Consider the following 72,089-nt stretch of genomic DNA (forward strand, 5'->3'; position numbering starts at 1 on the left):
AGAGGGAATTAGTGATTAAGCTGCATCAAATTTTTAGATTAGAGTTAGCACATAATTTTGCATCTGTTTTGCATTAGAGGCATGTATTCAGCCCTAGGGGGCTCTGCATTGCTGCTGATGGCTTACAATTCAGGTGCATCCTTGAGCGCTTATCATTTGTCTGTTTTGATCCTTAGTATTAACTTTATTCTTTACAAAAGCACTCTGGAACGGAGCTATACAAAGATGTTAGCCAGCTTCTCAGCTTGTTTGAAAACTATGAGCAACTGCAGATCAGTAAGTGCTGGTAAATACAGAAATAAGTGAGAATGCCCCATGAGGAGATGGATTAGTCAAAAACTTGACAGATCTGTCAGATTTTCCCTACCTACTAAAACTTACATCAGCGTAAAAAACAAAATAATTTATTGTTGATTTTACTCCATGAGAAATGTATATTTTTATGTATGTATTTAAAAATGTTTGCGTGTTTTCCCAAAAGCGGGAAGGTCATGAAGGCAGGGGCGTATCTGGGTAATATAGTGCCTATGGCAAACACTGAAATTTTGCCCCCCCCCCCGTTGGTCAGAGACCCCTCCCCCTCTAAAAACAGCATCCTTATTTGCATACATTTGTTATGGTTGCCTGTGTTTTCAGGCTCAGGATATTGCCGAAGTTACTTCTTTGGAAATGTCTCTTCTTATTCCATCTATGTACTCTATTCTTACACTAAACTTCCTTTCTTTTATCACCTGACGCTAACCTACCACTCCAAACCTAACCTTCCCCCTTTGACCCCTAACACTGACCCCCCTCCTCCCCCTCTCAACTTCTAACACTAAAGGTGGCCATACACTGGTCGATGTGCCATTAGATCGACCAGCTGACAGATCCCTATCTGATCGAATCTGATCAGATAGGGATCGTATGGCTGCCTTTACTGCCAACAGATTGTGAATCGATTTCAGCCTGAAACCGATCACAATCTGTTCAGCTGCTCCTGCCGCCTGTCCCCCCCCCCCCCCCCGTATACATTACCTGAGGCTGGCTCCCGGGCGTCTTCTCCGCACTGCACCACAACGCTGTTCTTGCTCCATCCCGGCGCTTCCTGTGTTACTCCGTGACCAGGAAGTTCAAATAGAGCGCCCTCTATTTCAACTTCCTGGTCACCGGAGTGACACAGGAAGTATAAGCGTACACTGGGACATGCGGAAATGCGGTGCAGCGAGGAGAAGAGGACCCCGGAGCCAGCTTCAGGTAATGTATACATGCTCGGATCGGGCCCGAATCGTACGCCGCAAGCGACGCGCTCCTACCGCCGGGCGATCGAGGGTAATTTCCCGCACGGCGCGATCGACGGACCGATCCAATTTCGGGAGGAAATCGGATCGGCGGGTGCGTTTAGCGCAAGCGATTGGCAGCAGATCCGATCCCAGGATCGGATCTGCTGTCGAAACGGCCGTGAATCGAGCCAGTGTATGGCCTGCTTTAGCCTTCTCTTCACCATTATAGCTAATTTGTTAGCACTGGATATGGATTAAGACCATACAAGGCCCCAGGAAGACCAATTAATGTGTGTCTCCTTTTCAACCACCCTGTTTATTGGTTGGAAGGGTGTTTTTATCTGCAGACCGCACTACTTTTGTAAGATGACTGTGTTGTCCCTAGATACCAGAATTAAGCAGCTAGGTTACCCAAATACCAGAGTTTGATATGCCCCCAGATACATCAATTGAGAAGCCATGATCCCCTAGAATAGATAATAGAAATAAGTAGCCATGTGCCTAAAAATTAAATAAATAATCACATGCTTCCAGATAAGAGAATAAAGTAGTCACATAATTGCAGATAAAAGTATCAAATAATTCCATGCCTCCAGATAAAATAATGAAGTAGTCACATGGCTCCAGATAAATCACACGGCCCCCAATAAAAATATTAACTAGTAACAAGCATACAGATAAAATAATTAAGTAGTCACACACCTTCAGATAAAATAATCAAGTAGTCAGGTGCCTCAAGATAAACAAATTAAATAGTGAGGTGCATCAAGATAAAATAATTAAACAGCCAAGTACTAGAGATGGCCAGAACGGCAAACTTCTGGGGTTTGCGATCGCAGAGGACCGCGAACTTTTCCGGAAGTTCGGTTCACCCCCATAGTGAATCATGAAGGTCAACTTTGACCCTCTACATCACAGTCAGCAGGCACATTGTAGCCAATCAGGCTACACTCCCTCCTGGAGCCACCCCCCCCCCCCCCCCTTATAAAAGGCAGGCAGTGTCAGGCTTTTCACTCACTCGTGTGCCTGCATTAATTAGAGAAGGGAGGGCTGCTGTGCATACTCACATAGGGAAAGATTAGTTAGGCTCTTGTAGGCTTCTTAGCTTGCTCCTTGCTGATTCTTATTGCTAAAAAAAAATCACCCCTCAACAGCTCTTTTGAGAGCTAATCTTGTTCTTGTGATCTATTTTTTTTTGTTTGTGTGCGTGTCCCACAGACACTTGTGTTGCATAGACAGCCTTGGTAATGCCTACTGTTTTGGCTACTCAGTGTCTACCTGTGTATGTGACAGGTGCACATTGTAATACCCATCACTGCATATACCTACTACCTGTTGTTCACTTCAGTGCACCCACCTACCTATGTGAGCGCACGCAGTGTCACTGTGCCTGTCCGATACCTGTCTGTGTGTGACAGGTGCACATTGTAATACCCATCACTGCATATACCTACCTGTTGTTCACTTTAGTGCACCCACCTACCTACGTGAGCGCACGCAGTGTCACTGTGCCTGTCCGGTACCTGTCTCTGAGTGACAGGTGCACATTGTAATACCCATCACTGCATATACCTACCTTTTGTTCACAATGCACCCACCTACCTTCGTGAGCACACGCAGTGTGATATTTAATACCACCAGTCACTCTACCTGGTCACAGTATGTGTGTGTGACAGGTGCACATTTGTAATACCTATCACTGCATATACCTACCTGCTGCGTTCAGTGCACCCACCTATCTAAGTGAGTGCACGCAGTGTGATATACCACTCCGTGCATACCTGTTAATTGCTCCTGTGTGACTGCACATTGTATTAGTCAAGTCAGTGCATACCTTTCACTTCATCCCCCCCAATATGGACAAAACAAAAAGCAGGGGTAGGTCACCTGGCAGGTCTGTTCGAGGTCGCGCTGTCATGATTTCGTGCGGCCCTCGACCAAAGTACAGTGTTCAGAAGAAGGCACGTGCCATTAACCCCCAATATTGTCAGGACGTAGTTGAATATTTAACACAGAACACCTCATCTTTCTCAGCTTCCGTACGGAAGCGTGACATATCTTCCTCCTCCTGCTCTGATTCTGGCACCCCACTTAACACTCAGTCGGCCGCCACCACCAAAGTGCCATCACCCCAGGGTCAGCGGTGTGGACATTTTTTTGTATATCTGCCTCAGATGAGAGCAATGGCATCTGTACTCTCTGCCACCGAAAATTGAGCCGTGGTAAGACCAAGACCCGCGTAGGGACAACTACCTTATGAAGGCACATGATTACAAAGCACAAACTGCAATGGGATGACCACCTGAGGAAAAGCAGCACACAAAAGCAAAGCCACACACAGCAGTGTAAGATACCATCACGCAATTTTTTCTCAAAAAAGGCGATACCTAAACTGTACCGTGATGTTGATAAGCAAGTGGTGACATTTCTGGCACACAGCGTTGGGTCAAGGGTCCATCTGACCACGGATGCCTGGTCTGCAAAGCATGCTCAGGCCTGCCCGAAGACTAAGTCAGTCTCCACACACAGCATTTCTGCCTGCACGCCGTGTGACTGCCTGCCCTAAGACTAAGTCACTCCCCACACAGCATCTCTGCCTGCAGGCCGCTTGACTGCCTTCTCCGCCACCACCAACAGGGTCCAGGACTCCAGGTGGATTCCTGAATTTTTAAGGCCGCTGTAATAATTTTCTGGTGCATGTACATGCCTGCCTAATTTTTCTGACTGCACTGCAACTGCAACAACAAAACAAAAGGCATGTACATGTGCCAATTCCCCTTCGTGATCATTACCTTGCCACGGTGAAGGGGCTTGCGTATCACAATGAAGCAATGACCGACGGCTATATGAGTGTGTCGGGGGGGGGCACACCCACGATAATAAGGTCGTTGTTTCATTGTGGACAGATTAAACACACAGTTACACAGAGAGTTTGGTGTGTCAGTGTGAAGCAGTACTCTAATTACACTCCCTGATTGATTTATACACATGCAAGATGTTTTAAAGCACTTTAAGCCTGCAATTTAGCATTCAATGTGATTTCTGCCCTTAAAACGCTACTTTGCGTCAAATCCAGATTTTTCCCTGGGACTTTTGGCGTCTATCCCACTCCGCCATGCCCCCAAAGGTGTTAGATCACTTGAAACATCTTTTCCATCACTTTTCTGGCCAGCATAAGTGTTTCTAGTTTTCAAAGTTTGCCTCCCCATTGTAGTCTATTGTGGTTTGCGAAAGTTCACTCGAACCAAACTTTTGCGTAAGTTCGTGAACCCAGGTTCGGGCCATCTCTGTCAAGTACACCATATACTGTATACATATAGGGTAGGCATATTCCCTAGATAACAGAATGAATCTGATCTGAGGCAGGGGGGTAGGCATGACGGCCCAGCACATGGGCAGGCATAGGCCCATGCTGCTGTAGTGCACCCCTTTAGATACACCACTGCATGAAGGTTATCTTGTAAAAGGGGCAAAGGGTAGCCTTGAAGTCTACCTTGTGTGGAGCCCTAAAATTGATGGATTAAAAAGGCATCTGTTATTACTGTTGGTGGCAATGATTTGCAACTCTCACATAAGTTATTTCAGACCATGGTGTGAGCTGCTGAAGAGTTAGTGAATTACTTGTTGTACTTTGAAAATAAATAAGTCGATCTTATAAGTACCATGCAAGGCTGTCAAGAGGCTGGACAGAATCATATAGAGGAAAATTTTAAGTGACCTCACACAAAGTCCTGAGGCCATAGGTGTTGTGCTATCGCAGTTGTGTGGCTCTCCACATGACAGTTTTGGGTGAAGATAACGAAGTTATACATTTTTGTTAGTACAAAGGATTTTTACTTTTTTTTACCTTCAAAAATAAAAATAAATTAGACTGTTCCTTTCTTTCTGAGGCTTATTGACCCCTTGTACTCCACACAGGTTGGTACTGCTTAGGAAGTTTGGAGACCACTTGTATGGAGGCCCCATCAAGGTTAGGGAAAGGCAGGGACATATCTTCTTTATCTTGGTGGTGATAGGATGCCTGCTGATCACATGGTCTTTACCCAGCTTTGGCTGGATAAAAAATTGCAACGAACAGGGATAGCATCTTATTTTGAGTCTGATGCAAGTGCAAGCAGGAGTAATACTGCTGTTTGTTAGGTTAGATAGTGTGAGAGATAGCACAGGGGATGGTACCAGGGGATTAAATATTAACACTTTTACTGCTGCTGTATGTGTTTATCAAATGTTTATTCTTACGCCACAAAATCGTCTGATTTAAAATGTTTACAGTAGTTTTTTGTACCAGCATAGGGCTCGGCTCCGAAACAATAACAATACTAGTCCACATAATTGATAATGTTGAGGCTACTCTGCAAAATGAGGTAGAAAAAATAAAAAGTCCCTCCTTCCTTTGCAGAAGACCTTTGGTCAATGCTATGTGCAAGAGGGACATGGTGTGCAATGAACATTTATTTACTTACTCCAAAATATTTCTGTGGTAGCCTTGGTAGGCCCCTTTTTTCTTCTCATCTAGTATTGCAGATTGATTGAGATAATGACATATGGATTTGTTTATTACCAATGTATGCACATTTAAGTGGCCATTTTCTGATGAATCATTCTGGGAAAGTTACACTTAATGTATAATGCACATTTGAATAATTGCTCTCTGAAGGTTAACTGATACTTGTTTTAGGTACCGCTATGTTTTCTTCTCAATATTGGTCTTGGGGTATATAATCCTTTCACTTCCTTAAGAATTTTCTAATTACCGGTACTAGGCTAGCCTGTGTTGAAAGTAATGAGCGATACAGTATATGTCCGATATAAGTTGAAGAGCTGGACCTTTTTAATTACGTTGAAAATCAGAGATAACCAAGAGATCAACACAAGGCTGTAATTTAAAGCATTATGGAGCTGTAGGAATCTGAAAAACTCCATTAATGGGGGTAAAAACTGAGGTCAATTCATCAATGAAAATAACTTAGCATAGGGACTGTATACCCTTCACCTATCAAAAAGAGCATTAGCTAATGGCCCATAGCCTTTTTTTTTCAAACGTTACTAATAAAATACCTTCAAACCATCCACCATAGAAAAAAATACTCAAAACAAATTTGATATTGCCTCTTTTTTATCTACTTTTTAGGACTTTTCCAACTGCTAAGTGCTGTAAAGTTATTTTTTAAGATAGGATGAAAATGATCTCCCGGGATATGAACCTGTGGCCCATATGCAAATAACTTTTTCTCCTGAGATATCTCCTAGGAATTAAGTTCCACATTCTCTTTAAAATAACTTGTAATCATTTCACAATTGAAAAAGTACCTAAAAGATTGTGAAAAAGTACTATTACAATTATTTTGAGTCTTGCTTGCTGGTGGTTTATTAGGCATTTTATGACAAGGGCCCATGCAATTAACTTTTTCTCCAGGGTTTTCTCCAGGGTGATATTTTAAAACTTGTCAATAAAATGCATTTTAAATCGCCAGCAAGCAAGAAAATACTCTAATGCATTTTGACCGTACTTTTTCCTTTTTTTTTTTGTACCATTTAAATTGCATAGTGCTGAAACGTTACTCTAAATATGAGATCATAAAAAAGTCTTTCCTAGGAGAAAACTCAGGAGAAAAAGTTAATTGCGTATTGGTCAAGAGCCCATATGCAATTAACTTTTTCTTCTTAAAGTTTTCTCCTAGATGATATTTTCAAACTTGTCAATAAAATTGTAATGATCAACGGGGCAGCTGCGGCGAACAGCACCGCCGCCGCAGCTGCCTCCGTGCCCCTGCCCATCCTCCCAGCGTCTAGGACACCGAGGACGGAACGTTCGTTGCCTCAAAGGGTCACCGTTTCGCGGGAGGAGGAGGTTCGTCAGCTGACCTGCTGGTCGGCTGATGTCAGAGGAGTCTCACGGCGCCCAGGATTGGCTGACTGCTGGGGGCATGCCAGTGAGGTCTCCTCTGCTTCTTAAGCCTCCGGGCTTCATTCGGAGATTGTCTGCTGTCGTGAATACTTTAGTGATAGCGCTCAGACCTTAGTCTAGATCCCAGGTGTTGAAACCAAGGACTTCACACCTAGACTAGGACATTGTTACATTGTTATTGATTATCTGTGTATGATTCTGGCTATACTCTGACCTCGCATCTGCTCACTGATTCTGTACTTCTGCCTTTCTGACTTGTTGCTGAATCTCTGCCTGTTTACCCGTTATCCTATTACCTCACGATTCTGTACCGATACTAACCTCTATGTTGCCGAACTTAGCCTGTGTGACCACTCTGTCCTCACCAGTGGGCCTAGCCTCTGGTGATGGAATTCTAGTATATAATCACCTGCTCCTGAGGTGATCATTAGTTGCAGTACTGTTTGTAACTCCTGCTCCTCAGGTGTTCACTAGCCTGCAGTACAGTCTTAATCACCTGCTCCTCAGGTGATCATTAGTTGCAGTACTGTTGGTAACTCCTGCTCCTCAGGTATTCACTAGCCTGCAGTACAGTCTTAATCACCTACCCCTCAGGTGATCATTAGTTGTAGTACTGTTTGTAACTCCTGTTCCTCAGGAGTTCACTAGCCTGTAGTACAGTCTTAATCACCTGCTCCTCAGGTGATCACTAGTCGCTGTATTGTTGCTATCACCTGCTTCTCAGGTGTCCTCTAGGCTGCAGTACCGTCTTAATCACCCGCTCCTCAGGTGATCATTAGGCTGCAGTACAGTCTGAATCACCCACTCCTCGGGAGATTCTAGCCCCTCAGTATCAGTATCTCCAGCTTGCTGGGGCTTGTACGCTATTATACAGTCAGTGTACTGATTGTACCTCACCAGCCCCTCTGGTGAGGTCTCGCCAAACTATTATATTACGGTTGCACCAAGCACTACACTCTTAGCACCCTTTTGGCTATACTTGTATTATTGGTGATTCTGCAGATCACAACATAATCAGGTATAGCGTCTGCATTATTGGTGATTCTGCAGATCACCATATAATCAGATATCTGAGTTGCTACACCCAACCGTTACAGAACAGCAGACCAGAAAAATATGGAGACACTCTGCAACCGGGTCGATGTGTTAGCCACTACTGTTAATGAACTCATTAAAACGGTTAACGCACAACAGACTCAGATTGAACAACTGAGTGAGTCAGTTAACCGCTTACTAGACCCTAATGCTCGAGTGTCACCCCCTTCTGTGATCGAACTGAGGGTGCCCCCTACCTGAGAAATTCTCGGGACATCGCTCGGATTTTCGTAACTTTAAGCATAGATGTTTATCATATTTTGAATTACGACCCGTCTCTTCTGGTACAGAAGGTCAGAGGGTCACCTTCATTAAGGCATTGTTGTCTGGAGATTCGCAGTCCTGGGCTTATAGTCTTCCTACTGGGCATGAGGCCTTGGTTTCAGTGGCAGAATTCTTTAAGGCTATGGCCGTGATTTACGATGATCCCGATTTGGCAGTAACTTCTGAAAGGAAGTTAAAGACCCTCAGGCAGGGACACAGTCCAGTTTAAGTTTATGCTGCTGAGTTTAGGAGATGGGCGGTGTCAGCCAGGTGGGGGCAGTACGCACTCTTAGACTGTTTTTTATCAGGATTGTCTGATGCCGTGGCTGATCTCATGTTGGGTCATCCAGAGCCCAAGACCTTGGATGAGGCCATATCCTTGGCCATCAAAATTGATAGGCGAGTTCGCTATCAAAAGCAAACTCGGGCTAAGGCCCCAGGAAGGTTCTCTTCTTGTACTTTCTCAGCTCGTACGCCTTCCTCTCCACCCGCTGACGAGCCACTGCAGATTGGACATGCCAAGCTTTCAGAGGTCGAGAAAAATAGAAGGCGTGTAGAGAAACTATGTTTATATTCTGCTGACAAAGGGCATATAGTTTCCGTTTGTCCCAAGAAAGCGGAAAACTCTATTGCCTACGAGTAGCTGGAGGTACTACCCTAGGCGATCCAGTCTTACCTCTAAATAATAAACGTGTGTTGCTTCCATGCTCTATCGCCTGGGAGGGTCAGGTTCACACTACCCAGGCTTTTATAGATTCGGGTTCCGCTGTTAATGTCATGTCTAAAAAATTCACTGATCAGTTTGGATTTCCTTGCACTCCTGTGGGGGAACAGATTAAGATTACAGCTGTGGACGATTCTCCACTGCCACTCACCATCACTCAGACCCCTGTATTGTTATGCCAGATTGGGGTCCTGCACAGGGAGCAAATGCAGTTTTTGGTGTTAGAGATGTCCATATCCACGGTCATCCTGGGGATGCCGTGATTAAAGAAGCACTCACCGGACATTGATTGGAGTACCAGACAGTTAATAAGCTGGTCACCATACTGCCATATCCACTGTCTAGAGCAGGTTCCCCTCGCAGCTGCTGAAGTGCAGGTGGTTGAAACCGTTGAGCAGGATTTAGAACCCTCTGGGGAAGAGGTTGCGTTGGATTGGGCATTGGAATTGGCCCCTTTTCAACAGGAAATAGCTGAAGGCAAACCAGAGGGGGTTCTTTTTGTTCCAGTTTAGATTCAAGGTATTACAGACATTTCATGCCCATAAAACTGCTGGTCACCCTGGGGTGGCTCGTACCCAGGAATTATTAAGTCGTAGTGTGTGGTGGCCCTCAATCAATTCTGACTGTAGAGAGTTTGTGGGAAGCTGCGCCGTTTGTGCCAGGAGCAAGACTTCTAGGCGAGCTCCTGCAGGCACCTTGCAGGCTCTTCCGGTACCCGAGGAACCCTGAACCCATGTGTCCATGGATTTCATGGGCGAACTGCCTCTCTCTGAGGGTAAAACGGTCATATGGGTGGTGGTCGACAGGTTTAGTAAGATGGCACACTTCATCCCCTTGAACGGACTCCCCTCTGCACAGGAACTAGCAGAACTCTTCATACTCCACATCTTCAGACTGCATGGGATTCCCGAGGATGTGGTGTCAGATAGGGGAGTCCAGTTCACTTCTCGCTTCTGGAAAGCCTTCTGTCATCAAATGGGGATGAAGTTATCGTTTTCCTCCGGCTACCATCCACAGACCAATGGTCAGACCGAGAGGGTAAATCAGGCCCTTGAGCAGTTCCTCAGGTGTTACATGGCTGATGCCCAGACTGATTGGATTAAGTTTTTACCCTACGCCGAGTTCGGCCACAATAATTTGAGATGTGTAACTTCGGGCTTTTCCCCATTCCAGATTGTCATGGGGAGGTCACCCACATTTTCACCAATGCCGGTGGTGACATCACCATTTCCAGCTCTGGAACTCTGGTCTGTGTCCATGAAAAATATCTGGAAAAAGGTGAAGGAAAATTTGAGAAAAGCTTTTTCCATTCAGAAAAAGCATGCTGACAAAAGACGTTGTGTGGAATGGAAATTCACACCGGGAGATTTGGTGTGGATTTCCACTCAGCATCTTACCTTAAGGCAGCCCTCTTTTAAATTGGCTCCCAAATTTATAGGGCCCTATCCTGTTTCTAAGAAAGTGAATAATGTTACCTACATGGTGTCGCTCCCACCCAGTTTCAGGGGTGGTAGGACGTTTCAAAGCCTCCAGCAAGCAAGAAAATACTCAAAATAATTTTAATAGTACTTGTTCTCCTACTTTTGGTACTTATTCAATTGCAAATTAGTTATTTTAAATTGAAGATGAAAAATTATTTCCTAGGAGAAAAAGCTAATTGCATATGGGCCAAGGTGTGAGAAAACTCCGGAGAAAGGGGCCCGTGTATCTAATTCTTTAAGATTTGTATTATTACAGAAGAAGGTGTAAATATGGTTCATTTAAAATCATTTTTAATATGTTCTTACAAATAAACAAGGCCTGATGAAAGGTATTGAAATAAAGTTACACTTTTTCTTCAGATTTGAGACAACCACAAACTGCAGAACTTTCACATAAAGCCTCTTTCCAGTCAAGTAAAATTATGTAGTTTTTCACTGCCACCGGTGTCCCATATGTAACAATTTCCCTTACTTTGTAACCAGAGCAGTAATGGTATATTCTGTTCAAAATTGAGACAACAGTAGGAAAATCATCTTCATTAGCAGGGCCAGGTGTAACTGTTTTGGTCATATCAGTTGATCATATGATTACCCAGTGGCACAGCAATCAGTAGGTCTTCCTCAAAGCAGTTTCGCATTGGAAGCCTTTTTTGTAAACAAATAGATTGAATTAGCAGCACATTTGTGAGAGTGCTGTCACTTTTAAAAAATACCATTATTTACTGTCAGTTTTTGTTCTGAATGCCACATTTCTAAAGAAGTGAACAGACATATTTGTCACTGTATCAGGGTCTAGAGTATTTCATACTTTCATAGTGACATATGCGGTAAGAAATAGTGGAGACCAGTAGTGTTTGTTTAAAAAAAACATTTGTTCTTTTTGCTGCTCATTGACACTTTTCTTATAATCGTAGATGGTCTAAAATCAAGTCACTATGGCTCTGTGTGCTTCAGTTTGGGGCTCAGTACATGGGAAGGACTAACAGTCCCAAAGGGAGAACAAACTACTAGTTCTAATTCAAGTAACTAGGACACATCTGACTGCTAATTTAGGTGATGTACAGATCTGCAGTTTTACACTTTTTAAGGCGGAGTTAGGGAGGTAGTCAGTTCTAGCAATGCTGTGCTAACAATATCAGTCTTTAAGCATGGAATTGCTAAGCAAAATGGATGCTTTTTTTTCACATATTATTGAAGTTGAAATATTCATCTGACTTGGCTGCAGAGTGCACCACTTGCAGTGATACTGTGCTATCAATGCCAGTGAATGGGTCATTGATTGATACCTACACACATGTAAGCCACAGGCAGAATATAAAGATTCTGGCATGCCTTGCTACTTGTGTGCCAATATTCTGCCAGCTGGACTGTACCACTGCCATCCAGGGGATGCTTTTGAAAATAAAGTAATTTCTGAGAATCTGCCATGAGGAGATGGCATGGTTCAAAATCTATGGAAATTCTTCACAAGGTATTGCTGCTGCTATTAATGTCAGTATAATTGACACAGCCCATACTTTGTAGGTCTGATTTATAAAGACAAGTGTAAAGAAATCTGAACAGTGGAGCAGTTGCTTACAGCAAGTGATGAGCAAAAATGCCAATATTGTCTTTGCATTAATTTTCGTGAAAATAATGTTCAACTCGACTTTCGAGCAAAAAAGCCATAGAAAGTGTTTTTGTAATTATTTTGTGGTTTTTCACATTTGAAGTTTCACGCTAAAATATATATTTTTTTCGCATTTTCATGGTAAAAATAACGATATTTCATGGTTTCACAGTAAAAAATTTCACAAAATCAAAAATGCTATCTTCGATGCAAAAATAACTTTGGCGAAAATTTGCCAGCATCACTGCTCAGAGCAGCCAATCAAATTCTGATTGGTGAGTGAAACAAGTTTTATGATTGATTGCTGTGAACAAATGCCCAGCTTTTGCTCCAGCTTTCATTCAACTGGTCTTGAAAAATCAGGATCACTGTGTGTGTAATATCTATAGCACCCAGTCTAAGTGAATCAATTGCAAGGATTCCTGTACATGAGTACATTTTAATATAAGTACTTCTGCAGCTTTCCAACAAGAAAAATAAACTAAAAGCAGATTTAATATTAAATGTATTGGTGTTTTTTCTTGTCTGCAGTTCTTCATTGCAGTGCGAGTTCCTCAGACGGTTATCATGCTGGTAACCCTGTGGATACAGTGTAGGATTGCACCTGTTCATCATTTGTTTTATATCAAGTGTGAGAATATTTGAAGCTTCAAGTAGCACACACTACTCTCCTTAATAGTCTACATGTAATTTAATAACTTTGTTAACAAGTGAATCCTTCACATTTAACTACAGCAGGATAAATGTTCTCAGTCTAGATGTGCATGCAAAGCGTAGCTTGGTTAATATCTCAGGTCTGACATACTAAATATAGATTAGAAGTTGAACTTCAGAAAAACATTAGTGATCCAGCAAGCCTGAAAAAGTGTGCTATTGAAGGGGGGGCAGCCTTATATGGACATATAGAGGACACCTACAGTACAAACTTATCTGTAATAAATTTAGGACAGTATACAGTTATAAAAATAAAGCTTACTATGGCTTCTGCACAGGACTATAATCATAGGCTAATGTTCTAATTGTTTTGGATCCCCACTGTTTTGATTTGACCCAGGGGAATGCTGTAAACCTCTTCCATTGAATACTAGCAATCTGAAAATAAAATGCAGTCCGTTTTTTCTGGATCACTTATAAATCAGTAAATCAGCCTCATAACATCTTGTACCTGCCACTCCTGCACTGTGCCCTCACTGGTCTACCAGTTGCAGCTGAGGAGCAGCACATGGGCAAAACTCCTCTCTTAAGCCTGGCACACACGTCCAATTTTGATTGGCAAATAACTGGCCAATTTTACCACCTCCATGTAATATTAGGGCTTACAATTGGTTTCTGATATTCACAATCTGTTGGCCCTCATAGTATAAGAAAGGGGTAAAATTGGTCTATCAAAATTAGATGTGAGTACCTGGCTTAAAGTGGGAGGAAACACTGATGTTAAATTCTTTAATTAAATTTGATTTTGGTGTGATTGCGATTATGGAGCGATTTTCTTTTCATGCTGATATCAGCTCAAGATGGACACTCATCCAGGATGAATATAACGAAAAAAAAGTATTTACTGTGGTGCTAGGCTTCAGACACAGGAATAGGTGTTACAGGTAAAATAGATTTATTGTGAGGGTGCCAAATAATGTTTTGTTTTTTTAATTCATCATGTATAGAGTTTAATCACACTTTAAAGGGAACCTAAACTGAGAAGAATATGGATTTTTCCTTTTAAAATAATACCAGTTGCCTGACGCTCCTGCTGATCCTGTGCCTCTAGCCACAGCCCCTAAACAAGCATGTAGATCAGGTGCTCTGACTAAAGTCAGACTGGATTAGCTGCATGCTTGTTTCAGGTGTGTGAATCAGCCACCACTGCAGTTACAGAGGTCAGCAGGACTGCCAGGCAACTTATATTGATTAAAAGGAAACATCCATATCCCCTTCAGTTTAGGTTCCCTTTAAGTCTGCTGATTTGCCTATTAAACTTTTTAGCTAACCAGTTATTAACCTCCCTGGAATTACAATTATTTCCAGATTTAGGGTCTAAAAGCCATGCAATTTTTTCACAAACTTTTAGACCCCCAAAACAAGTAAAAAAAAAAACATACCACAGAGAGATCTGCAGAAGTTCCTGCATATAACTCACTCAGGCATGGGATTACTGCTCTGAGCAGTGGATTTCCATTCCGAGCCTGACTCGGGATTACCACTAAGGAGGTTAATAATCTGCTATTAGGCGCACACTGTTACAATGTCAGCACTGACAAATGTGCTCACATTACAGCTCTCTCCCTGCGTATATGGTTTTGCGGGGATTATGTGAAGCTGATATCAGGGCTGAATAAGGATAATTTATTACATGAAATAAAACTGCATCTAACCATGATATAAAACTGCATCTAACCATTTTTTTTCAGGATCTTTACTGGATTAAACTACATTTTTTACACTTCCCTTTCCAGCTCTTAAATAAAAAATATATATTAATTTTAACTGGAACAAAATAAATATTAAGCCTAGATTGTTAATTAGAGACTATAAAGGTAATATGCTAGCAAAAGATTGCCCATGCCCTTCGGATAGAAAAGATTGGGGTAATGGAACAACAAAATGTATGCACTGCACAACAATATATACAGTATACACTGCATTTATAATGTACTGGAGGGCATGCTAAATGAACTAACTTCTTTAAATAATATGCTTTCTTTAACAAGCTGTAACTAATCTTCTACTTTACTGGTCCATCTGTTGTACAAAGTAGTGCGGTCGGATATCATATTCTGATTCGGATCGGAAAATTTTGAACTCGGATATCCGACCCGGATCGGATATCGGGGTATCCGGATTTTGAAAAGGGGTATCCGAGCAGCACTGGTGGTGTGTGGCGGCGAGTGTGGCGGAGATTTTCAATCAAGATCACAAGTTAGAGAATATTGCTACTTTTTCCCTCTAATTTTAACATCCATTTACTCAAAAACTATAAGGTCTTTTTGTTCCTGCTGCCCTAGTTAACATACCCTGCACATTTGGTGTTTCTAGCACTAATGGGGGCTTTGCTATTAACCACTAAAATTGGCGGCTGCTAATACATTTCCCACGCTCAGCACGAAAACTTTAAAATCGATTTTCTCAAAAACTATAGGGACTTTTTGAAAAAAAAATTCCTCTTGTACCCACTGTCCTCCTCCACATACCCTGCAAATGTGGTGTTTCTAGCACGATTGGGGCTTTGCTATTAAACGCTAACTTTGGCGGCCGTTCGCCTACCATTTAAGTATCTGGAGCCCGCTACAGACAGTTTGTGAACATTTGCAGTAAATTCGCCTTTGCATTTGCGAACAGAAAATGTGATGTTTGCTACATCACTACTGACCTGACACAATGTATACTGGGAGTGTTTACAGACGACATACAGGTAGACACTAAATTCTTGGAAACTCTATTTGCAGCCCGACGCGAAATCGCGCCTAAATGGCTAAGCCCTAACGTCCCAACGAAAGCGGAATAGATTAGAAGGATAGATAAGAGCCTACCTTATTAAAAAAATGGTATATGCTCATCAGAATGCATCTTCCAAGTTTCAAAAAATATGGGAGAAGTGGCGGGAGAGATAGATTTGGCTTACGGATGGGAGATGGGTCCTGACAGTGCAACCACAAATTAGCCGAAATCATGAGTCAATGTAAGAGACCGTAAGTCTATAACATTTCCAACTGAGCACTATTGCCTGATGATAATATATATTGGTTCATACTAACAACCTTACCATCTTTGCTGGAATCTGTATCCATATAGATTGTAATTCATGGAGATACTATTGGTGTACCTTGAATTTATCATATCTGCATACCGAAAACTTTTTTTTCTGCAGAAAGTGAACCTGAGGTGGAGTTATATGGAGGCTGCCATATTTATATCCTTTTAAGCAATACCCATTGCCTGGCTGCCTTGCTGATCCTCTGCCTCTATTATTTTCAGCCATAGACCCTGAATGAGCATGCAGCAGATCAGCTGTTTCTGACAATATTGTCAGAACTGCAAAGATTAGCTGCAAGCTTGTTTCTGGTGTACTTCATACATTACTGCAGTCAAAGAGATTACAGGGCTGCCAGGCAACCAGTATTGTTTAAAAGGAAAGAAATATGGCAGCCTCCATATCACTCTCACCTCACTTTAAGCTGCAACTCTTTATAGCAACAGAAATCATTGGGCTTGATTCACAAAGCGGTGCTAACAGTTAGCACGCTGGTGAAAAGCCCTTTAATAAGTTTAGGTGTGATAAATTTAGGCATGATAAGTTTAGGTGTGATAAGTGTAGGTGTGATAAGTTTAGGCGTGAACACTATAGCACCAACTGGGTTAGCACCGCAGTGCACAGCTGATCAAAAGTTTTGCGCTAGCAAAGTCTGGTGCACTTCGCATAGAGTTTAATGGCGCTGCTTTGCGTGCGGGACTTTGCGCGCGATCTAAACTTGTCTAAACTTATCACGCCTAAATTTATCACGCCTAAACTTATCACGCCTAAACTGGCTTTTCACCAGCGTGGTGCAATGGTTATCACGCCTAAAGTCTCTAACTGGGTTAGCACCGCTTTGTGAATCGAGCCCATTGTGTAGTGAATAATGCATTCACATTAACATTTTTTTACCACTGTATTTAATTTAGCAGCATGTTCAATGTTGCATTGCTCTACAGTCCTAAACTACTGTATACAAACAGGATGTAGATAGGATTTAAGGCTTCTAAACTGTACATCCATGCATCATTTTTCTGAGTTAATAACACATGCCCTAAATATGTGATTTTTATGTAAGTGTTCTACTTTAAGTGATTGGCCCTGCATCACTATATGCAAGTACTCTCACCAAGCATAACTAAATATATAAAAACATATACAGTGGGATGCAAAAGTTTGGGCAACCTTGTTAATTGTCATGATTTTCCTGTATAGATCATTGGTTGTTACGATAAAAAATGTCAGTTAAATATATCATATAGGAGACACACACAGTGATATTTAACCACTTGAGGACCTAGGGCTTTACCCCCCTTAAGGACCGGCCACTTTTTTCCATTCAGACCACTGCAGCTTTCACGGTTTATTGCTCGCTCATACAACCTACCACCTAAATGAATTTTGGCTCCTTTTCTTGTCACTAATAAAGCTTTCTTTTGGTGCTATTTGATTGCTCCTGTGATTTTTACTTTTTATTATATTCATCAAAAAAGACATGAATTTTGGCAAAAAAATGTTTTTTTTAACTTTCTGTGCTGACATTTTTCAAATAAAGTAAAATTTCTGTATACATGCAGCGTGAAAAATGTGGACAAACATGTTTTTGATAAAAAAAAAAAACATTCAGTGTATATTTATTGGTTTGGGTAAAAGTTATAGCGTTTACAAACTATGGTGCAAAAAGTGAATTTTCCCATTTTCAAGCATCTATGACTTTTCTGACCACCTGACATGTTTCATGAGGGGCTAGAATTCCAGGATAGTATAAATACCCCCCAAATGACCCCATTTTGGAAATAAGACATCCCAAAGTATTCACTGAGAGGCATAGTGAGTTCATAGAAGATATTAATTTTTGTCACAAGTAAGCGGAAAATGACACTTTGTGACACAAAAAAAAAGTTTCCATTTCTTCTAACTTGCGACAAAAAAAAAATGAAATCTGCCACGGACTCACCATGCCCCTCTCTGAATACCTTGAAGGGTCTACTTTCCAAAATGGGGTCATTTGTGGGGTGTGTTTACTGTCCTCGCATTTTGGGGGGTGCTAATTTGTAAGCACCCCTGTAAAACCTAAAGGTGCTCTTTGGACTTTGGGCCCCTTAGCGCAGTTAGGCTGCAAAAAAGTGCCACACATGTGGTATTGCCGTACTCGGGAGATGTAGTATAATGTGTTTTGAGGTGTATTTTTACACATACCCATGCTGGGTGGGAGAAATACCTCTGTAAATGACAATTGTTTGATTTTTTTTTACACACAATTGTCCATTTACAGAGGTATTTCTCCCACCCAGCATGGGTATGTGTAAAAATACACCTCAAAACACATTGTACTACTTCTCCCGAGACCGGCGATACCACATGTGTGGCACTTTTTTGCACCCTAACTGCACTAAGGGGCCCAAAGTCCAATGAGTACTTTTAGGATTTCACAGGTCATTTTTGTTTCAAGACTACTCCTCACGGTTTAGGGCCCCTAAAATTCCAGGGCAGTATAGGAACCCCACTAATGACCCTATTTTAGAAAGAAGACACCCCAAGGTATTCGGTTAGGAGTATGGTGAGTTCATAGAAGTTTTTATTTTTTTGTCACAAGTTAGCGGAAATTGATTTTAATTGTTTTTTTTTTTCACAAAGTGTCATTTTCCGCTAACTTGTGACAAAAAATAAAATCTTCTATGAACTCGTCATACACCTAACAGAATACCTTGGGGTGTCTTTTTTTCTAAAATGGGGTCACTTGTGGGGTTCCTATACCGCCCTGGCATTTTACGGGCCCAAAACCGTGAGTAGTCTGGAAACCAAATGTCTCAAAATGACTGTTCAGGGGTATAAGCATCTGCAAATTTTGATGACAGGTGGTCTATGAGGGGGCGAATTTTGTGGAACCGGTCATAAGCAGGGTGGCCTTTTAGATGAAAGGTTGTATTGGGCCTGATCTGATGGATAGGAGTGCTAGGGGGGTGACAGGAGGTGATTGATGGGTGTCTCAGGGGGTGGTTAGAGGGGAAAATAGATGCAATCAATGCACTGGGGAGGTGATCGGAAGGGGGTCTGAGGGGGATCTGAGGGTTTGGCCGAGTGATCAGGAGCCCACACGGGGCAAATTAGGGCCTGATCTGATGGGTAGGTGTGCTAGGGGGTGACAGGAGGTGATTGATGGGTGTCTCAAGGTGTGATTAGAGGGGGAAATAGATGCAAGCAATGCACTGGCGAGGTGATCAGGGCTGGGGTCTGAGGGCATTCTGAGGGTGTGGGCGGGTGATTGAGTGCCCTAGGGGCAGATAGGGGTCTAATCTGATAGGTAGCAGTGACAGGGGGTGATTGATGGGTAATTAGTGGGTGTTTAGGGTAGAGAACAGATGTAAACACTGCACTTGGGAGGTGATCGGACGTCGGATCTGCGGGCGATCTATTGGTGTGGGTGGGTGATCAGATTGCCCGCAAGGGGCAGGTTAGGGGCTGATTGATGGGTGGCAGTGACAGCGGGTGATTGATGGGTGGCAGTGACAGGGGGTGATTGATGGGTGGCAGTGACAGGGGGTGATTGATGGGTGATTGATAGGTGATTGACAGGTGATTGACAGGTAATCAGTGGGTTATTACAGGGGAGAACAGATGTAAATATTGCACTGGCGAATTGATAAGGGGGGGTCTGAGGGCAATCTGAGCGTGTAGGCGGGTGATTGGGTGCCCGCAAGGGGCAGATTAGGGTCTGATCTGATGGGTAAAGGTGACAGGTGGTGATAGGGGGTGATTGATGGGTGATTGATGGATAATTAGTGGGTGTTTAGAGGAGAGAATAGATGTAAACACTGCGCTTGGGTGGTGATCTGATGTCGGATCTGCGGGCGATCTATTGGTGTGGGTGATCAGTTTGCCCGCAAGGGGCAGGTTAGGGGCTGATTGATGGGTGGCAGTGACAGGGGGTGATTGATGGGTGGCAGTGACAGGGGGTGATTGATGGGTGATTGACAGGTGATTGACAGGTGATCAGTGGGTTATTACAGGGAAGGACAGATGTAAATAATGCCCTGGTGAATTGATAAGGGGGGGGTCTGAGGGCAATCTGAGCGTGTAGGCGGGTGATTGGGTGCCCGCAAGGGGCAGATTAGGGTCTGATCTGATGGGTAACAGTGACAGGTGGTGATAGGGGGTGATTGATGGGTGATTGATGGGTAATTAGTGGGTGTTTAGAGGAGAGAATAGATGTAAACACTGCGCTTGGGTGGTGATCTGATGTCGGATCTGCGGGCGATCTATTGGTGTGGGTGGGTGATCAGTTTGCCCGCAAGGGGCAGGTTAGGGGCTGATGGGTGGCAGTGACAGGGGGTGATTGATGGGTGGCAGTGACAGGGAGTGATTGACGGGTGATTGACAGGTGATTGACAGGTGATCAGTGGGTTATTACCGGGAAGGACAGATGTAAATAATGCCCTGGCGAATTGATAAGGGGGGGTCTGAGGGCAATCTGAGCATGTAGGCGGGTGATTGGGTGCCCGCAAGGGGCAGATTAGGGTCTGATCTGATGGGTAACAGTGACAGGTGGTGATAGGGGGTGATTGATGGGTAATTAGTGGGTGTTTAGAGGAGAGAATAGATGTAAACACTGCGCTTGGGTGGTGATCTGATGTCGGATCTGCGGGCGATCTATTGGTGTGGGTGGGTGATCAGATTGCCCGCAAGGGGCAGGTTAGGGGCTGATTGATGGGTGGCAGTGACAGGGGGTGATTGATGGGTGATTGACAGGTGATTGACAGGTGATTGACAGGTGATTGACAGGTGATCAGGGGGGATAGATGCATACAGTACATGGGGGGGGGGGTCCTGGGGGGGTCTGGGGAAAATCTGAGGGGTGGGGGGGTGATCAGGAGGGAGCAGGGGGCAGGGGGGGGGGGATAAAAAAAAATAGCGTTGACAGATAGTGACAGGGAGTGATTGATGGGTGATTAGGGGGGTGATTGGGTGCAAACAGGGGTCTGGGGGGTGGGCAGGGGGGGTCTGATGGGTGCTGTGGGCGATCTGGGGCAGGGGGGGGGAAATCAGTGTGCTTGGTGCAGACTAGGGTGGCTGCAGCCTGCCCTGGTGGTCCCTCGCAGCCTGTATAATACACTTTGTAAACATTACAAAGTGTATTATACACTTTGTATGCGGCGATCGTTGGGTTAACATCCCGCCGGTGCTTCTGTATTGGCCGGCGGGATGTTGCGGCGGGTGAGCGGCGCCAGGCGGAGGATCGCGTCACTGATGATGCGATCGCTTCGCCCATGCCCCTACAAGGACCGCCGCCATTTGTCAATACGGCGGTCCTTGCGGGGTCCACTTCCCGGCCGCCATTTGTCAATACGGCGCTCGGGAAGTAGTTAAGAAGTGAAATGAAGTTTATTGGATTTACAGAAAGTGTGCAATAATTGTTTAAATAAAATTAGGCCGGTGCATACATTTGGACACTGTTGTCATTTTATTGATTCCAAAACCTTTAGAACTAATTATTGGAACTCAAATTGGCTTGGTAAGCTCAGCGACCCCTAACCTACATACACAGGTGAATCCAATTATGAGAAAGAATATTAAAGGGGGTCAGTTGTAAGTTTCTCTCCTCTTTTAATTTTCTCTGAAGAACAGCAGCATGGGGGTCTCAAAACAACTCTCCAATGACCTGAAGACAAAGATTGGAGAAATACAAAAATTGATATCGAGAGCCCAATATGGTGTAGTATGTCACAAGAATTGAATTACAGTATTATAATGACAAGTAATATACTCACAAGTCTGGGTTACCACAAAGGTAACCACTGGATGCACAGGTGGGGAGAATTATAACCTGACCCCACTCAAGTATTAAGAAGTCGCTCTCTGTAGACAGGAAAAGATGGGGATGTACCCCTCCACCGAGGGTGGACTAGATCAGATTGAGAATTTGTGATAACAGAGGCGCCAAATTAGAGTAAAACCATCTAAGATCAGTTTAAAAGGAGGGGGGTTGGTGGATACCGCCCTCAGGTATACAAAGACCAGCCAATGAGTCGTTATATATATAAATAATATAATTTATTATAGAATCTCCAGGTATGCAACGCGTTTCACGGGTCAAATGCCCGCTTCATCAGGCAATCAGTGTCGGAGATACACTACGAGACAAAAACAGAATAAAATACTATATACCAGTGGACACTAGGCAAATGGATAATAAAAAATAAAACATTTTTTGTTGACATCAGAGGAAGTCCATAATTCATTACCAACCACATACAAATCATGGGAAACGAGAGACATATATACAGCATTTCTGCCCCCTGAATCACATAAGGGTATGTTACATTGTGTGTGCAGAAACAGACAATTACAAGAATGTGTCTGAATGAAATGACCAACTCTCCGTGTTCCAAGAAACTGGTATAAACACTTATGGATCTCAGTTATAAAATGTAATCGAGGTTCCAACAAAATAGTAAATAAATAAACAAATAATAAGTGGTATGCCAAAAATTAATATAAATGCATGTAATTGCACTTGCCGCCGGATTTGATTACACTCATAAGAAAAGTAATATGATATTGCATAGATTAAAGTGCAAGGTGCAGAGACATGGAGCTTTCAGAAACATAACGATGGATAGAAAGGAGCTCAATTGATCACTATATTACTCACCGAGGCTGTATCAATTTTCAGGCCCAGCGCCTACTGTAGAGGGCGTTGCATGTGATAGGGGTGTTATAAGGATACTGGGCGCCAGCGTGGATCGAGGTCTAACCCGGAAGAGCAGCCTGCGGCTGCTTCCGGTACAAGAACGGACGGGCAAGTAGCGCGATGTGACGCTGACGTCATGTAGCAAATTACGCGTGTCTGGGGGAAGGATGCGAATGTAAGGTTGCGTCTCTCCTCGTCATAGTGCATGCGCACTAAGGGATTGAGGAAGGCGCCGCCATGTTGGTGTGGGCGGCTGGGCTATTGCTAAGAGTTGTACCACTGTCCCTTAAAATAATAGATTAATTAGGCGGGACAGTGGGGATCTGTGTCCAAATTGCGTATAGTTAAATGAGTTAATAAATAGAGATTAAAATGAATTGCGTTTGACACGCATTTGTGTAAGGCATTGTTAATGTTAATATGCTGCCATCTGGTGGTTGATTCCATTAGGGCGGTATTGCCTAGATAAGGTTTAGATGGGAATACTGCTATTTTATATAGTCAATAGAATGCAAAAATGGCAATAAAAAATTTTTTGGGCAATAAAAAATTATAATAATAGATACTGGTAATAGAATGTGAAAGAATAATAGGAGACTGGACAATGGATAGAAAGAGTAGAGAAGAGAAGAAATGGTAAAAGAAGGAGAGTTGGGAAGGGAAAAGAGAAGAAGGGGTGATAGAAGAGATAAATGGGGTGGAAAAGGATTCAGAAATTACATCAAACACTTAAATACATAAATAACAAGTACACATTAGTAATTTAATTGCCCGAATTACAAATGCCAGAGGTTTACAAATTATTCAACAACGGATTATTTTAAAAGAGAGAAAAGGGGGGAGGATAAAAGAGAGGACTAATAATCGATAAAAATATAAACGATACTTTTGATAATGATTAGTTAAAAAAGTTTTTCAAGTACTTCATTTAAGCCCTCAGGGGCCAGCGTTCTGAGTGTTTGTATCCAGAACATCTCTTTGTTATTCAAGGCCTCAAAAGTATTGTTTGGTGAATGAATAGAATCTATTAGAGTGAGGGTGAGTGAATGGGGGTCTCCATTGTGATAAGTGCTGAAGTGTTTGGAGACGCTGTGTAAGGGGTAGTGTTTAAGTATATTCCTCTTGTGTTGTCCTATTCGACTACGAACTAATTGAGTGGTGCGGCCCACATACTGTAAATTGCATGGGCATGAAATCACATAGATAACGTTCCTTGAGGTGCAGTCGATGTGTTTTTTGATAGTGAATTCGGTGTTAGTAGTATTAGATTTAAATGTCTGGGTAGTTGTAACAAAATAACAGGCCGTACAGCGTGAGTGATGACATGGGAAGGAACCTGGATTGGCTGGGGTAGTTGTATTTACTGCATGGGATGGTGTGTGTTTAAATTTACTTGGGGCTAGTAGCCCACGTAAATTCGGGGCCCGTTTGAAAGTGAGTGATGGTGCCTTGGGTATTGTTGATTTGAGGTACAGGTCTTGGGTTAGTATTTCCCATCTATTTTGAAGGATGGTACGAATTTGTCTATGTTGGCTGCTGAAACCGGTGATTGGGAAGGACGCTGTTGCGGCTGTATGATCAATTGTAGGAACGGTAGCTGAGGTTTTAGTTGCTTTGTATTTAGCGTCCTTAATACGTTTTTTCGGGTAACCCCGTTCGATAAATTTTCTGGTCAGGACCTGTGATTGAGTATGGTAGTCTGAGAGTTCCGTGCAGTTGCGAAAAATTCGTTTATATTGGCAGTAAGGAGTATTGGTGGTCCAAGGTCTATGGTGGAAGCTGTAGAAGTGTATAAAATTGTTGGCATCCACCTTTTTGAAATGTGTTTTTGTTTTTATAGTGTTGTTAGTGGAACAGAGGACCAAGTCAAGGAATTCTTTCTATTCAAGAATTCCTTGACTTGGTCCTCTGTTCCACTAACAACACTATAAAAACAAAAACACATTTCAAAAAGGTGGATGCCAACAATTTTATACACTTCGACAGCTTCCACCATAGACCTTGGACCACCAATACTCCTTACTGCCAATATAAACGAATTTTTCTCTCTCTCTCAGACTACCATACTCAATCACAGGTCCTGACCAGAAAATTTATCGAACGGGGTTACCCGAAAAAACTTATTAAGGACGCTAAATACAAAGCATCTAAAACCTCAGCTACCGTTCCTACAATTGATCATACAGCCGCAACAGCGTCCTTCCCAAGATTCATCACCGGTTTCAGCAGCCAACTTAGACAAATTCGTACCATCCTTCAAAATAGATGGGAAATACTAACCCAAGACCTGTACCTCAAATCAACAATACCCAAGGCACCATCACTCACTTTCAAACGGGCCCCGAATTTACGTGGGCTACTAGCCCCAAGTAAATTTAAACACACACCATCCCATGCAGTAAATACAACTACCCCAGCCAATCCAGGTTCCTTTCCATGTCATCACTCACGCTGTACGGCCTGTTATTTTGTTACAACTACCCAGACATTTAAATCTAATACTACTAACACCGAATTCACTATCAAAAAACACATCGACTGCACCTCAAGGAACGTTATCTATGTGATTTCATGCCCATGCAATTTACAGTATGTGGGCCGCACCACTCAATTAGTTCGTAGCCGAATAGGACAACACAAGAGGAATATACTTAAACACTACCCCTTACACAGCGTCTCCAAACACTTCAGCACTTATCACAATGGAGACCCCCATTCACTCACCCTCACTCTAATAGATTCTATTCATTCACCAAACAATACTTTTGAGGCCTTGAATAACAAAGAGATGTTCTGGATACAAACACTCAGAACGCTGGCCCCTGAGGGCTTAAATGAAGTACTTGAAAAACTTTTTTAACTAATCATTATCAAAAGTATCGTTTATATTTTTATCGATTATTAGTCCTCTCTTTTATCCTCCCCCCTTTTCTCTCTTTTAATATAATCCGTTGTTGAATAATTTGTAAACCTCTGGCATTTGTAATTCGGGCAATTAAATTACTAATGTGTACTTGTTATTTATGTATTTATGTGTTTGATGTAATTTCTGAATCCTTTTCCACCCCATTTATCTCTTCTATCACCCCTTCTTCTCTTTTCCCTTCCCAACTCTCCTTCTTTTACCATTTCTTCTCTTCTCTACTCTTTCTATCCATTGTCCAGTCTCCTATTATTCTTTCACATTCTATTACCAGTATCTATTATTATAATTTTTTATTGCCCCAAAAAATTTTTATTGCCATTTTTGCATTCTATTGACTATATAAAATAGCAGTATTCCCATCTAAACCTTATCTAGGCAATACCGCCCTAATGGAATCAACCACCAGATGGCAGCATATTAACATTAACAATGCCTTACACAAATGCGTGTCAAACGCAATTCATTTTAATCTCTATTTATTAACTCATTTAACTATACGCAATTTGGACACAGATCCCCACTGTCCCGCCTAATTAATCTATTATTTTAAGGGACAGTGGTACAACTCTTAGCAATAGCCCAGCCGCCCACACCAACATGGCGGCGCCTTCCTCAATCCCTTAGTGCGCATGCACTATGACGAGGAGAGACGCGACCTTACATTCGCATCCTTCCCCCAGACACGCGTAATTTGCTACATGACGTCAGCGTCACATCGCGCTACTTGCCCGTCCGTTCTTGTACCGGAAGCAGCCGCAGGCTGCTCTTCCGGGTTAGACCTCGATCCACGCTGGCGCCCAGTATCCTTATAACACCCCTATCACATGCAACGCCCTCTACAGTAGGCGCTGGGCCTGAAAATTGATACAGCCTCGGTGAGTAATATAGTGATCAATTGAGCTCCTTTCTATCCATCGTTATGTTTCTGAAAGCTCCATGTCTCTGCACCTTGCACTTTAATCTATGCAATATCATATTACTTTTCTTATGAGTGTAATCAAATCCGGCGGCAAGTGCAATTACATGCATTTATATTAATTTTTGGCATACCACTTATTATTTGTTTATTTATTTACTATTTTGTTGGAACCTCGATTACATTTTATAACTGAGATCCATAAGTGTTTATACCAGTTTCTTGGAACACGGAGAGTTGGTCATTTCATTCAGACACATTCTTGTAATTGTCTGTTTCTGCACACACAATGTAACATACCCTTATGTGATTCAGGGGGCAGAAATGCTGTATATATGTCTCTCGTTTCCCATGATTTGTATGTGGTTGGTAATGAATTATGGACTTCCTCTGATGTCAACAAAAAATGTTTTATTTTTTATTATCCATTTGCCTAGTGTCCACTGGTATATAGTATTTTATTCTGTTTTTGTCTCGTAGTGTATCTCCGACACTGATTGCCTGATGAAGCGGGCATTTGACCCGTGAAACGCGTTGCATACCTGGAGATTCCATAATAAATTATATTATTTATATATAATGACTCATTGGCTGGTCTTTGTATACCTGAGGGCGGTATCCACCAACCCCCCTCCTTTTAAACTGATCTTAGATGGTTTTACTCTAATTTGGCGCCTCTGTTATCACAAATTCTCAATCTGAAGACAAAGATTGTTCACCATCATGGTTTAGGGGAAGGATACAGAAAGCTGTCTCAGAGATTTCAGCTGTTTCCACAGTTAGGAATATATTGAGGAAATGGAAGTCCACAGGCTCAGTTAAAGTTAAGGCTTGAAGTGGCATACCAAGAAAAATCTCAGATAAACAGAAGCGATGAATGGTGAGAACAGTCAGGGTCAATCCACAGACCAGCACCAGAGACCTACAACATCATCTTGCTGCAGATGGAGTCACTGTGCATCGTTCAACCCTTTGGCGCCCCCTTACACAAGAGGATGCTGTATGCAAGAGTGATGCAGAGGAAGCCTTTTCTCCGCCCACAGCACAAACAGAGCCGCTTGAGGTATGCTAAAGCACATTTGGACAAGCCAGCTTCATTTTGGAATTAGGTGCTGTGGACTGTTGAAACTAAAATTAAGTTATTTGGGCATAACAAGGGGCGTTATGCATGGAGGAAAAAGAACACAGTATTCCAAGAAAAACACCTGCTACCTACAGTAAAATATGGTGGTGGTTCCATCATGCTGTGGGGCTGTGTGGCCAGTGCAGTGACTGGAAGTCTTTTCAAAGTTGAGGGATGCATGGATTTCACTCAGTATCAGCAGATTATGGAGACCAATGTCCAGGAATCAATAACAAAGCTGAAGCTGTGCTGAGGCTGGATCTTTAAACAAGACAATGACCCTAAACACTGCTCAAAATTCACTAAGGCATTTATGCAGAGGAACAAGTACAATGTTCTGGAATGGCCATGTTAGTCCCCAGACCAGAATATATTTGAAAATCTGTGGTGTGAAATGAAAAAAGCTATCCATGCTCAGAAGCCATCAAACATGAATGAACTAGAGATGTTTTGTAAAGAGGAATGGACCAAAATATCTTCAACCAGAATCCAGATTCTCATTGGAACCTACAGGAATCGTTTAGAGGCTGTAATTTCTTCAAAAGGAGGATTTACTAAATATTGATTTCATTTCTTTTTTTGTGGTGCCCAAATTTATGCACCTGCCTAATTTTGTTTAAACAATTATTGCACACTTTCTGTAAATCCAATAAACTTAATTTCACTTTTCAAATATCACTGTGTGTGTCTCCTATATGATATATTTAACTAACATTTTTTATCGTAACAACCAATGATTTATACAGGAAAATCATGACAATTAACAACATTGCCCAAACTTTCGCATCCCACTGTATTAAGAATAATTATTTGAGAAAGGGGACAGTGTCACTCCTGATGACTTACATATGCAATTCACATGTTTAAAAGTTAGTGAGTTCCCTTCTCTACATGACAGTAACTCAAAGGTTTTCTAATACAGTTAGATAGCTAGAGTCTAAAAAAAGTAGAATGTTGTTTGGTATTAGCTAAAGACCCTCTTGATAAGCTGGTAAATGGTCAGGTTTGAACACCAGTGAGTGCACTGAACATGTGAATAGTTCCAAGTACTTAGTGTCTTTATTGGATAACGTATTGACATAAGAACCACAAATTGATGTGGTGTGTACGTCTGTCAGCTGCATGTCAACCATCCTTTTACTGGCAAGGCAGCCGATGACAGCTCGAGTGAGGCTATCTCTGCCTGCTGTTGCACAGGACCCATTCTTTCACGATTTCCTGTTCTCATTAGACATTTTTTATGTATTCATTAATTTGTAGTGTTTCTTACTTTAGTTACCCAGTTTGTGTTTTTTGTGAAACCAAAACAAAATATTATGCCTAACAAGCAACCAATATGTATAGAAAACACAATTACTTATTGTCATAATACATATGTTTCATGATTTATGTATATGATATGAATACAATCTTCCATTGATTTGACCTCATTCCCAGCTCTCCACTGCACATCGTTATCAGCAGCCAAATATTTTAATAACTATTTCCATATAACTTGTCCATATCTTGCATGGCCTATCTCTTGGTCTGGTGTTTGTAGGCTCTTTTGCTGGGAATACACGGGTTGATCCGGCGGGCAATTAGCCGCCGGATCGACCCCCGCCGCGTCCCCGCTTGTCCGCACGTGCACGCGGATCGATTACCGCTCGGCGGAGTGAATATTATCAGCTGGCCAGATCAGCTGCTCGATACACGGTACAGAAACGTACCGTGTATCCCCAGCATAAAAGGGTTTCTGTGGGGGGGTGTTGAAGATAAAATACAGTGTGATTTCAGCAAGGCTTGGTGTACAGAGGTGCCAGAGTAGAATAAAAATGTTTAAAAAACGTCTAAAAGAGGGGGATGTTCAGGTGGACTTACCTCCCTCGAAAATATAAAACTCAATTGAGTCACTATATATATCAATACAAATATTTTATTTAACTCCACTTAGTGCAACGCATTTCGCAGGTGTGGTCCCGCTTCATCAGGCAAACAGGAGTATAACTCAATGGGTCTAAATGCAGAAGTGAGCGCCTCTGCATTTAGACCCATTGAGTTATACTCCTGTTTGCCTGATGAAGCGGGACCACACCTGCGAAACGCGTTGCACTAAGTGGAGTTAAATAAAATATTTGTATTGATATATTGTGACTCAATCGAGTTTTATATTTTTGAACATCCCTCTCTTTTAGACGGTTTTAAAACGTTTTTATTCTACTCTGGCGCCTCTGTACACCAAGCCTTGCTGAAATCTTGATTCCACCCTCGGTGGAGGGGTGCTACCCCGTTTCCTATCTACAGAGAGCGACATCTTAAAAACCTGAGTGGGGTCAATACTCCCCACCTGCACTTGAAGTGGTTGCCTATGGGTAACCCATGTTTATGAGTATATCTAAATATTTTGCTTTAAAGAGAATCTGTATTGTTAAAATCACACAAAAGTAAACATACCAGTGCGTTAGGGGACATCTCCTATTACCCTCTGTCACAATTTCGCCGCTCCCCGCCGCATTAAAAGTGGTTAAAAACAGTTTTAAAAAGTTTGTTTATAAACAAACAAAATGGCCACCAAAACAGGAAGTAGGTTGATGTACAGTATGTCCACACATAGAAAATACATCCATACACAAGCAGGCTGTATACAGCCTTCCTTTTGAATCTCAAGAGATCATTTGTGTGTTTCTTTCCCCCTGCATCTCTCATGCCTTGACGTTTCAGGCTGCTCTTTTCTTCCTGCAAACAGCTTTGCCCTTGTCTGTAATTCCTCAGTATGTGAAAGCCCAGCCAGCTCAGAGGACGATTTATCCAGCTTGTAAAAGATAAGAGAGAAGCTGCTCTAATCTAAATAACACACAGGCAGTGTGCATAGAGGGGCCTGGAAGGGGGAGTTCATAGCAGAACCACAACACTGAAGAACTTGGCAGCCTTCCAGACACAGGCTGACAAGTCTGACAAGAGAGAGATAAGTTGATTTATTACAGAGACTGTGATAGTACAAAGCGCTGCAGTAAGCCAGAACACGTTAGAATAGCTTTTGGAACTTGTAGGATGATAAAAAACAGGATGCAATTTTTGTTACGGAGTCTCTTTAAAGCTCCGTCTACACGGAGCGATGTTCCTTATCAATCGAGCCGCTGATGCGGCTCGATTGATAAGATCCGTCAGGTCCGATTTTGCCGCCGCCGATTCCCTGCTCGTTCCCCACGAGGGGACAATGGCAGGGAATCAAGCGGAAGATAAGCGGCGCGGGAACGAGGGCGGATCGAATCCAACGCACGTGCGGGCGAGCGGGGACGTGGCGGGTACGCGTGGGGATGCGGAAGAGGCGATCCGGCAGCTAATCAAGCCACCGGATCGCCTCCTGTAGACAGGGCTTAAACCACAACCAACTCAACAATACTACACCATATTGGGCTCTCGATTTCTCTTTGTTCTTTCAAGTACTTACAGTAGGATGCGAAAGTTTGGGCAACCTTGTTAATAAAAGTGTGCAATAATTGTTTAAACAAAATTATGCAGGTGCATAAATTTGGGCACCACAAAAAAGAAATTAAATCAATATTTAGTAGATCCTCCGTTTGCAGAAATTACAGTGTCTAAACGCTTCCTGTAGGTTCCAATGAGAGTGTGGATTCTGGTTGAAGGTATTTTGGACCATTCCTTCTTACAAAACATCTCTAGTTCATCCATGTTTGATGGCTTCCGAGCATAGACAGCTCTCTTTAACTCACACCACAGATTTTCAATTATATTCTGGTCTGGAGACTGAGGTGGCCATTCCAGAACATTGTACTTGTTCCTCTGCATGAATGACTTAGTGGATTTTGAACAGTGTTTAGGGTTGTTGTCTTGCTGAAAGATCCAACCCCGGTGCAGCTTCAGCTTTGTCACTGATTCCTGGACATTGGTCTCCATAATCTGCTGATACTGAGTGGAATCCATGTGTTCCTCAACTTTGACAAGATTCCCAGTCCTGCCACTGGCCACACAGCCCCACAGCATGATGGAACCACCACCATATTTTACTGTAGGCAGCAGGTGTTTTTCTTCGAATGCTGTGTTCTTTTTCCTCCATGCATAATGCCCCTTTTTATGCCCAAATAACTCAATTTTAGTTTTATCAGTCCACAGCACCTTATTCCAAAATGAAGCTGGCTTGTCCAAATGTGCTTTAGCTTACCTCAAGCGGCTCTGTTTGTACTGTGGGCGGAGAAAAGGCTTCCTCTGCATCACTCTTGCATAAAGCATCTCCTTGTGTAAAGTGTGCCGAATGGTTGAAAGATGCACAGTGACTCCATCTGCAGCAAAATTATGTTGTAGGTCTTTGGTGCTGGTCTGGGGGTTGACTCTGACTGTTCTCACCATTTGTCGCTTCTGTTTATCTGAGATTTTTCTTGGTCTGCCACTTCGAGCCTTAACTTGAACTGAGCCTGTGGTCTTCCACTTCCTCAATATGTTCCTAACTGTGGAAAAAGACAGCTTAAATCTCTGAGACAGCTTTCTGTATCCTTCCCCTAAACCATGATGGTAAACAATCTTTGCCTTCAGGTAATTTGAGAGTTGTTTTGAGACTCCCATGTTGCTTCTCTTCAGAGAAAATTAAAAGAGGAGGGAAACTTACAACTGACCCCCTTAAATACTCGTTCTCATAATTGGATTCACCTGTGTATGTAGGTCAGGGGTCACTGAGCTTACCAAGCCAATTTGAGTTCCAATAATTAGTTCTAAAGGTTTTGGTATCAATAAAATGACAACAGTGCCAAAATTTATGCACCTGCCTAATTTTATTTAAACAATTATTGCGCACTTTCTGTAAATCCAATAAACTTAATTTCACCTCTCAAATATCACTGTGTGTGTCTCATATATGATATATTTAACTGACATTTTTATCGTAACAACTAACGATTTATACAGGAAAATCATGACGATTAACAAGGTTGCCCAAACTTTCACATACCACCGTACCTGGGGCTTCCATCAGCCCCCTGTAGCATTAATGTCCCACGCCATCCTCCTCCTATCCGCCGTTCTCTGCCGCCGGGCCCATTCTAGCGAGGCATGCCATCCAACTGTGGCTGCATGGAAGCGCACCTGCTCGCTCCCGCGAACGTCATTCGAAAAGCATGCCATCCAACTGTGGCTGCATGGAAGCGCACCTGCTCGCTCCCGCGAACGTCATTCGAAACTTACTGAGCAGGCGCAGTACAAGAAAACTTCGTACTGAGCCTGCGCAGTAAGCTTCCGATGACGCAAGCGGGAGCACGCATTATTCGCCTTGTTAGACGAATAATTGTACGGTGCCGGCGGCGGGGAACAGTGGATCGGAGGAGGTCAGCGTGGGACATTACTGCTACAGGGGGCTGATAGAAGCCCCAGGTAAGTGTCTGTTTTTGTCTTCAACACCCCCCCCCCCCCAACAACCCCTTTAATCAAACAAGCTTCTCAGTGAATCTATCACGATCAATTCTGAAAACATGACCAACCCACCTTACTATCTTCATAAACAGAGCTGGTATGTTTCCACACCCTGCTATAAAATTCAGCCCCTTGTTCTTTCTTCATCATACATTCTTTTCCAATTCTGAGCTGTAGTGCATTATCTACACCAGAAACTTCAGGCACATTACCCTGCAATAACACAAGGTGTGAGACCTGCCCTTATATCCTGGGCACAAGCCAAATACAAATACCAAACTCACAGAAATATCATCAAATACAAGACCAATTTTCCTGCGAGTCATCCAATGTTGTATACATGATACGCTGCATGAATGTCCCTCAAGAGGAATCTATATAGGAGAAACAGGACAAAAACTGCGCACAAGAATGAACCATCACCGCTTTAAAATAAATGAAGGTAAAATGGACACACCAGTGGGCCAACACTTCTGTGAACTAGGACACAGCATGCAAGATCTCAAAGTACTTGTTCTTAAGGGTAACTTCAAAAATGAACAATCAAGAACATTTCTGAGTACAAATTATGAAAATGTTCAAGACATTAACAGAAGGGTAAAATTGTGGAACAGGATTCATGACACCTTATGTAACATGATTGATTGGGCTTCATGATCTTCAGAAACCTGCTGGATTTCATGTATGCTTGCACTAACTCACTGGCTCCAGCCTGCTGATCACCTGACACCTAACAGATAAACAGTAACCAGCACAACTGTCATCTTTGTGTTTACCATTTATCTGCATCAGTGTTTTACCACCACAGCTAACATCTGGAAATATGCCTGAAGAAGGGGACTAGATCCCAGAAAGCTTGTATAATTTAACTCTATCAGTTAGCCATTTTTTCTACCTATACAATTCTGAGCTGTTAATTCATCTCAAAACATGTATTCAATAGTGGAGCTGCACACAGCCAAAAAAATATAGTTAAAGCGGACCTGAGCGCAGAAAGTCCTCTCTGCTCTAAAAGATATGCAGCAGCATAATAACCTTTAAACAAAAAAACATTTCTTTGTTACAGCTGAGCTGATACAAATCCTGCAATAAATCTGCAGTGTGTCTACTTCCTGATTCATGGAAGCAGACATCTTGTTAACAGCCTGTGCTTTCAAATGATCTTATCTGTCCTCTCTGCCATGGCTGTCATGTGACACGGGGAGACCAGATAACAACTTGTGATTAGTCACAGATGAGGGGGAATTAAACAGGCTAAACTCTCTAAATACATACAGGTTGCATTTTTCTATGTTTTCCTTCTGTCCTGTGCAAGAGTTCAGTTCCACTTTAAAACATGAAAAGGAATGCAAGAAATGTCTCACTCTCACATCCTGAGTATTACAAAATAAGGATGAATGGTCAAACATTTTATTACAGCAACCACTTTATCAGGTTAAAGGACAGCTATCAAAGAATGTTCTGGATGTCAGGATGTCATTAATAAATAGGATGACTTTATCCTAACAGACAGTGGCCTTAATTCTGGTAGAGTTATCAAACAAATTACCTCATGTGAGGTAATTTATCTCATGAGGTAATGACATTTAGAAATTCTGGTAGGTTTTAGTCATGTTTTACATCATAAGGTAATTTATGAGGTAATTTGTGAGGTAATTTACCCAAAATAGCTATTCTCATGGAAATTAGGGAGCATATTAACACATAATTTACCGATCAGTTTAAGACCTGCCTGTACCTGGAGGTAAAGTCAATTTGTATGCATTTTGCAGTTTTTAGTGAAGTTCCTATTGCTATTTTAGTGTCGTTCCTACTCAGGCTGAGTAATAGAAAAGAATAGTAGAAATAAAACTCCAAATATTTACTGGATTTTTTTTTTAATAAGGGATACCTATAAATATGCTTTTCATAGGTTGCTACATAATCAAATACACCTCCCCCCTCAAAAAACATCGTCATAAGACTATCCTAACTTATTGAAGACAATTAAAGACTACTATTATTTATTTACTGCATGCTTACAGCTGAAATACCTCACGTTTTACCTCACTTTATGCATTTACCTCATGTTTTACCTCATGTTTGGAAATGGAGAAAAAAAACCTTTCAGAATTGCTAAAAAAAAAAAGAGGAAAATGCCTCATGAGGTACTTCACCTACAAAAAAATATTTACCTCACAAAGCTACCAGAATTGAGGCCAGTAACTTTAAAAATACATTTATGGTAAAGCCTACCTAGCGCCAATTGGGGGAGCACATAAGCATCCTAATTCTGATATGTGGGGGAGGGCGCTAGAGTTATATAATACTATCTGAGACCCAAAGACTATAATACCGATATCTGGAGGGTATAGTTAGCAAATGCTCATATTTGAGAGCGTGCATAGCCTACCTAATACCAATAACAGGGAGGCCCAGAGATTACCTAATACTATGGGGGCCCAGTGATTTCTAGTCATGTTCCTCCTGACACCACAGGAGATGCATTTCAAGATTGTGTATGAGCCAATACCTTCAGAGGATCTTCCAAGTCTAGTTCACACCAGCGGCTGGACTATTGTAATGCTCTCTATGCAGGCCTTCCAAATACACCTACACCGCCTGCAGCTAGTACAGAATGCCGCCGCAAGGCTGTTAACAAGCAGACCCCTCCATTGCCACATAACACCAATCCTTTGCTCACTACACTGGCTACCCATATAATGGAGAATCCTCTTCAAAATCTGCATGCTAACATTCAAATCCCTACACAACCTAGGCCCTGGATACTTGAAGGATTTTGTTGCAACTGCATCACACCTAAAATATAAATATAATGCACAGACTCAACCCAGTATAGTGCCCCTTTCCACTGCACATAGGCAGGAGTGACGCCAAAAAACCAAAATTAATCATGGAGCAAACAAATTTTTCATCTCTCAAAGGATATGCAGAATAAATAAGCAATCTTTATTGAGGATCTTGTGAAAAAGTACGTCAAAATTAAAACCATTTAAAAGACAACAGTGGAGCGCCCCACTCCATACACCACACAGCAAAGACACATGCAATCACCCCTGACGGTACCGGCAAACACACAAACTCCGGCGTCTTCGTGGTGACAGGGGGAAAAAAGCACATAGGCTGTGGTGCTGCTGTAGCATTGAATAATTACTGGCCATCCACACAACAATGGCAAATCTCACCAGTCCTCCGGTTGTTAGGTTAGTAACTTGCAGCAGCTGGGATCTTCGCCTGCTTACGCGGGCACGTCTGCTGTTCAAGACTCACCCGCCTGGGTACATGCATAGGCTCAACGGTTGCCCCTATGCATGTACCCAGGCGGGTGAGTCTTGAACAGCAGACGTGCCCGCGTAAGCAGGCGAAGATCCCAGCTGCTGCAAGTTACTAACCTAACAACCGGAGGACTGGTGAGATTTGTCATTGTTGTGTGGATGGTCAGTAATTATTCAATGCTACAGCAGCACCACAGCCTATGTGCTTTTTTCCCCCTGTCGCCACGAAGACGCCGGAGTTTGTGTGTTTGCCGGTACCGTCAGGGGTGATTGCATGTGTCTTTGCTGTGTGGTGTATGGAGTGGAGCGCTCCACTGTTGTCTTTTAAATGGTTTTAATTTTGACGTACTTTTTCACAAGATCCTCAATAAAGATTGCTTATTTATTCTGCATATCCTTTGAGTGATGACAAATTTGTTTGCTCCATGAACCTCATCACACCTCCCTCAACCTCAGATCAAAAGGTTCCAATAACTTGACCACCCCAGAGTCCAACTAAAAACCTGGAGTTAGAGTTTTCAGTCATGCTGCCCCTACCCTGTGGAGTGCCTTGCCAAACGTAATCAAGGCTAGGCTACAACCCTAAACACATTTAAATCACAACTGAAAAGCCACCTGTTTAGTCTGGCATTTATGATCACATCATATTTTTCCCCTATACACATCACTATGTACTGGTCTGAGACAAGCTTATGCGATTTGGGTCCTACGGGGGAAAAGCGTTTTACAAATGTTTTGTTGTTGTTATACAAACCATTTCTATTATGCATTAATGTGAGTAAATTATAAGAAAGAAGTGCAACTAAATATGTGAGATAACTCTGACTACTTTTGTTGTATCAGTTGCTCTATGTCTTTGAATCCAGCATATGAGGAGCACATCTGGCATAGATGTTTAATTGTACCACACATTTTACCTTTAATTACAAAGCTTCAGTTTGATACATTTTAGCCTAGAGCATTGTTGAATTTGACCTCATAGAGGTTACAAGGATAGAGACACTTTAACTGTTCAGCACAACTGCAAACACTTATGAAAATGTTAATAATTTTTTAGACCAGCTAAGGTAGACTGTCCCTTGCATGAAATAGACTGTCCTTTGAAATATAGAAGAATGGAATTTTCCAGATGTTCTTAAAGAGGACTTCAATTTAAAAAAAATGTATACCAATTATATAAGACATGTGATACATATTAATACTCTAATGAAAATAAAGGAATAAATGAATTATTTTACTTTTCAGTTGTTGTCATTTTTATGACTGCTGTCTGGTGGGGTGTACCGCCATATGCTGGCTGGTATGTGTCAATTGCCAGCCAGCTCCTTCCTCTAGCCCCTCCCTCCTGAATGTGCTTGTCCTACACAGGTGTTTATCTACCTGTGACACTGTGTGACCCTGAGCATTCTTATATTTTAGAAGAGAAAAAAAGATCAGGGGGGGGGGGGAGTCCTGTGTGTCCCCCCTTGAAACTACCTTCTTCCTTTTTTTTTTTTTCCCTTTTAGGAGAGTCCTGCAGAGAAAAAGAGAGAGAGGCTTTTATCAGTTCCCAGCATGACTAGCACTGCATCTTGCACCTTACCTCGGCAGCATATCATGGGGAAGGGCTAAAGGAAGCAGGTGAGATAAATGCGAAACGGGTCGGAATTTTGTGGAGTACAAAATAAAGTTTTTTGCCTATTTCAGACTATGTGGTTGATTCAATAAGCTGCGCATGCTAAAGCAGAGCAGCTTAAATTGGGCAACATGAGTTAAAATCTCTGCGTGTAGGCTATGCGTGGTAGTGCTGTGTATTGTGCAGTGGTAACTTACATGCGCTCCTTTGAAATAACGGCAGCTCCTTTAATCCAGCCCTGAGCCCCGTTGGGTCCAGTGGCTTTATATACAGTTTATTGCAGTTTGACACCGCACCCAAGTGGTTTGATTAAGCAACTTTTATGAATTGATTCATTGCATTAGGTGTGCATCCCATGGTAATCAATGTTGGCATTGGGAAGCCTCCTCGTGGCGCCCCTGGATAGTGCTAATGTAGCATGAACTAATTCCCGCAGGGCGATTGCTTTGCGGTGTTGGTTTGTGACCCTGCATTTTTTGGCATGCGAAAGCAAATGCATATTTGCATGAGCAATGTCTCGTGATCAGCCAATAGGCCAAATTTGCAAAGCCAGATTTGTCAGGTTCACTTGGTTGATGCACACATTTTCTCTCTGGTGTAATTAGCTTTCTAGAACATGATTCCTGCACTTTGATTGGCCCAATAGGCTGTCTGTCACTACACAAACTACCTAAATGACCCTGATAAAAAGTTTACATACCCCTGTTTTAATACCGTGTATTGTCTTTTTTACCATCAATGACAGCTTGAAATCTTTTGTGGTAGTTGTGGATGAGGCTCATTATGTTCTCAGATGGTAAAGCTGTCCATTCTTCCCAGCAAAAAGCCTCCAGTTCCAATAAAGTTGGTCATTCGGGCAGTGGCATAGCTAAGGAGCTGTGGGCCCCGATGCAAGTTTTACATTGGGCCCCCCCCAAACACTCTATACATAACAATTGATACGGCGCACCAAAACCTGCCAATAGCAACTACAGTGTCAGAGGTGCAAAAAGGGGATGGGGAACAGTTTGTTAATGATTACCACTATTCAAAGTATCTATAGAAGTGATTATGAGCACAGAACCAACAGAGAGCTAATACTGTAGTTGAGGGAGGGCTCTTCGGGGCCCCTCTGGCCCAAGGGTCCCAATGCGGTGCAACCTCTGCACCCCCTATTGCTCGCCCCTGCATTTGGGTGATTTGTGTAGTGGTTAAGATTTAAAAACACAGTTGTTTGACAATAAATGGTTTCAGTCAACCACTTACAATTAGTGAAAAAAGTTGTTGTGTTATCATTCCTATTCCATGAAAAATGGTTAAAGAAATCATAAATTCTGCCTTGGATTTGTAAACTTATGAGCGCAACTGTATGTCTGCCTCACTATCTCTCTCACTTCAGGTTTCCTTTAAAGACAAACTGTAAGGAAAGAAGTGGCCCTGGGAGGTACTTACATCAGTAGGAAGAAGCCTCTGGATCCTAATGAGGCTTCCCCCCGTACTCCTCGGCCAGCCTGATCCTGTGTTGGGACTCTGGACAAAGTGCAATATTAACTCTATGACAGTGATCTCACTGCTGTGATTGCCGTCGATTGCGGGTGATTCACGATTAGCGGCAATCGATAAACACGTTACATGCAGCATTTTGCTGCAATTGCGGAGCGATCGCGATACAGTGCTTAACAAAGTGCTGATTGCGATCGCTCAATGTACACGTATTTGTCCAGTGATGTTTCCACGTTAATCGATAGCGTTCTGATATTACACCTGTATATTTATCATTTTTATTGTTGAGTCTCTTTGTGAAAAGCTGTAAAATGTCAATAGATAAATTGACTGGCTGATCTTGATATGACTCTTAAATGTAAACTTACTTAAGTTAGGGGAGATTAAAGGGAGAGATTACATATAGTGTTTGGAGGAACTGTACAGTGTTAAATTGGTAATTTTCAGAATTTGTAGAAAGGAAGGTGACAGGCTGGCAGCCTTTATGATTGAACCACAGACAGTTTATGCTGCATCTCTGATCAACAAGTTCAACATGACACTATGCATAGTAAGGGCCCATTCACACTGGGGATCGCAAAACACTAGCAAAATCGCTAGCATTTTTTGTGAATACCGCCTATCTTTATTGTACATTTTCAACATTTTTGAGCGATCACGATCCGCTATTTTTTTAAATTTCAAGCACTATCAATGAAAAATCACGAAAAAGTGATGCAGGCACCGCGTTTGCATTTACCGTGAATTGCCGGTGATCACTGCAGTGAAATCACTGCCATATACTTTTAATTACACTAGTGCTTTTTAAAGCGATAGTAATCTCCCGCAATTTGGCGATCGGCGGTAAATGGATGCTAATCGCATCAGTGGGAATGGGCCCTAAAACAATGTTATTTAGGCATGCGGAGCCTGGCAGCGATGAGATGAAGTCTTTCAAAATGTAGTTGAAATTGATATATTTTAGCTATGCAAATAGAATGTAATGCAGCTTCCTCACATATGTATGTATTTGCAAAAACAAAAATCTCAAACTGTCTTAGCTTTGACAGTAATGAATTTAAAAAAAAATATTGATTCTATACGTGACAGTCTGTTGCTGCCATATTCAGGTGAGTAAGCACATTAAAAAGAAAATTTTTGAAGTGAAACAATGAAGGAGTCAAAACAAGTCATATTTTGAAATAAGCACTTAAAAAAATCTAAAATATTTCTTGACTATCAGGCCTAATTAATGTCTCCACACTGACCTCTGCATCCTGCCCATATCAAACATGTTACAGCAGAAGAGATTCAACACGAGCTCCATACCAGGCAAGACTGGTTACTAATGAATACTAATGAACAGTAATTACTGGAGCTCAGCCATTGAAAACCCAATGCAGAGACATATGCTAATAGGCTTTACACAGCAAGACTCAGACTTCACGTAGCCCACACTTGGACGCACTGAACTCGCTTTGCTGAAATGATACTTTATACACAGCACAGGCGAATGATTAACTGAGATTTTTCCAAAAACCACCAACTGGTGTCTTGTTTCCTAAATGTTTATTAAAAGTAATTAATAAAAAACCCTTATTAATAACAAACTAATAATGCTACATTCCAATGCACAGTGATAGGAAAGCCCAAGGCAGAGAAATGCTAGAGGCTTCCTCCCAGTATAGTGGGTTTTGGACATCTGGCTGGGCAGCTGCTACGCATTTGCATGGTACCTAGAGAACTGAACACCCTAGTACTACATTTGTAAATACAATTAGCAAGACTGCTGCATAATAACATTTAGCAGTCTTTTATATGTCACTGCACAACACAATTCTTATTAAAATTTCTTTTTACTGCATTTGAACAAAGAATAACATTTTTTTGTTCTATGTTATACTGAAATTGAGTCATGATAAAGACTGGTACAATTACTGAATTTCTATATATCAGTATAACTGCATAAATTGCTTAAATAACACGTGAACAGTGTTTCTACAATTAAATCACTCTGCACTAACAAGAAAGAAAGAAAGCAAATGATATTGTGGATTCTTGAGCTTCAGACATTATTTTTGGCAGTTGTTAAAGAATTGCAAATATCACTGCAAGATTGAGGTATGTTCTTGTTTGATGCCATAAATCCTATCCCAATATACGTATACTAGGAATAATCCTGTAAGGACTATAGCTTCCAGAACATTTATCGAAAGCTTTTTATTTACAATATAATGTTTAGAAATGTGACTTTTAGGCTACTTACACACCAATACGTTGCGTTTTAGGGGACGTTATGGTCGCATAACGTGCCCCTAACGCAACGCATGGTGGTGTTGAAGTTGGACGTCAGATTGAGCTGCGTTATGCAGCTCTCAAAGCAGCCGCTCCAGGTTAGTCATAGGAAGTCCGGATCTTTTTAAGGATTTGGATCATTTGAATCGGATTATTGAAAAGATCCAGATCTTTGAACCGAATCATTTGAATCATTTTGCTAGGGAAGCAGACTGGGTGACATGACTAGCAGGACAGGACTTTCCCTGCACTGTACATTCTGTATGTTCCTGTTTCTTCCAGACAGACATCCACTGTGAACCGAATCTTTCATTGTGATGATCCGGATGATTCGACTCATAAAAAAGATCCGGATCATATGAACGATTCGTTCATGATCCGGACAACACTACAGTTCCACCACGAGTCACCACAGTGCAGTGAATAATAATTAGCTATGTGGCTGGCCGCAGAGGAGGAGGGGAGACCTCCTCCTCCAACATTACTGAGCATGTGCAAGCAGTCTAACGCTGCTTAGCCCAGTATGACGTACAGCATGCAGCACTTTGTTTTTAATGTGCTGCGTTACAATGTAATGCAACATGGGCACTGTGAACAGCAACATTGATTTTACAGTGCTGTGAGTTATGGCTGCGTTACTGGCTGCTGTAACGTGGGACTTTAACGTCCCACTGTGAAACCAGCCTTAAGGGAATAACGGAGGGAAAATAAAAAACAAGTTCTACTTACCTTGAGCTTCCCCCAGCACCTGGCAGCCGATATGTCCTTCGCCGCAGCTCTGGTGTCCCGGGTTCCCTCCGTTGCAGATGCCGACCTCGCCAGGTTGTGCTCACCTGGCCTGGCGTGTTCTGCCCAGGCGCAGGACTACTGCACCTTCACACAACTCTCTCAGCCACAGGAGCACAACCGCGAGCAGCGTGGCTGCATCCTCGCACAGAAGATGCCGACCTGGAGAGGTTGGCATCTGCAACAGAGGCGACCCCGGGACACCGGAGTTGGAGCGAGGGACATATCGGCTGTCAGGGGCTGGAGGAAGCCCCAGGTAAGTAGATCTTTTTTTTTTTTTCCTTTTTTTTTATCCTCGGATGTTTCCTTTAAAGAGGAACTGTAACCAAAATAAAAACATGAATAAAACTGCTTATTTTTTTTATAATATCTATTTATAGATTATTTAGTCAGGGTTTTCCCATTGCAAAATGTTTCCTCTCCCAGAACTACATTCTGAAATGTATCACAAGTGGCAACATCTCTGTGGAATGTTCATCTACTGAGAGTTCTAAAGCCAGTACAAAAACATAGCTGGTATCCCAGAATGCTCTTGGGGGGAGAGAATGCTTTATAATAAACAGCCTAGGATAAGCCTTGGTGAGGGGGTAGGGCTACATAGCTGGTATCCCAGAATGCTCTTGGGGGGAGAGGATGCTTTATAATAAACAGCCTAGGATAAGCCTTGGTGAGGGGGTAGGGCTACATACCAATATACAGCAATATATAGCTATAGGAAGTGTTTCTAAAGCTGCAACAAGATATTTAATGTAAAGGTGGGTATCCTGAATAATTTACCTAATTCTATAATATGTTGTTTCAGTTCCTCTTTAATATACAATTTGTCGATAATGGATATTGGGAAGTCTAGCATAATTGTAATAGAAGTGTAGTTAGTAACTAGTAGCGTGTTTATAAAGCGTTTATTCCAATGCATTTAAAAAAAAACAGTATTAAATTGCAAGTAATCTATTAGACAATAATGTTTGTGGGTTAAGGCTCCTTTCACACTGCATCTATTGCGGTCCATAGTAATGGACATATAATCGCATTGCAATGCAATTATGTTTCTATGGTCTATGGTATGATCACATTGGTACATCAGCGATGCAGGGGTTTAGCATTAAATTCAATGAATTACCTAATTATAGTAGGTTTCAGACTACTAAGCACATACAACAAATAATAATCCGGGCAGAACTGTGGCATAGTGGCTAGCACTCTCAAAACACTATAGTCGCAGGATTGATTCACAGCCTGAACACTGTCTGTGTAGAGTTTGTATGTACTACTTGTGTTTGCATGGGTTTCCTCACACATCCCAAAAACTTACTGGCAAGAAGTTTACTGGATTACTCCTAACAAACTTATCCCATGGGCAGCAGACTAGAGGGCACACATGACCAACTTACAAATTGCATTTTAACCACTTGAGAACAGCGGTGTTAAACCCCCCTAGTGACCAGGATATTTTTTATTAAAATGACCACTGCAGCTTTAAGGCCAAGCTGAAGGGCCGCACCACACAGCACACAAGTGATTCCTCACCCTTTTCTCCCCACCAACAGAGCTCTCGGTTGGTAGGGTCTGATCGCTCCCCAGTTGTTTATTTTTTTATAAATATTTATTGTATTTATTTTTTAATAAAATGTGTTCATTTTTTATTTATTTTTTTAATTCCCTCCTCCCTCCCCCCGCCAGCCAATCAGCGTGATCGGCTGTCATAGGCTTCAGCCTATGACAGCCGATCACTCCCCAGCCTATGGAGGGGACAGCCGTGTCACACGGCTGTCCCCTGTATAGCACTGCCTTAGATCGCAGCGCTGTACGTGCTGTACGGCATAATTAGACGGCAGTCTAACAGTCTCCGAGCGAGCTCCGCCTTCCAAGCTGAGATGCGTGCAATCTCCTGCTAGCCCCATAGAAGGCCATTCATGCCAATCGGCGTGGAGCGGTCGGCAAGAAGTTAAGTGGCTGCAACTCTTGTTAGCATCCCATGTGCTTTGAGTCCCACAGAAAAGTGCTGATGTAAGCTCATTTCATGGACTTGATAAAGGACACTAAGATGACCTGAAGTGACATCAGAGAGATCTTGCCTCGTGGCTAATGAAGGCTCTATCATGCCCTTACAACTATGTGTAATATTTGCTAATCATATAATTTTATTTGCTATTGCTTAAAACATTACCCATCACTAATTATAGGAAGGTCATGTTAGGACTAGCGGTAAATTCGTTGACCCATGGAAACCCTGCAATTTCAATAGGTGTCAAGATCAACAGGGTCCTGAGTCCATGATTATCTTTTACTCTCTGTACTTTTGGATATTCCAGGGCCTCTGGAGTGAATCGTGGCCTCATAGCTGTGGAGCCAGGGTCTCACACAGTTTTGAGGCCTGCAAGTGATGTACCCCCAGTGTGGTTGTCCCTGTTAAAAGGTAAAGAATAAGAAATCTGATAGCCCTTTTGTAGATATAGGGATCTTAAATGGTTGCTTTCTAAAAAGTTTCTAAATGGTTCATTTCTAAAAAGTCAAACTAACCCTGGTAATCTGTAATCAGATTGCCGGTTCTAAATAGGCCCCTTAAACTCTGTATACAGCCAGACAAAACTCGTCCCAGCTGGCCAATAACAATTAGCTCTGGTGAGAATCAAGCGTGTGTATGGCAGCCACTTAACCCTCTCAACTGATCCATCTTGAAGGATCACTTTGGCCAAGCGATGGCGCTCCCCTACTTTTTGATATCGCTCATTTTTTTTTTACAATGCCATAATTCTGATAACAAGGCCAATAATAAAGCCAATAGTGTCAATCATGTAAATGACAATAAGGCTAAATGACAATCACACCTTTCTAATGTTCCAGTTATTGCCACCTTTATAAATACATCCCATGGTCTTAGACTATATCTTGTTTAAAATGATTCCCTTGAAAACACATGAATAAAAGAAAAACATGGACACTGTTAAAAATGTTTTCAGTTTTAAACTAACTGCATGACATTTTCATGAACAAGTACATGGATTCTCACGAAGAATTATTCAATAGATCAGAATTAGACAGGTGAATGAAAAATGTCATATACTGTCTGTGGACTATAAAATTACAGAGTGATTGTTAATTCTGAAGTTGAATGATACCCACTGTGTAGATCCTTTCACTGTCCTTTTAATTCTCCCCAGCTATGTGAAGAATAGAGACGAGGGAGCATGGACCAAGGATGAGAATGATCTATAAGGTGCTCTGTGACAACCACACGTCTGTTCTACAATCTCTCATTCAAAGTTTTAAAGAACAATTCAAATAATTTTCATTGGACTGCTCAATCAATAAGAATAAAAATGTTTAATTTATGTCATTAAAATGGTTTGTCCTTCAAAAGCTATCCACTTCAAAGGTTTTAACATTCGCTATGTTTTCTGTCTCGTGAGCTCTCTTATGCTGGGAATACACGGTACGTTTACCTATTGAGCCATTAGATGGCTTGATTGATAATTTCCGACATGTCCGATCACCCGCCGGATCGATTCCGTGCACGATACCGCAGGCGGGACAATGGAAAAAGATAAGGAAAACGAGCAGAAGATAAGAGAAACGCCTGCGGGGACGAGCGGGAATCGTTCCGGCGGCATAATCGAGCGGTACCGTGTATTCCCTGCATTACAGTTACAAGGGAATTAAAGTGGACATGACCTCTTGCACAGGACAGAAGAAAACATAGAGACATGCACCCTGTATTTATTTAGAGAGTTTAGCCTGTCTGATTCCCCCTCACCTGTGTCTAATCACAAGGTGTAATTTGACCCCACAGCTGTGTCAGCTGACTGCCATGGCAGATAAGCTCATTTGAAAGCACAGGATGGTAACAATATTTCTACTTTCATGAAAGCAGGAAGTAGACACACTGCAGATTTATTGCAGGATTTGCATCAGCTGTAACAAAGAAATGTTTTTCTTTAAAGGTTATTATGATGTTGCGTATCTTTTAGAGCAGAGAAACAGTTCTAAGTTCAGGTCTGCTTTAATCTGACATTACCAAATGACTAACAGTTCCACAGACATTTGGGATGGCTCCAGAGACAATATAAGTGGTAGTTTCTCATTTTAAATTGTATATGATTGTTGATATTACAACATGAAGTACACTAGGGTTTCTCAACTCAGTCCTCAAGTATCCCCAACAGGCATATTTTGTGGAAATCCACAGAGGTAGTTAAGGCGCTCTGCTAAAACAAAAAACGAACCTAACTTGTGAATGTTTGTGTTTTTCAGCAAAATATGCACAGTTTTGGGGACTGAGTTGAGAATATCTAAAGTACAACATGCACAGTCATACTCAGGAGTCAGCTATATTGCCATTATTTTGAATATATTCAAAAAAGGACAGGCTGTTTTGAAAAAATGTTATGCAAATTATAAGCATTGTACTTCATCTGTTATGGAGTTATTTGTAAAGAGTTGTACCAAGGCATACATGTAGGTATTATTTTACTTTTCCAACTCTGTTATTAGAAATAAGTAGGGCCAGGAGAGGTGCATTGCAACAGTATGTGAGGTTGGAGGAGGGGAAGCAGGAGATTTGGGCGCATGAGACAAGTGGACAAAAAGGGCGCCCCATTCACTCCCATTATAAATATCGTTTAATGGGCGCCGAACAGGGAAAAAAAGGCGCCGGAGATTATTAACGTTTTACAAACGGCGCCCGGAGATTTTTAAGGTTTTATAACTGTGCTTGTGATGATTTAATTTTACAAAATGAGCCCGTGACGAATAACGTTTATAAAGATACTAAATCACTATTTCTAAAACATTTCTAAAACATTATTATCCACCCAAAGAAATTATTTACATTTTTTTATTTAAATTTTTTATTTATTAATGTTTGTAAAACATTATTATCCATAGGGGGTCTTAGGTTTAGGCACCACCAGGGGGGTCTTAGGTTTAGGCACCAACAGGGGGGTCTTAGGTTTAGGCACCACCAAGGGGGTCTTAGGTTTAGGCACCACCAGGGGGGTCTTAGGTTTAGGCACCACCAGGGTGGTCTTAGGTTTAGGCACCAACAGGGGGGTCTTAGGTTTAGGCACCAACAGGGGGGTCTTAGGTTTAGGCACCACCAGGGGGGTCTTAGGTTTAGGCACCACCAGGGGGGTCTTAGGTTTAGGCACCAACAGGGGGGTCTTAGGTTTAGGCACCACCAGGGGGGTCTTAGGTTTAGGCACCACCAGGGGGTCTAGGGGTTAGGGATAGGTACAGGGAGGGTTTTTAACAAACGGAAATATAAGTTTCAGTTTAGAAACAGGGAAGATGAACGAAGAATTGCCGATCTCATACACATTATTTAATGATTTATAAATTCTTAAAACACTATTTGTAAACGAAATTTTACACAATATTTTTATAAACGATAATACTGCTTATCGTTTACACCACGCGCCCTTTTTTCCCGACGCCCTTTTTTGATGTACGCGGAGGAGGATGAATTTGTGTTAACAACGCTCACTTAGACTCCATGCTCCTGTGCTCACACAATCCTAACCTAACCTTTGTATCGCTCTTTTCTCCTGTTTCTCCTGACTCAAAGCGCTCAAGAGCTGCAGCCACTTAGGTCGTGCTCAAGGGGCCACCCTGCAGTGTTAGGAAGTCTTGCCCTAGGACTTCTTACTGAATAGGTACTGGTCCTTGCCAGGATTCAAACCCTGGTCTCCCATGTCAAAGGCAGAGCCCATAACCAGTAGACCATAGTTTCTCAACGTGTGGTACGCGTACCCCAGGGGGTACTTCTGAGGGTTCCAGGGGGTACTCGGGCTTGATATACTTAACCAAGAATAACAAATTTAGAGTTTTAGAAAATGATAATTCTTATTTAAACAAAGCCAAGTTAGTATATAAGCTAATTATAAGCAATAGTAAAAGCTTGGAAATGGTTTAAAACCAATTATAATGTACTACGATTAAATATATATTTGTCAAGGGGTACTTGTGATAATGTTTACTATGCTAGGGGGTACTTCGTGAGTATATGGTTTTGAAAGGGGTACATACCAATAAAATGTTGAGAAACACTGCAGTAGACTATCAAGTTACTTAGACTCCATGCCCTGGGAGTACCTGCATCAATCACAGGCAGTGCTGAGATCATTAGGACTCTGACACTAATACTTTGTTTATATTTAATTGAATACTCCTAAAGAATTTACATTTTTTGGTGCATGAAAAAATATCCAAATAAGTCTTGAAACCTCAAAAAAATGAAGTGCTACATCAATTATAGAGCCCTGTTGAAGAGCCTCTATATGTGGACAATGGTCAGCCATATGTTTTGACAATATTTATATTTACTGGTATGCTTGGGGAAGCATTTTACCTTACTATAGCATGTACTGTACAGCGTTAAAATAACTTATTGCTAATCATATGCTATACATCCGATAAATGCTTCTGTTCATTTTCTGAACAATATCATCTTTCCCAGCATTCAGGCTTGAAAGAATCCGTTCATTTTATTGATCCCTTCGGAATTACATTTTACATTGCATTTGTAGAACTCAAGCCACTGCACTGGTAATGTTAAAAGCATTCTCACTAATAAAGGATGTACAGCTCAGTGTTTGAAAACATCTAATGCACTTTCCTCATACATGATCCAATTCCTTTGCTTCAGTATAATATTACAGACATGTGTTTAGTATCCCCTGGGCTTTACATTTAATTCTTTTAATAAATGCCACAGAGATTAAGTGAAGCTATATTGTGGAGGCAAGTATGTCTGTGCAGTAATAGAAACCTGGGGTGACTAGAAGAGCTTAGGCTCATGTGTGTTACTTGACTTGTTTAATTACATGCCCTAGATCCTCTGAGATCCTTACTTGAATTCAGCTTCAACAAGAGGGCAATTAAGTCAGCACATTCTATGGATGGCAACCCATCGCAGAGTCAGGATAGTTCTCAATAATTATTAATAATTATTGTCACTTAGTATATTCACTGCATCCTGCAATCTTCAAGACTGACACACGCCAGGTTTGAACTTAGCTCAATATTTTCACTATTACATCTGTCAGTGGTGGGAACATTATTCATATAACCATTCATCACTAATAATCTGTGTTTTATCTAGCTGCTAGACAACATGTGTCTGGACTGGATATGGGAAAGTCTCTGGGGCAAGACAAGTAGTATTCAATGAGGAGCTCTACACATCCTTAAAACACCGCAGGATCCAAGTATGTTTTCATTATACTTATTTTTAAAGGTACACCGAGCAGTGCCTGTGGGTATGCCTTTAAGCATACCCACAACTAATTAATTATATCCTCACACCTACCGGCATGATGTTTGTAATTATATCACCCTGGGTTCCTTGTATTTCATTGCATTGCACTGAATGGAGCTGATGACACTGGGGAAAGTGTCGTCCTGCATAATACAATGCTGAATAAGGAATCGAAGATGGCGGCCGCGATTTCAATCGCTAAAATAACGAAAACTAAAAGGCGTAGGGTGGCGGTTTATATATCATTGGAAAGAAGAGAAAGAGAGCTTCAAAATGGTATGCATCTGTCCATAGTTACTGCACTGCTCGGAGTCCCTTTAAATACTGCTTGTCAGCTACGTGAAACCCATTTTGTAAAGTATCTTTACCCTTCCTGCTTTAGCAGTAATAAAACAAAAATAATAATGTTCTGCACTGAAAACCAGTCCAGACTCTACTGTGTCGCACAAGGCTGTCAACTTAACATTAACACTTACCACAAGAAATGTATGCATGCATCAAACATCAAGTTTAACCCTAACAAATCTGGCTTTGCAAATTTGGCCTAATTGGCTGATCATGAAGCATTGCTCATGCAAATATGGATTTGCTTTTGTATGCCAAATAATGCAGGATCAAAAACGAATACCGCAAAGCAGTTGCCCTGTGGGAATTAGTTCATGCTGCATTAGCACTATCCAGGAGCGCCACGGGGAGGCTTCCCAGTGCCCCCATACAACCGGGGGGCTGCGGGACCCCGAGCTCTCTCACTGCCTTGAGACCACAATGGCACCCTGGAGGGGGAGGCATGGAGGTGCAGGCGACCCCCCCCCCCCCCCAAGCGTGGCCAGCGCCGGGAAGAGCCGCCCGCATCCACCTCCCAGAATTTAAAAACAGGCACTTACCTTAACGTCCATTGCGTTCTGCTACATGCGCATAACTTTGGAACACCACATGAGAAAGGAGTGAAGCATGGGTCACCCCAGGCTTTGGAGCTTAGGGCTGGCTTACATGCAACATTGGGAAGCCTCCCTGTGGTGCTCCTAGATAGTGCTAATGTTGCATGAACTAATTCCCACAGGGGAACTGCTTTGCGGTATTGGTTTTTGACCCTGCATAGTTTGGCATGCGAAAGCAAATGCATATTTGCATGAGCTATGCCTCATGATAAGCCAATTAGGCCAGATTTGCAAATCCAGATTGTTAGGGCCAAACTTGGTGTTTGAGCATGCATAAATTCACTTGTGGTAAGCATTTTCATAGTTGTATTCTTTGGAGGAAGGTGGTGGAGGGCTTGCTCTAGGTGGTGTGAGCCCTGGGGTGAGCTGTCTGCGCCTGTCCTCCCCCCCCCCCCGGAATGTTGTGTGTAAGCCAGCCCTGAGCTCCAAAGCTTGGGGTAACCCATGCTTCACTCCTTTCCTATGTGGTGCCCCCAAGTTAATGCACATGTAGCAGAACGCAATGGACGTTAAGGTAAGTGTCTATTTTAATATTGGGAGGTGCGTGCGGATGGCCCCCCGGTGCTGGCCACGCTTGGGGGGGGGGGTCGCCTGCGCCACCCAGCCTCCCCCTCCAGGGTGCCACTGTGGTTTCCAAGCAGTGAGAGAGCTTGCGGCGCCCCCCCCCCCCCCCGGTTGTATGGGGGCATTGGGAAGCCTCCCCATGGCGCTCCTGGATAGTGCTAATGTAGCATGAACTAATTCCTGCAGGGCAACTGCTTTGCGGTATTGTTTTTTTACTCTGCATAGTTTGGCATGCTTAAAGCAAATGCATATTTCCATGAGCTATGCCTCATGATAAGCCAATTAGGCCAGATTTGCAAAGCCAGATTTGTTAGGGTTAAACTTGGTGTTTGAGCTTGCATAAATTCTCATGTGGTAAGCAACTTAACATTATCCAAGCACTGAGATTTGTATGGGGAGAAGTTGGGACAGTTTACTAGAGGAGAGTCATTATGTTCACCAACTATTCAGTAAGCTCAGAAAACTTGTTCCTGCAAAAATACCATTTATAAACCAAGCAAGATGAAACCAAGAATGCAACTGGGAGATTTGAATTATCTTATTATCATTAGGTGAAAAAAAATCTTTAAACTTAAGTAAGATATCCTGCCACCTGAGCTCCTGAATAAAACAAAAAGCTGTTGGATGATTTTGCATCTGGTAGCCACACTATACTGATAAAATAAAAATATTAGCTTTCCCCATTTTGATAAAAAATTATCTATTGTACAGAAATATCCGACTTTCCTGTGTTTTCGATATTTGTCAGGAAGGATGGAAAATTGAATGGTGTAGAATAGATTGTAAATTTCTTGATTCATTCACTTCATAATTTTTTCAGGTTTTTCGATCATTTTTTGTGCATGATACATTTTTCCGATTTTTCTAATGTTCCAATCAACCAGAAAAATTGATTGTACTTTTCAAATTGAAAAGAAATATTTAAAAAAATGGTGTCATGTGAGGCCACCAATAACTCATGTCCTAAAAATAAATAATGCAAAACACAATTTAAGATCACTCAATGAGTTCACTTAAAGGAGAATTTTGCCAAGAATGGGTCAATTAACAATGAACACACTTTGAATGCTTCATACATCTGAAGAAGCAAATTAAGCCCCAAGCAAACTAATAAAGATTTTCAGAGCAGTTACCAGTTTGTAAACTGCTGGCTGCCACTTATCTGGAACCCGTGTTCCATCCATAGAATAATTTTCGCTATCAGCAATTTCTAACCCCCAGAAATTTCTTGTGGGTCTAGTCTTGTCAAATGTTTATTAGTGTGGTCCCATTTAAATGGTACACTAAGAATAAACTTTTGGAGGGAGTAGTAACTTTATAGCTCAAATCCAGGCACCACCAAGCAACCAGTGCTGGGCCGAAATTACGCATGAGCGTAATTACGCATCGTAATTCAATGTAAATTTACGCGTAAGCGCTACGCGTAAATTACGGTCTTACGCGTAATTATTTACGCGTAAGCAGTAGAGTGGTATCGTAATTACACTGTCTACCGTAATTGCTAGGTATGCGTAATTTTACGAACACTTACGCGTAATTTTACGCGTAATTACTAACGTAAAAACTCCCCTTTTCTAAGAATAGCCAATCAGTCAACATCCTAAGCAACCAATAGTATCTTCTCCCGCCCTTCAGTATAAGCGTACATTTTGACGCATACAAATGATATGTACGCAATAACTGTCACATTGACGACAATTGCGTACATATCGTCCGTATGCGTAAAAAAATATGCATTAATGGGTATTACAGCACTACGCGTAACATCGTAGTGTAAGCGCCTACATTACGGTATCCTTACGCGTAACTGCGTAAGTTTACGCGTAATTACAGTGATGTACCGTAGATAATTTCCTACGCCGTAACCGTAATTGCGTAATGCGTAATAGCGTAAAATTACGCGTAATGATCCGTAAGCGTAGATTTTTCCATTACGACCAGCACTGCAAGCAACAACATACACCAGTAATACAAAATACATTTAAAAAACAAAACTAAAAAAAAAATATACATTGGAAGCAGCAGTCACATGAGCGATGGTCAGCTTATATATAAGGGCCATAGATTAAACAATACAACAAGATTTGGAAGACAAACTATAGATTTACTTTAACCTTTAAAGTGTAACTGTCGGGCATAAAATCAAAAATCAATTCTTTATCTTTATCTGGTAAACAAGTAATAAGGATGCTAACCAGGCATTTCAAAAGTTAAAATCTCTATTACTTTTCTTGTTTATAAATGATCATACCCAGTATACCTGACTCTTATTTGGTACGTTGCCGCACAAAGGAAGTTGCAGGGTATGCTGAGTTGTCATTTTTTGCTTCTGTACATTAGTTAAGTCTGAGGGGAAATAAGCAAAAAAAGACAACCCAGCATGCCCTGCAACTTCCTTTGTGCGGCAACGTACCAAATAAGAGTCAGGCTAGATTCACAGTGGGACGTTGCGTTTTGATGCCACGCTAAAGTCGCACCGCAAACTTACAACGGAGCGCGCAAAAAGTGGCAACGCAGCGTTAAAGCAGATACAGTAAAAAATACAGGCAATGAAAACTATGCTTCCAAGTGATTACTGAGCATGTGCAAACAGTCCAACGCAGCTAATAACGTGTATAACGCACTTCATGCAGTACTTTCACTTAACGTGCAGCGTTAGACACCAACGCAACGTGTGCACTGTGAATGGGGCATTGATTTTTCATTGCAGTGAGTTATTCTGCGTTAAATGCTGTTTTAACATGCGACTTTAACGTCCCACTGTGAACTTAGCCTCAGGTAAACTGGGGAATGATCATTCATAAACAAGAAAAGTAATAGTGATTTTAACTTTTGGATTGCCTTGTTAACATCCGTATTACTTGTTTACCAGATAAAACTAAAGAATTGATTTTTGATTTTATGCCCGACAGTTACACTTTAAAGAAAGAAAAAAACCAAGGAGAACCTTTTACAAATAATACCATAAACTGCTATAAGTTGAAGTTGAGAGTTCAGCAGTGAATTTACATTTGTAACCAGCGTTGGGCTATGATGATAATTATTTTATCAGTACAGAACTAAAAGAAGAAAAATAAATAGGCTAATTCATATTTTTTTCAGTTATTGCTAATTATAATACAGTTTGAAGTGCATGCACATTGCTGCTAAGATGACAGAAATGACATGCTTGATAATGACTACCCAAACAGTACATTTATTACAATGCACTTTATGTTATTATATGTGTTTTTTAGTTCGAATGTTCCTTTTCATCTCTTGCAGACGCTATTCAGACCCAACCAGGGTGCAAATAATGATTCAATAACAAACATAAATTATTTTTTCTATGATTAATATACACTCCCACGCCCATGTTTGGATGATCACATTGAATCGCTGTAATTACTTTGTCTATCCATTTAATTCCGAGATATTCTTTATGCATTAAGAATACATTTCCATTTATCCTTCTTCAAAGCTTTACAATAATAATAATGCACTTAAGCTCAATTTAAACAATTAAGTGCATTACCATATAGAACTGGAAAGTTAAAATCAGATGTACAAATGATGTAATGGTTTAGTAATAGTAGCAGTAGCAATTGACATTTTACAAGTGTTTACAGAAACAGGTGTTCTCTCCACTTTTTTGAACTGCACTTCAAGCATTTTTTTCTGTCTGTTTTCAAAAGCCAATTAAGCAATCAAATCAATTACAGAAGGTCACAGACCCTGCAATGGCTGATTCAGGAGGGAAATTCCCTCATCCCTTTAATCAGCTGCTTTTGCTGGAAACATGAAACCACCGCTTGCTTGTAATATATTGGACATCTCCATCCCATTGCCTAACTGAAGCCATCCAAGTCCAAACAGACACTCTTTCATTGTTGCTGTTCAGGCATGAAACATATGTAGTCATTCCAGAGAAGTCAGCTAGCCTGTCTGTTACTTGTGTGATTTGTTTCCTGAGGTAGTTCTGGCAAATCTAATTTTAATGTTATTTCAGCGTAATTTTTTTGTATTGAAATAATAGTTAACAGTGGCAAAAAATATCCCTATGGATAGAATATATTTATAACCATGAAAGAATATAAAATAAAATAAATAAATAAATTTGCATAACAGCCAGGGAACTAGCAACTTATAAAAAAAATATCTCAATGACAGCCGCCCTAATTCTATTATTAATACAGTATTCATGTCCCTCTATTGTAAGGATTTGTGACTGAAGTGGGTGGGTCATGAGGCTGCCTTTCAAATGAACAGGGTGCCTCAGACAGCAATGCTGATAGGCCATGGAGGTCAGATGAGCAGCTCCAGATGTCCCACACTGACCATGCCACTGCATGGAGGTTACTCTGCAGTTGCCATAATTTCAGCTCTGTTCCTCATGACCTTAAATGATTTGGGTGCTGCTGATTTACATTCTAAAATGTATTGAAATCTTTAGTTCTGCCAGGTGATCTGTATGGAATGTTCTATTCTGAGAATTCTATGCACAGAGGAAAATATTGCTTGCTTGGCAGTTGGAAAAAGACATTATTTCCCACACTGCAACAGGGTTCACAGAAAGCAAACTGTCAGGGCCAAGGTCATGACATCACACTATGAGAGGGGTTTTACCACAATATCAGCCATACAGACCCCCCTGATAAACTATTAAGTTCAATCACTGCTCCTCTTTAAGCATCAAATAGGTAGCTTTTGCCTCAGATGGGTTTTTTTTATGGAGCTTCAAGGGATTTCACTTTGCTTTGGGTGGTATTTGGGTTAAGCATTAGGGGCAGGGGCTAAGATTAGCCTTTTGGGGGTAGTGAGTGTTAGACATTTAGGGAAGGATAAGGTTACAGCACTGTGGTAGGTTATAGGTTAAACGTCATGATGAGGAATTAAAATTAGGCACCAGGGTAGGGTTAGGGTTAGGCATCATGAGAGGTTATGGTTAGGCATCATTGGGATAGGGTTATGTGTCAAATCTGGTGTGTAGTCTTAGCATACAGACACAGTGGAAGAAGGCACCGTAGCTATCAGTACTGAGGGGGGCAAACTTTAGTTGTAGTCTGGCATCAACATTTATGCAAGGGTCACACTTGTTGGCTTTCGTGCATGTTTTCTGCACAGGAAAACTGATTTCAACTGAGAACTCATGTTAATCAATGGGCTAGGTCACACTTGAATGCAAATTTCGCGCACAGAAAAAAAAAACCTGACATCTTGTGCAATTTGTCAGTTTTCTCTATAAATTACATTAGCTGTTGTAAGGCAGGGGTCACACTTGTCTTTCAGTGTTCTGAAAAGTGTAGAAAACTGAAAGACAAGTGTGACCCCTGCCTTAGTCTCTGAACTTCTTAGAACTGACAACCCCAGTGCAAAAATAAATACAGCCAAGCTGTCAACTCCTGAAGAATAGATACCATTTCAGATGGCACTCATAGGCTGAATATTTCTATTTCCACAGAAGCTTGTGCAGAGCAGAAATTTGCCTACTGCTCTAAAAAAATATCCTTGGTGTTCATTTTGATGGGGAGCTAAATTTACATAATTTAAGCACAATCAGCTTCTAGGTACACCGACCACACATGCAAACCTGCTGGCTTGTCGTTCTCTCCACTAGTCCCACTGTTTTGTGTAGGCCCACAAGCCCCTCCCCCTCCCCTTCTATTTACTTTCTGAGCAAATGCAATCTGTACATCTTCTCTTTCCTGATCTTGCTTTGGTGCCCTGCTACTGCTTCAGTCCATAAGATGTACACACCCATGCTATGTGCTTTCATTAATTAATCATGATGGTTCCAGAAAAGCAATAACAAAGTAGGAAGGGTCATTTTCTGTCAACAACAATAGGAAGGAGACACGATAGAGAGGGGGCGGAGGCACTTCTAAATTATGATCAAGCCATGAGACTGATCGTGCATACTAAATGTATCATTTAGTACAGTGGTGTAGCAATAGGGGTTCAGAGGTTGTGGCCACAATGGGGCCCTTGGGCCACAGGGGCCCCGAGGGGCCCTTCCTCAACCGCAGTATTAGCTCTTTATTGGTCCTGTGCTGGTACTATTGCTTTGAATAGTAGTAATAATTAACAAACTGTTCCCCATCCCCTCCCTGCACCTTCTTGAACCGCAGGCTTTAGTGCGCCATATCAATTGCTATGTTTAGAGTGCATGCGGGGGCCCAGTGTAAAACTTGCACTGGGGCCCATAGCTCCTTAGCTACACAACTGATTTAGTAATAATAAGGAGATATTGATTTACCCCTAGCAACCAATGTGACATTTACCATGCTTGATATAGGTTAGGATACGGTTCAGCCTTGCTCTTTTCTTCATTAAAGCCATTAAGTTGTAAACTTTTTGTATCACCTTTTGTCCTAGCAATATTACAATCTCAAATCTTGCAGCAGTATTTTACTCTGTGGTTTTATGATTACTAAAAAAACAGAAAGCTTGGTCTTTCGTTGCGTGGATTAAAAGACATTACCTTTCTTTTTTCTCGAAGTCTGGCTTGAAAGCAGAGGTGGGAATCAGAAAATGTCCTTGCACAAAGTGCTGGTACACAGCTATCACTGGGCAGAGGAACCTTGCTGAAGCACACCATGTGATTAACCCTACTGGGTGCCCACTAGGGCTCCAGCACAGATGTATTAAGAGCCGAGAAGCAAGCTAACTAAGTCAATAGGTATTTCTTTTGGTTAACCAAACGCAAACGCCTTGAGCTTTTTCCATCAACTTCATTATCAAACGTTAATAAACTTTTTTCTGTAACAAACACAGTGAAGAGAGGGAAATAAAAGGAGGTAATTCAGCCACAGATGACAAGGCTGCCTTTCATGTGATGGATTGCCTCTCTACGTTCCCCTGTAATCACTGTCATATGAGTTTGTCTTTCTAGTCAGCCTTACTTTATTTTTCTTAAGGAGCCGTGTACTGTACTTTTACTAAAAAGGACTCCTAATCAAAGCTTACCTTATCCTGAGGTAATTATTACAAAGATTGTTGAATTAAAGATGTGAGTTTTGACACTTTGGCAGGGGGTAAGGGACATGGGTCTCTAAGGCCCAAATTATGCCTGAAACAGACCAATTAACACCATGCAACTTCTTTTATGTTAACTTCAATTAAGATTCTTAATAAAATTAAAGTTCTTTTCTTCTTTATAATCTCAGAATGTCAGAGACATACATCAAAGAAAAGCGCTCGAGTCCGAGATCCATAGGTATGTCTCATTTGCATACAAGCCTGCACATTTCAAAGGCTCTCCAAGCCATTTTGCATTACTTATTATACAATATCAGATAATGAACAGAAAGGAAATGAAGCCTGTAATATGAAACAGTCTAAACATATTTCTTCAGAACGGGTTACCAGAAAATCAAGATACAGCTGTACCAATGTCATCCATGTGACACTTCTCAAAGCAAGCTGCACCTCTGGTCATGTAACGGGAACACTTGGAATTAAAACTCAGGCAAGATACAATCCCAAATGGACTGTCCCGGCAATTCCCAGTGTGACATGTTCTGACTTGAGAGGAAAGGAGCAGGAATAACAGCTTCTGTATTGTTCTTTCTTTACCGATTCAATATGTCTTGTGTAATTGTGTAAGGTATATTAGTGGATATTTGCTTTAAAATTCCCAACGCTGTTTTCAGTTATTAATCATAAGAGCAGATATTAGGCTCTGGATGTGCCCTAGTAATCTTCACTCGTTACAGCATTTTTATACTGAATATTATATTTCATCTGAGAGAAAAAAATCACCATTCATTTAAATATCAAAAGTATTATAAAACATACATGATTATACACCAATTTCCAAACAAGTTCAAAACAGAAAAAAAAATACCTATTTATCTATTTAAAATAGTACTCAAGTACCTCTACTATACTATGGTAATAAAGTGGTTGCCTCTCACAGCATGATTTTAAAAGTATTCCGTTATGGAAATATAGATGTTTGTAATTAATAATAATTTAATGCAAAAACAAATAGTTTGCCTATTTTTTGGGGATTTCTGCTAGAAATAAGATTATAAGTAATATTGTTATGATACAAAATACTTTTATTTTATCCACCTATTCATTTGGATGTAAGTTAGAAGGACTATACACCGTTTGCGTAAACATATATCAGAGCATTTAGGGGACAATATTATAGGCAATTCACGGACAGTTTAAAAGAAACCCGAGATGTGTGAGACCTATGGAGGCTGCCATACTTATTTCCTTATAAACAATACCAGTTTCCTTGCTATCCTGCTGATCCTCTGCCTCTAAGGGCCCGTACTCACGGGCTGCAAAAATCGCCTGTCGCCAGCACACGTGAGCGTGCTAGCGACAGGCCGGCGACAGCTTCTCTTCAGGTCCCTCCGCGTACACACGCGGAAGAGGGACCAGCGGCGAGACGGAAGCTGTCGCCGACGTTCCTCCTCCCCCCGCCGGAAGCTTTATTCACCTCTATGGAGGTTGCTGTCGCTAGTCCGCGTACTCACGCGGACTAGCGACAGTTGCGGCGGAGGTGCGGCGGCGACTGTTGCCATGCGATTGAAACTTTCAATCGCATGGCGACAAGAGCGGCGGGCAACAGTTCGGGGTGCGCGCGTGTGCGACCACCCATACTCACGGGCGACCTGTCGCCGCAACACGCGCGCGCCGCGTGTTGAGGCGACAAAAGTCCCTCGTGAGTATGGGCCATAATGCTTTTAGCCATAGACCCATAACCAGCATGCAGCAGATCAGTTGTTTCGGACATTATTGTCAGATCTGACAAGATTAGCTGCATGCTTGTTTCTGGTGTTATTCAGACACTACTGCAGCCAAATAGATTAGCAAGGCTGCCAGGCAACTAGTATGGTTTAAGAGAAAACAAATATGCCAGCCTCCATATTCTTCTCACCACATTTCTCCTCTGCCATTTTGGCTCTCTTACAGACTTTTTCTGGTGTAATATACCGTAAATATTTAAATTGCAGATATGTTGCAAAAGTAAAAGAGATGATTTGGACCACATGCAGGTAGAAAACCTGTAAATGTAAATGCTCAATATAATGTAAAAAACATAATTAAGAGCTAAATTTTCAATTAGGAGTTGTTTGGTTTTTATTTTTATGTAGTGTTGGGCGAACAGTGTTCGCCACTGTTCGGGTTCTGCAGAACATTACCATGTTCGGGTGATGTTCGAGTTCGGCCGAACACCTGATGGTGTTCGGACAAACTGTTCGGCCATATGGCCGAACTAAGAGCGCATGGCCGAACGTTACCCGAACGTTCGGCTAGCGCTGTGATTGGCCGAACGGGTCACGTGGTTCGGACCCGAACGCGCTCTGATTGGCCGAACGGGTCACGTGGTTCGGGTAAATAAATACCCGATCCACGTCATTTCTCCACCATTTGTCTGTGGGTTTAGCTTTGGGTAGGCAGGCAGGGTAGTTCTCTCTCCAGCCAGGCTAGCCAGGGTCCCCCGGTCATTGTGTCGCTGCTGGGAATAGTAGTACACCGCTCACCCACACTATATAGCATTGTGTTTACTGCCACTCTGTGTGTCTGCTGGGAACAGTAGTACACCGCTCACCCTGTATAGCATTGTGCTCTGTGTCGCTGCTGGGAATAGTAGTACACCGCTCACCCACACTATATAGCATTGTGTTTACTGCCACTCTGTGTCTCTGCTGGGAACAGTAGTACACCGCTCACCCTGTATAGCATTGTGCTCTGTGTCGCTGCTGGGAACAGTAGTACACCGCTCACCCACACTATATAGCATTGTGTTTACTGCCACTCTGTGTGTCTGCTGGGAACAGTAGTACACCGCTCACCCTGTATAGCATTGTGCTTTGTGTCGCTGCTGGGAATAGTAGTACACCGCTCACCCACACTATGTAGCATTGTGTTTACTGCCACTCTGTGTCTCTGCTGGGAACAGTAGTACACCGCTCACCCTGTATAGCATTGTGCTCTGTGTCGCTGCTGGGAACAGTAGTACACCGCTCACCCACACTATATAGCATTGTGTTTACTGCCACTCTGTGTGTCTGCTGGGAACAGTAGTACACCGCTCACCCACACTATATAGAATTGTGTTTACTGCCACTCTGTGCTGCTGCTGGGTTAGCGTTGCCGGTCCCTGTTTATGGAACCTCTTATCTTTATTACATTTATGACTGCATGGCGGCAAAATGCATGCTATCCGCACGCTTCTTGTCCTCATGCAAGGCCTGGGTTGTTGTGTCTGAAAGCGTGGCCTTCTCCTCCTGCACCTCCTCCTGTTCCATCATGTGTGCTGCTGCTGGGTTAGCGTTGCCGGTCCCTGTTTATGGAACCTCTTATCTTTATTACATTTATGACTGCATGGCGGCAAAATGCATGCTATCCGCACGCTTCTTGTCCTCATGCAAGGCCTGGGTTGTTGTGTCTCAAAGTGTGGCCTTCTCCTCCTGCGCCTCCTCCTGTTCCATCACGTGTGCTGCTGCTGGGTTAGCGTTGCCGGTCCCTGTTTATGGAACCTCTTATCTTTATTACATTTATGACTGCATGGCGGCAAAATGCATGCTATCCGCACGCTTCTTGTCCTCATGCAAGGCCTGGGTTGTTGTGTCTCAAAGCGTGGCCTTCTCCTCCTGCGCCGCCCTCCTCCTGTTCCATTACGTGTGCTGCTGCTGGGTTAGCGTTACCGGTCCCTTTTCCTGGAACCTCTTATCTGTATTACATTTATGACTGCATGCCGACAAAAAGCATGTTACCTGTGCAAAGAAAACAGACATTTCCCGCATTTAAAAGACAGTTTTCCCTTCGAAACTTTAAAATCGATTTTCTCAAAAACTATAAGCTCTTTTTGCTAAATTTTTTTCCCTCTTGTACCCACTCCCAAGGTGCACATACTGTAAATTTGGGGTATGTAGCATGTAAGGAGGCTTTACAAAGCACGAAAGTTCGGGTCCCCATTGACTTCCATTATGTTCGGAGTTCGGCGCGAACACCTGAACATCGGGGCCATGTTCGGCGAACGTTCGCGAACCCGAACATCCAGGTGTTCACCCAACACTATTTTTATGGGGGGGGGGGGGTGTTGGAAGAGGATTGGAGGATTGTTATTTCTTTTTTGTTATCCTGCTGGTTGTAATTCTTGATGTGTGTTATGGGAGTGTATTTATGTCGTTTTTTGTTTTTGTTTGTTTTTTGTTTTTTCTTAGACTTACCAGACACAAAAAAGAAGCACGGCATGCCTTCCTCCCTCCTCCCATCAAACTATTACAGCAACTGCACCAATGAATATAGGAGCTGGTAATAGGCAGAGGGAAAGTCTGTGAGTACATAGTTCCTTCCTGATGTCAGCAATAGGGGGCATTTCCTTTGTACAGAGGGATGACATTAGCCCCACACACTGCTAGTGGGCACAGGAGATTTACAGCTAAACCCCCTGACCCATTTGGGTGGCCAGTAATAACATAAAAGGTTTTTGGTGCTATCCAGTTGCACTGAAATCGGAAAAATAATATTAGCACACCCACTCTGACTAATGTTTACAAAAGACTGCTCCAAGCTATTGTTCCTAAAGGCTAGAAAAAAAGTCTGGCACTATAGTTCAATGTGCAGCAGAATGACACAAAAACAGCAAAGTGGAACGTGACATTGCAAAGAAATGACAGACTTGACAGGCATCAAAAATGTGTGTCATCACAAAAGTGTCCAATTAAGCTGTACCTGGGTGACAGTGGGAGGCAGCGGATGCGGGTGCCAACAGGTGCACGGCCTAACGACCGTTTTGCATGGCGGACGCCACGCTTCTTCTGAGGTATGTGTGCACTAGATGTGAGAACAGCAGCGGGGTTTAAATGCGTGTGTAAGCGCACTTCTGGTCCGCTGTAGAGGCTCCCATACAAGCTATTGTTCCCCACCTCTTTCTTAGACCACTGTAAATGGGAAAGAGACATTTGTCCTTAAAGTGTACCTGTGATAAAAAAAAAACTGTTATAGATACTTACCTCTTTGGATAGCCCTGCAGCTCTGTGGTACTGTGCAGCTGTGGGATAGAATTGTGCCTGCGCAGTGCAGCTGCACTTGTACATGGATGGGAGCATGACTGTGAACAAGAATGGGATGAAGGAGGATTGGGGAAGCTTCTGGATCATTTGCATTGTACATGGATGGGAGCATGACCGTGAACAAGAATGGGCTGGAGGAGGATTGGGGAAACCTCTGGATCATCCAGAGGCTTACATCTACCTAGGTAAGCATCTAACTTTCCTTTTATTTGTCACAGACAAGGATGATTTACTGTGGGAGAGTATTTTTCACCCTCTCTTGCAAGGTACCCCCTAATGTTAAAAAACATATGATCTGGAGTCATGTACCCAGGGGCGCCTCTAGCCATTTTGTCACTCCAGGCGATAAATCCTGTGACACACTATGCTGCTACACTCAGTTTCTACATCCATGTAGCTACCAGTAGCAGAGAGAGGGGAGTTTAGACATGCCAGCAATAGGGGTGGGGGAAGTGCATGCAACCAGGCTAGCTGTCTGACAGCTCTGCCTCTGTTCCTGTGGATACTAGGTACGAGTTACTTGCTTGAAGGAACTGTTCAGAATGAATGAATCAGTTATGAGTCAAGACTTACTCATTACTGCAGTTCCTTCTTTGAATCATTGAGCTGAAGGAACTGAATGAATCAGTGAATCAGTTATGAGTGAAGAGTCAGGACTCAGGAGCTGCTGCTGTAATCTGATCCCTGGGTGAGCTGGGAGGAGTTCATTCTCTCACTGACTCATTACTGTGGTCCTTCTTTGAATCATTGAGCTGAAGGAACTGAATGAATCAGTGAATCAGTTATGAGTCGAGTCAGGTGCTGCTGTTGCTGCTGCTGCTGTAATCTGATCCCTGAGTGAGCTGAGAGGCATTTCTTCTCTCACTACTCAGGGCAGCTGTGCCCCTCCCTCCTTCTGTGCTCCAGGCAAACATCTATACTTGCCTGATAGTTGAGACGGCAGTGCATGTACCTGCAAGAGGGAACTGGTGACAGCAAGTGTCAGGAGTGCTTACATAAAAAGCGGGATTGATCAGGTAAGAGCAGAGGTTTGCAATAGTGCAAGTAGTGAGGCATGTAGGAGTTCAGCAACAAGTGGCCATGGAGAGACTTAGCAGCACATCGGTAGTCTGTCAGGCAAAGATTCAGAAGACAAGCAGACGGTGAAAAAGGAAATAATCATGATCACAGGAGCAAGAATGGGCACACGACTATAACATAGCACTGGCCAGTGGAGATCTCCAGGCTTATGTAGACTTCTTGGGGCATTAATAATGTGTACACATGCACAAATTCTCACAGGCACTCAAGTCCTGGCCTAAGCCTATTAGCACAAGACCTTAGGTAACTACATATTATAAAACATTTTGGAAATCGGAATTCTGCGGAAATGATGCTTTAGTGCAACTCGGATATTTTAGCCCAATCACAGAACTCATAAGCATTAGACCAAGAATGCAGGGGAAATCTGAGAACCGTGGTCATTTTAGACCAATCACAAGACTCGGATTCTACCAAGTTTTACAGAGTCTTCTGACTGTCTTAAAATTACACATTACACATCCTAATTTTGCATTCAGTTCCCTTTCACAGTTACCACTACTGCCTATATTAGGTTCCCACAGTGGGCTGTGTTCAGGTAATAGGTGAGAAAATAACTGACTTTAGGGCCTATTTATTAAGCAGCAATAAATTAATTTGGGGGTTGTTTTTGTTTGTTTGATTTTTTATTTACTGCCGCATTTTTTATAAAGCAGCAGCATATACACTACCAAATTATCAGATTGACCAAATACTTCAGAGTCAGAAGCATTGTACTAATCATTGAATGCAGATTTTTTTTAGAGGAAATCTGAATACTGCGGTAATTTTAGACCAATCACAAGACTGTGATACTACCGAGTCTTACCGAGTCTACTGATCAGCTTAAAATTACCGCGGTAATGCTGGGAATACACGGTTCGTTTTTGCCTTCGTTTAAACCTTCGTTTCGATTGTGCCTTTTGTCCTTTTCGATCCCGAAATAATCAGTCATACGGTTAATATCACCACCCACGGTTTAGTTTTTTTTTCCGATTCTGATGGTTTCGTTTTTCCAATGATCGAAGGCTGCAAAGAAACGAAACGAAAATCCCTTTTTACAGGGACGGACTAGCATAAACGAATATATAATCGATCTGAACAGCCATCAAGCCTACCAATGGCTCGATTAGATGGATAAAGAGAGATAATATCAAACATGTTCGATCACTAGTCGTTCGTTTTTGGGGTCTATTAATCGAAACTATAATGAGATTATGACTATTTTCACATACGTTTTCAACACTCGATTCGTTTACCGAACGAATCGAAGGTTTAAACGAAGGCAAAAACGAACCGTGTATTCCCAGCATAAGCCAATTTGCTCTGTAAAATTCTGCATGCTGTGATTGGTCCAATACTACCGAGTATTTCCAAATTCCGAGTCTAGTAATTGGCCTAAAATCTGAAATGTTGCAGAATTTTTCCATAGAAATCAGATTACCGCAGTAATTTTAGGCCAATCAGAAGACTCCATAAAACTCTGCAGTATCAGAGTCTTGTGATTGGTCTAAAATTGCCGCAGTATTCTTTCCATATTCCTCTGAAAAAAACTGCAAATTTTAAGAGAAAAAGAAAGTTTTTATATAGCCGTAAATCACACAAAAAGATCACTCATTATGGAAAATAGAACAATCTTTATTACAGTAATCGGGAACATACCCCATAAAAACAATTAAAACCAAAAACGGCACCGGACAGTGGACATAATGGTGAATATAAATACATAACCATAAACAATGTGCATACATTTCAGGTAGTCCAGGGCAAGTATGCAAAGGATAAAATGGAAAAGTGAAAAGCTGTGCGTATAGAATGCTCAAATCACAAATCAATGCTGGGGAATATGTATAAAGCAATCACAAAATCCATCAAACACCCCTTAGCTGAGCAGACCAAAACTGAGCCAAAGCCCCTCTTACTAAAGATAATGCGGAAAACCCATACTACTTAAACCAGTGTCCCCAAGATGTCTGCCATCCACTGCCATCCCTAACCAGTTCTGTGCACCTGGTGAGGGATGGCAGCCATCTTGGGGACATCAGGGTAAATAGTATTGTCTGGAATAAAACACGTTTATCCTTACCTTCCCTGCATGCCCGCACTGTTTGCCAGCTTGAACATCAATCGCGCAACTAATAAGCAGTGATGTGGCTCTTCAACACAGCAGCATCCACCTTCCTCTTTCATACACTCCCTTCTATATCGGGAGAGTGTGTGGGCACTGAAGTGAGCATACGGCTGCTGCCATTTTGGAAATCGTCCCCCATCCTTCAGATACCACCTGGGAAGCCTCTGCACTCCGCCCCTGATTGTGAGCCTGGTCCCCAGCCATTAAGAGGGACCCTGGTCTGTAAGCAAAGCCACACTATATAAGGTGAGATCTGTCCTAGATAGGGACTTTTTTCTCTACTTTTACATACCTTGAGAGCGCTTTTTTGTGTGTTTTTGCAATTTAGTGGATTCAGAGCAACCCAAACCGTTCCCCAGCCTGGTCGCTCTACTGTGGAGTATATCCAACTCCTGTGTTCTTTGGTTTATTAATTGTGGGGTTATGTCTGTTGTTTTTTTTTTTTCATCTTTCTCTGCTTTATCGCTGTCCTGCAGTAAAGTAGTGATCTGTGTTAGAGAAAGTCAGTGAGACATAGTATGTCTGTTAGTTCTTACTGCGTTCTTACTGACTAAGAGTAGGACAACCCCAATAATAAAGCAACAATAAAGCAGTGACAGAGGATTCTGATGCTTTTTAATAGCTTTTTCGTCTCATTGTGTTGCTAACTACAATTCCAGTGAGAGCAGTATTGCAAGCAGCATCCATATTTGAGGTAGCAAACAGCATCTGTGCTATTTTCAAGTCAGGTGATGCCTTCTCAAATGCTTCTCTAGAAGATGAATAACTAGTATAGCAATGCATTTGCAGGATTCACAAAGTTTTAAGGTGTTAGTATAAAATCCTTAAAATACAGATTTTCACATGTTCTCTGGGCTACATTCATTAACGTAACCCTGCAAAATATCAAGCCACAAAATTCTAGATTTTTTGTAAAATCTTTTACTAAGGCATTAAAGTGTACCAGAGACGATAAAAAAATAAAAGTTTTGTACATACCTGGGGCTTCCTCCAGCCCCATGCGCACTGATCGCTCCCGCGCCGCCGTCCTCAGCCTTCTCTGTCTTCAGTACAGGGTCCTGTAACTGCGGCCAGTCTGCGCAAGAGAAGTGCCGATTGAGAGATACATAGAGGGCGCATTTCTCTTGCGCAGACTGACCACGACTGGCCAAAGTTATGGGACCCGGTACAGAAGACGGAGTAGACTGAGGACGGCGACGTGGAAGCGATCTGTGCGGATGGGGCTGGAGGAAGCCCCAGGTATGTATAAAACTTTTATTTATTAACATTTCTGGTTTCCTTTAACTGCATTGTCAATAAATCTATAGTTTTAAATTTTCCTCGCAATTAAGGGATTTAAAAAATATAACCAAACCTTTTGCCCATTGGATCCAAATGTTGTTGTTACTAGTTTTCTATAGCTTCACTTTTTATTATTGCGTACATAGTTATGACATGTTCCACAACTCTTTCCATATGCCGGAGAATCTAGAGAAAACCCACACAAACATGGGGAGAAAATACAGAATCCATGCAGATCGTGTCTTGGTCCAGATTCAAGCCGGGGACTCTGGTGCTGCAAAGCAAGAATTCTATTCACTATGCCATCATGCCTCTATTTGTGTTCAGTTTATTTGCCAAATGCTTTAATAAATTTACCAGGTATTCTTCATTGACAGTTCTTAAAAAGTATTGTTCTGTACCATTTCACTGATATACATGAGAAGTAATGATAAAAAAAAAAGGCAAGGAAAGGGCAGGGGTGTTTTTAGGCATAGGCTTTACAGGCCATTGCCTGGAGTGCTATAGGTCCTGGGGCCGCCATAAGCCTGGATTAAGCCCTGCCCCCTGGACAAGCCACACTCCCATACTAAGCCCCACCCCATGGGTGTTTTATCACCTGCTTCTAATGATGCATCAGGGTAGCTTAAGTTGCAGATCTTCTGTCTCCTTGTGCCTCCTTCAGTCTCCCATACCACCTCTGCCCCCATTTGTCCTTCAGTCCCCCTGTTTGTCCTTCTGTTCCCCTGTGCCACCTTTTGCGCCCCTTTGTGCCTCCTTTGGTCCCCCTGTGCCTTCTTCTGTCCCCTTGTGCCTCCTTTTGTTGCCTTTGTGCTACCGCTGCCCCCCTGTTCCACCTTCAGTCCCCCTTTGCGTCCTTCTGTCCTACTGTGCCTCCTTATGTCTCCCTTTGTGCCTTCTTCTGTCTCCAGTCCCCCTGTGCCCCCTCTGTCCCCCTGTGCTTCCTTCTGTTCCCTTTGTGCCTCTTTCTGCCTCCTTGTGCATCCTTCTGTCCACCTATGCTTTCTTCTGCCCCCATTGTGACTCCTTCTGGCCCTCCAGCCTCATCCTGTCCCCCTGTGCCTCCGGTTGTCCCCATGCCTCTTTCTGTCCCTTTGTGCCTCCTTCTGCCCCCTTGTGCTACCTCTGACACCCTTTGCATCCCTCTTCCCACTATGGGTCCTCCTGTCTCCCTTATGTCCCCTTGTCCCACTATCTGTCCTGCCCCCCTCCTGCATTCCTGACTGACAGAGTATCCCTAGGACCTATCATGTCCAAACCTGCACCTCTACAATTCGGAGTGCCACAGGATTAATCCTATCCCCTCTGCTGTTTGCAATCTACATGTTGCCACTCGGTACATTTATCCAATGACATGGCCTGACGTACCACTGCTACGCCGATGACACACAGCTATACCTGTCCTTCAAACCTGGTGGAACAGACTTTACTACAAAAATAAACTCTTGCTTAGCTGAGCTACAGACATGGATGAATGATAACTGGTTGAAACTGAATGCTGACAAAACTGAGGTCCTTTTTGTCCAAAGCCAGCGCTCGCCATCAAAACAGTTCTATCCTAAAGCAACACCAATCAGGATTGGGCATTCAGACATAAACAGCTCCAACCTTGTGCGCAGCCTTGGCATACTAATCGATGGGGAATTGAGTTTCAGAAACCAAATTTCATCTGTAGTTAAATCTTCCTACTTTCATCTGAAGAACATTGCAAAGATTAAACATCTGATTCCCCCAGAGGATCTTCCAATCCTAGTTCACGCCTTTATCACAGCACGGCTGGACTACTGCAATGCCCTTTATGCTGGCCTCCCCAAAAACGACCTGCGTCGCCTGCAATTAGTGCAGAATGCTGCTGCCAGATTGCTAACAAACCAGCCTCGCCACTGTCACATTACACCGATCCTTCGCTCACTGCACTGGCTACCAGTAGAATGGAGAATACTCTTCAAGATTGGACTGCTGACATTCAAATCCCTGCACAATTTGGGCCCTGGATACATGAAGGACTTGCTGAAGCTGCACCACACCTCTCACAACCTCAGATCAGCAAGTTCTATAAACTTGGTCACTCCCAGAGTGCACCTCAAAAAATCTGGAGACAGAGCCTTCTGCCATGCTGCCCCTACTCTTTGGAACTCCCTGCGACACCCAGTAAAGACAGCACCATCCCTGGAGCTATTCAAATCCAGACTGAAAAGCCACCTGTTTAGCCTGGCATTTCCGGACTTATAAAATTCTTCCTCTGTACCATGATGGTCTGAGCCATGCTTATGCGCTTTGAGTCCTATGGGAGAAAAGCGCTTTACAAATGTTGTGTACAAGATACAGAGGCGCTAAAAGAATAAAAGGTAATTAAATGAACTTAAAAAAACAACTGGTTAAACAGAGGAGGCAGCGGTGGTCTTACCCCCTCCAAACAGACACAGGCAAGGACTGCGATTCAGACAGTCAACAATTTATTCAGAACTCCAAAAAACAAAGCAACGCGTTTCACGGGCCATACATCCCGCTTCCTCAGGCAAAATACAGTAGGAGTCACAGCATCTGTATTATATCAGCGAGCTCGGCGCCGAGCTTGCCCACCACAAACTATTAGAGCCTGTAGGAGACTTAAAAGGCCTCCAACTCCCTTATTGGGGTATCCCAATTTTGAAAGTGGGCCTCTTGGAGACTTACAATATCTGCATGGGTTGTTCGAAAGAATGAGAAGGCTTTAGGTCTTTTAACTGGGGAGTTATATCTCCATTCATTTTAGGGAGATTATGTTCAAGGGCTGGCGTAAGTAGAGTGGAGCAGCAACTGCGATTGCAGGGGGGCCAAGTGCAGTGGGGGGCTTCATCTACTAACTAACTAAATCTACTACACAGAGGACTATACTTCAGATCAGGTGTTTTGTGGCTACACTTGTTATGGGTGTGAAGATCATGATTCCCACACTTGTTTTATGACTTTTGTGAGATTACCTCCAAGGCTGTGAAGGGCACCAAGAAGAGGCAAGGGAAGGGGTGTAAAGGGGAGGGGGGGCATTACGCTTCACTTGGGACCCCATGAATTGTAGTTACACCACTGTTCTGAGCCATACTAGCACTTTATTAGGATGGAGAAGTGAAAGAACAGCTAAATTCAGTAGAGATGCCTTTATCAGAGTTCCTAGTGGGCAGGCATGCAGACTGTAACAGTGTAGGACAAAGGAAAATATAGAAAGGAAAGAAAATAACAGGAATGAATAAAACAAGTCAAAGAGAGCATTCAAGGAGACAGAATCCCTCTTTATTTTCCTGGAGATGCTAAACTGCATTGTATCGCTCCCATGGAGCACCTACGTTCTGATGCGCGTGTGGGAACACATGTTGAGGTAGGGGAATGCTATCAAAGTGTTATTTGTAAAGCCACCACAACTTTCTCTTTTAATATGAGTCTAGAAAGGTAACGGTGTGCTTTAGAATACACTATTTGACCTTGAAAAGGGTTAATTGTAGAATGCCTTCTTGTCAAGTGACCTATTGCTTCAACTCTATCAACTGACTGGGAGGCTTGGCATAGGTTAGTTCTCGCTAAGGCTTCTCATTGGTCCATTAACCTTAACCAATGAGAGTCCTCGGGGGTGAATTCAGATAAGCCCCAGTAGGATTTTCAGAGTGCCTTTTACCTAATAATCATGATTTATTCCCGGTTTCTTCATTGTCATTTAAAATGGCAATGATATAGCAGGCCCTGTGTGTACGATATTAAATGCCATCTCATTGACATTGTAACAGCAGTGAACAGTGGAAAAATGCTTACAGTCATATTTTACAGCTCCTGTGGAGGGCTTACAGTCAGATTCATGGGTATACTGTACATTATCAGTTGTGCAATTGGTTGACATGTTTCATAAGCAGCCCGTCGTTCATCAAGATTTTGTTGGTGTGTATTGAAAACATATGTAAAATAGATCAACCTCCTTTAGGGATTATCACCAGAAGGGATCATTGGCTATAAAATAGAATGTGATGGTACACTTTTAATAACACATGATAGTGGCTGAAATTAAGTACTTTGCAGTAGCGGCACACTACCTGGACTTTTTTTTTTTACCAACAATTATGAACACAATTTACTAATACACAAGGTTTAAAAGAGAAGGAAGAAACATTTGGATGAAAATGATAAGGGAAAATATTAGTAAGTAGAACAGTAGTTAAGAAAGAACTTTGAAGATGTGGAGAAAGAAGAATACAGATGAAAAAAATAAGCACAGGTGGGAAAGTTAGATATTTTAGGGGCTTTTTGTTAAAGGAGGC

At 42.2% G+C, this 72,089-nt stretch overlaps 1 long non-coding RNA gene across 1 annotated transcript; it reads left to right on the forward strand.

Moving 5' to 3' along the window:
• The first annotated feature begins 33,908 nt into the window (after positions 1–33,908).
• LOC137544218 (uncharacterized) lies at positions 33,909–45,850 on the forward strand. Its single transcript, XR_011025785.1, has 3 exons — positions 33,909–34,003; positions 37,908–38,021; positions 45,720–45,850. It is a non-coding gene; the product is annotated as an uncharacterized lncRNA (long non-coding RNA).
• Positions 45,851–72,089: the final 26,239 nt, after the last annotated feature.

Source organism: Hyperolius riggenbachi, chromosome 2 (assembly GCF_040937935.1).
Source record: "Hyperolius riggenbachi isolate aHypRig1 chromosome 2, aHypRig1.pri, whole genome shotgun sequence".
NCBI classification, from domain to species: Eukaryota; Metazoa; Chordata; class Amphibia; order Anura; family Hyperoliidae; genus Hyperolius; species Hyperolius riggenbachi.